At 36.6% G+C, this 72,089-nt stretch overlaps 2 long non-coding RNA genes across 2 annotated transcripts; one reads left to right on the forward strand and one right to left on the reverse strand.

The window, feature by feature from the left end:
• Positions 1-20,011: 20,011 nt before the first annotated feature.
• Positions 20,012-57,660, reverse strand: LOC141374650 (uncharacterized). The gene is made up of 3 exons (XR_012381699.1): positions 57,591-57,660; positions 35,640-35,751; positions 20,012-20,061 (listed from the first exon to the last, which is right to left on the reverse strand). It is a non-coding gene; the product is annotated as an uncharacterized lncRNA (long non-coding RNA).
• Positions 23,695-35,777, forward strand: LOC141374649 (uncharacterized). Its single transcript, XR_012381698.1, has 3 exons — positions 23,695-23,828; positions 34,943-35,013; positions 35,647-35,777. It is a non-coding gene; the product is annotated as an uncharacterized lncRNA (long non-coding RNA).
• Positions 57,661-72,089: the final 14,429 nt, after the last annotated feature.

A 72,089-nucleotide genomic window follows, 5' to 3' on the forward strand; every position in this document is an offset into this window, starting at 1 on the left:
AATTAAGGAAAAAAAGATTATTTTTCTCTATGCTGGATCTGGCTCAGAATCTCTAATTTCATTGCGTTTATCTAAAATATAAATCTGTGAGTGAGAGCAAATATGTAATTTCAACCATAATTCTTGTGTCATAGCTTTAACAATAGTCACAGAGTCTAAAAAATGTCCTACCCTTTATTTTAAGAACCTTAGGCAAAGAACTCATAAGATACATCCTGACTCACTTTGGTTTTGGCATTACTCTTCGGGTCCCAATCAGCAGTAGATACAAAAGTTTCCAATTCATAACTATCTTCTCCCCAACAAACTGATTTTTCTCTCTAATAGTTGACATTTGTATTTGTAATGGCAAATTTAATTATAGTGGCTGCATTAATGGAAACCACTCTCTGCTTACCAAATCTCTCTTACACACTCATATCCAACCAACTTGTCTTTTCTGTGGCATCACTATGTGCTGACTTAACGGGTAATACAACTTTAAAGTTAAAATGAAAATGTTGCTTTTAGTCAAAAAATATAGGTTCTGAGCCTCAAATGAAAAAAGACAATGTCATTTTCTTGATAACTCAAGAGCTGTTTATGTTGGGAAAATATAAACAGTGAGATGCTAAAACCAGGTGCATTGTCAAACCCTCACATCTGACAGTGGAAAGCCCCATGTGGCGTTAAGCCATGCATTGCCCTCTATGTGGGTCTTTGGTTAATTCTTCTAGAATCACTCCTGCTGCCTTGGTGTGCTGTGCCCATCACCATATCCATCTTATAGTTTGCAAGGTCTATGCCTTCTCCTTTCCAATGGGAGGTACTTGCAAGCAGTGGATACAACTTTTAATTCCATTCAGATTTCTTTTCTAATGCTCTAGGGTCTACTGGTCTACAACTGGTCATTCAATATGCATCACAAGTATACATTTAAAAAACTACATCAAACCTTCCTTAGATTTGTCTAGTGTCCTTCACAATTTATATTTAAAAATAAAGAGTTTTAAAAATAAATTTTGCACGACAAATAGAGAATGGGATTTCACTTAATTTCTAGTTGAGGGGTTGAGTCCCCATGTCTTTGGAGATTATCGCTAAGAAATGGTACACCCATACCATTGACTCTTAAATGTAATTTAAAGGAAGTTAACTTTTTACATTTCATTAGAGCAGATCTCTACATAAGTTGTAGGAGGGATCTAATAATAAGTGTCTGTGTTGGCCAGCTTAAGAGAGATGCTTAGGATAAAGAAGTATTCTCCATGGATTAATTGAAATTCTGTCACTTGGAATTTTTCTGAAAATAGGGCTTTCAACTTTTTCTTAAAAAAATGACTTATTCACTGTAAGTGTGTGAGACTGAATTTATTATTTTTGTACTTGAGAGAATTCAAATCAAGTGTCTCCAAGATTTTCCTATGATTAGGGGAGCTTCATGACAAATTTTAGAGATGGTTTGTTTACTGTTGGCATTCATTTAATTAAATCCTAACAGTAGCTAGCAGAATAAAGAAAAATAATACTTTAGGTTTAAATATCTGTGAAAAGTAATACAGACATATGAATGCTTATTAATAAAAATTAATTCTTTTAAATTATAAATATATATTTTCCAATTTGCCTTTATTTTATGTGAGAAAAGAGTAATGACAGGCTAAAGCAAAATAATAATTAGCATTTTGCATAACCTCATCTTTGAAGGTTTTTTCAAATACTATATTACATCTCTTTAAAGAAACCTTTTCTTTAGAATGATTTAGTCATCCAGGGAGTGTATTAATACAGAATACCTCAGGAAAAGCTGGCACATAAGCTGACATTCTAAAGGAGTTTTCCTAATTAGCACATAGTTTTCCTAATCAACACATAGACATTTTAGTTATCAGAAATTTTTTAAAACCTTCTTCAATTGTGAAATATATCCAGAAGGAGATAGACAGATAGATAGATAGATGATCGTTAGATTAGATAGATAGATAGATAGCTAGATAGATAGATAGATGATAGATAGATAGATAGATAGATAGATAGATAGATAGATAGATGATAGATAGATAGATGATAGATAGATAGATGATAGATAGATAGATAGATGATAGATAGATAGATAGATAGATAGATAGATAGATAGATAGATGATAGATAGATAGATGATAGATAGATAGATAGATGATAGGAAGATAAAAGATGGACGAATAGATGGGTGGATGGATGGATGAATAGATTATAGATAGCTAGCTACCCAGCCTGCTAGGTAGATAGATGAAATAATCATTGATGGAATCCCCTGTTATCATTACCTATGTTAAGAAACACATCACTAATCACCCCCACTTCCCACCTTTCCTAGATCACATTCCATTTTCCATCCTATAGAGGTAACCACTATTCTGACTTTTAGTATAATAAAGCCCTTGCTTTTCTTGATAGTTTACCACCACTGTGTGCATTACTAAGCAATACAATTTAATTTTGTCTGATTTTGAAATTTGTTAATGAATGAATCTTGATTACGTTTCCCTTTGTAACTTGCTACTTTTAGCCTCCATTTTGTTTGTGAGATTAATCTAAGTTAGTGAGCAGCTATAGTTTTATTTCCAGTGCTATATGGTGTTCTGCTGTACAAATGTAGCATAAACGATTTATCTAGTTACCATCGATAGATAAATGGGTTGTTTTCAGCTTGGGACTATTATAAACATTTTTATGTTTTATCTTGGTGCACATGTACAAAATCTTCTCTAGGATTGGAATTACTGAGCCATAGATTATGCATATTTTCAACTTTTCTAGAGAAAGTAAACTCTTCTACAATGTGGTTGTCCCACGTACTTGAGTACCAGCACTGTGTGAGAGGTCTCTTTGCTGCATATCTTCTTCAACACATGGTGGTGTCAGAATTTTAAATTTTTGTGTAACTGTTGGGTGTTTTTTTTTCTTTGCATTTCTCTAATCACTACTAAAGTTGTGCCATTTTTCCATGTTTATTAGTGATTTGGATTTCTTCTTTTATGAAGGATTTGCTCAAGACTTTGACTATTTTTCTGATAGTTTGTCTTTTTATTATCACTTTGTATTGATTTCATCCTGTATATTATTGACCTTGAACGTCCGTCCTTATATTTATTCTTGGTACCATTTTAAATGTTACCTTTTTGAAAAACTGTATTTTCTAAAACTTCATAGCTGCTTTGTAGAAATATATCACATGCAGCAAATTTGCTGTGAAAGAGAGGAGAAGGCAAGGGGGTCAACACTCAGAGACGAAGACCCTTTGCTCTTCTTTGCTTCCACCTTTATTGGTCCTTCAGGATAATCATGAATCTTTATCACTGTATCTCAAGCACATGATGTGTGACAGGGGGTCTTACTGGAACTAGGAGGATCTGTTTACGGGAAAGATAGGCTATGCTAATCTGTGAGTTCTGAGTTCTGCTAAACATAGCCTAGGGGACAATGCATACATCTCTGAGATCACAGGGTGGTTGTTTGGGCTAAGAAAGCTTGGGAAGGCAACTCCCCGCAGCATTCCTACAGCAGAGTGGTCACACTTGCCTCAGCATTCCAAAGGCCTACACCCTTCTCCGAAACCTTCCATCCCCCCCCCCCAGCGGCCTCCATGTTACATTTTAGCAAGCCAGGTATTATGGATGATTTCATGCTCTACATTAACCCCAACACATCAGGGATGGGGTGAAATTATTCCAAGTATGTGGTCTCTATCTAGCACTCAGCAGATTTCTTACAAGCTCATCAATTCATTTAAAATGGCAATTTAAAAATATTTTTATTGGGCATTTCTTGAGATTATGTAGCAGGAACTCTTCGTAAGACTTAGTGTGCCATATTGCTGACAACAAAAATCTTCTAAATTTATTTTCAAATATGTTTTGGATAATGGTAGGACCTCTAACTTGAACACCAATAGGTAGTTGGAAGCCATTAGATAACATAGAATAGGCTCTCATCGATTTATAAGTCATTCTTGTGGAGGAAGCAGTTGAAGTCATAGAGTAATCAGGTTTTTTTTAGTGTACACACATGCAAAGAAGAGCAAAAGTTGGCATTAACTGTCTTCATAGGTGAGGTATTAGCTGAGGATCTAATGAAGGGCTTGGAAAAGCCTTGCTGAGAAGTGTTCAATGACAGTGATAGCACTATAATATTACATATACCCTGCATCAAAAGGAAACAATAATATTCGCATATACTTTGCAGTACTTGTTATTATATAGAAAATGTTTTAAGTTATTCACATATGTAGATTCATTTACTGCTCACAACTATGTAGGATAGGGTTAGTAAGGTAAGTAAGACAGGTCAGTAAAATATCAGCACTGGGATTTGCAACTGGCAAGTCTGGTGGTAGAAGTTATGCCATTAACCTCTGCTCTCTACTGCCTCTAAGTGCTTTAGTGAAAAAACTTTTGTAATAATTATGTTTAGAGGACTGTAACTGACTCCCTTCACTAAAGTTTTTTATTTGACATTAACATGAAGCACACATTTCTTGTTTCGGTAAAAGAACATCTATCAGTAGGGTACACGATAAAGCCCACATATGGAGTAAATTCATCCCAGCCCTATTGGGGTCCAAAATGATCCTCCACTGGACTAAGACCATGGCTCCCCTAGACTTTCTACTCTCGTTAGAAAAGGAGAAGAGGCCCAAGCACTTGGAATTTCAACTCTATCTTCAGAACTCAGTTCGGTACCAGAACACTTGGTATAAGCTCAGACTTCCCCAGAAGTAAATACAACCATCCTTTGGTTCTACTTTCACAACATGTTCAAAATCTATCTCCCACAATTTCTATGCTACCATGTTGGTCTGAGCCACCATCGTTTTGTCTTTGGATTACTGCAATTGTTTCTTAACTGGGCTCCTTAATTCTGCCCTTACCTCTTCATTCAGTCTATTATTAATACAACCAACCAAGATATGATCCTTTTAAAATGTAAGTCAGATCTTACCTCTTTTCTGTTTGTATTTTCTAGAGGTTCCACATTTCAGTCAGAACAAAAGCCAAGGTCTTTACAATGACTTTCAAAGCCTCTTGTTCCCGTATTGTCTATGTGATCCTTTCTCTTACCATTTTTTGCCTTGCTTGCCAGCCCCAATGTTCTTTTTTGCTATTCCTCTCACAAACCAGGCTCATTCATTTAGGGCCTTTGCAGGGACTGTTCACTCCGTCAGGAATGCTCCTCCTCCTATATGCCCTTGTAACTAATCCTTTGATCTCTGAAGTGTTTGCTCAGATGTCTCCTCAAAGTGGGCTTCCCTGAGCATCCCACTGAAATCTGAAATAGACTCTCTCCTCTCTGCCACACCCCCCCCGCACTACTGATCACCGTCTCTTGCTTTGTACTTTCTTTTTTCTATAGTACTAATCACCTTTAACATACTATATAGTGTACACATTTATTCTGTTGTTTATTGCCCATCTCTTTCAACAAGAAAGTAATCTTCTCAAGCACAGGAAGAATATTTGTCTCAGGTACATAGGTCAGGGCCCTGTCCATGGTAAACACATCATAGATTTGTTGACTAAATTACTAAGTAGCTATTACAGAATTTTGTTTTTTATCATTTCAGATTCCTTATGGAGATGACCCTTGTTACTGAATTTTAATAATCAAGGATAATATTTGACTCGTCTTTTGATGTTCACTATTAAAGAACTTGTAATCATGGTGATTTAACTCTAATACAGATAAATGAATCACATGTTTTTAGGTAGAAATTACTTAAGGAATAGATTGAGGCAATATTTGAGAAGAATTTTGGACATTAGAGATTAATTATGGTGGACGTGGGGAAGGAGATATTCACAAAGAGTAAAATATTAATCATGAAGTTACTTCATTTCCTTGATGGAGTGGGTAGATTAGTTATTTCGAGATCCATTAAAACGATACAAGGCTTTTGAAACATTTTTCTAAGGAACAGTACTTTTCTGCTATTGGGATCTTCATCAGAGTGATGAGTCAATTCTTCTGTTAAAATGAGAGGTAATCTGGGAAACATTCCGTGTAAAAAGGCAGCCCAAGACAACCACTCCAACTGCATTGCATCCATTCATATCAATGCTAGATTTTTTGGATACTATATGCCTTATGATATAGATTATAAATAAACTCAAGGATCAGTTTGCTGACTAACCCATAAACAGGTCAGAGATGCTCAAGGGGAGAGTGGGACAAACAATGCAGGTGGGAGGCTCCTGGTGAGCTAATGAAAATAAATTGATGAAAAGAAATTAAATAGTGATCGGTAGAAAATAAGCATGGAGGAGAAGCCATACAATCTGGTAATCATTAAGTTTCAATAGCATAGTGAGTGAAGAAATAGATTGCAAATGATTAAGAAAATTCAGTCACTTTAAAATGCAGCCTCCTACTATCTGCTCACTGCTCTCATTCACCTACCAAAACAAGTCAGATAATGTAAAGCCCAATTAATGACTCTTTGGAATTGTTGTAGTATTCAGTGTTGTGAGTCTAGAAGGATAAACTGACAAACTGGGACACAAAATGCTTTCTGTTTTATTGATTGGTCAACACATCTATAGGCCTTTGCTCAGTCTGTCTTCAGAATAAATGCCCATTCCAAAGAAGTGATGACAACAGAATCCTGCTCCTCAACCCCAAGAGGAATTTGAAGGGAGAGATTTTTTTTCCCCTTAATGATATGACACTTCTGATATTTTCCGGCCACTTGTGTGGTTGGAAATATTTGTCAAATAGTTGGATGAGAGCAGCTCTTTTTGAAACTTGAGATATGAGAATAGGGTTATTTTGGGAAATCTATGGGAAATTTATTAACATGTCCAGGATAAGAACTAAACTTTTGGATGTGTGGTGTCTTGATAAACAGCAGCAGTTTATGTTTTAAACAAACTGCTGATATAGCAAAGGCAAAGGAAAAAGGCATGTCAAAAAGGAAAAGACTGTTGTTGTTGTTTTTTTTACATCAGCTGCTGGTTTCTAAAACTCACTTCAAGTAGTTTATTTAACAAGATGCAGTCTGTAGAAGAGTTGAGAATGTTTATTCTGAACACACAATTATTTTCTCCCTGTAACATTTGTACCCCTAGGGAGATACTGTCAGGCTTTCTGATTGAGGAAACTTTCCCTTAGCCAAGAAAACTTGAATTTTGATGAATATTTTTTGAATGCTGCTAAATTTTTACAGCACCTGAAATGTAAATACCTTACCTCTTGGAGACAGGGCATTATCCTCTGACAAAAACTAGGTAATAGGGTTAATTTTCTATTTCTTTTATTTTTTTAATTTTGTGTATAGTTGTTCTTGAAAAAAGGAATCTGGTCTGTTTTTTTCTTCATATTATGAAAAAACTGATACACATATGAAAGTAGAGAGAAAAACTAATGAACTAAGACCCAGCTCAACAATGTTCAACTCCCAGCGCTTGTTTCACCTGTCCCCCTGCTCAATATGCCATTGTATAGATGTACCATATTTTATCGAACCATTTGACTGTTGATGGACTGCTGGGTTGTTTTCTGTCTTTTGCTAGAAGACAATAAACAGTGCTCCAGTGAATAGCTTTATGCATGTGACTTTTTCATGTTTTCTGTGAAGTAAATGCCTAGACTTGGTATTTCTTTGTCAAAGGGTAAAGGCAATTGTCATTTTACTAGATGGGGTACATTATTTGCAAATATGACTTCAACTATTCTCCTATGTATCGTATTTACACGCCCTTGCCTTAAGATTTTTCAACGCCTCCCATCAACAAATAGAGTCTATCTCCCTAGTGATTGAATCAGAGCTGGTCTTGTGCCTTGTTTTGGCCAATATAATGTGGTGACAGTGATTATGTGCAATTTTGATTCCAGTCCTCAAAAGGCTTTGCAACACTTCTGCTCACTTTCTTGGGATCATTGAGTCCACTAGGTGAAAAAACTCATTCAATCTTATTGAAGGATTAAAGACCACCTAGGTCAGAGCCATGTCAACTTGCTTTTCTCAGCCAGTGCCTCAGATACAGTAGATAGCTCAGTCATGATGACAGATGTATGAGAGCAAAGCCATGATTAGAGGAACTACCCAGCTGAGGGCAGCCTAAATTTCCAGCCCACGGAACTGGAAACAATAAATGCCTGTTGTTTGAAGCTAAGTTTCAGTATAGTTTCTTACCCAGAAATAATCAACTTATACACAACATAACTGCCAGATTCTCCTCCACTGGTATTTTACCATTTTGTAATCCCAACACCAACATCTATTTCTTCACTGCCATAGAATGTGTTGTTGCAATTCTCAATTTTTCCTATCTAAAAGGCAAAAAACAATGTATCAGTGTTGTTTTATTTGGCATCTCTCTTATTGTGAATGAGGTTGAGTACCTTTTCTGATGGTTAGGTATCCCCCTGTTTGTGACTTTATCAAAAACTTTGCTTTCCTGTCCACCATTACCATGTTTATTATACACACCCAACAAAGAAATTGAGATACCTTAAATCCTCACTTAAGGTAAGCTTCCCTAAATTTTGACCTATTAATTAAATACTTTATATCCTCACTCTCCTAATGAATTGCTTTTGTAACAGCTAATGGACACTATTGGTTTTGTGAAAACACTTTGCCCTAATTTAAGACCTGAATAGCCTATATATTGACAATAGGAATGAGATAAATTGTAATGGTTGATTCTCCACAACTAGTACCCTGAAATACAGCTTCATAGGACCAAATTACAAACCTTCAGCTCAAATGTAATATAGAAATCATATCACACATATGGTGTGCACTTAACAGTTATGTTCACCCCAAGGTAAAGTTAGAAATACATCTTACTCTAATGGTCAGAGTAACCCACATTAAAAACCATATTCTTCACTATGTTGTACACTTGAAACTAATGTAACATTGTGTGTCAATTATACTTCAATTTAAAAAAAAGGAAAAAAAAATACAAACACTTTATAGAATATCAAAAAAGAGTTCAAAATTCAGGTCACTTTCTGATTGTATTAAATATTTTCCTGATATAACTAATCATTTATAAATTCTAAAAATAATTTTTTTAAAAGCCACATTCTCCCCTCTTCTAAGTTAACTTACCAAGTTATCTAAGACACAAGCATGACAGTATGTATGCAAGGTAACAGAACTTACCATGCTCATGTCCTCTTACTAAAAGCTAATAGCTTCAGGATGATTAGACAATGAATAAACCAATGAATTCTCAATGAACTGAGAATCTGGGTCATCTGCTCCAGGGAAGTCTATCACCTGTACATTACCACCTTTCTGTATCCGCTTACATCTTCATCTTATCTTTTATCATAGCATGTGGAAACCATCTGTTTATCTATCTGTCGCCTTAAGGGCAGCTGGACAGGTGCTGCTTTGCTCATCTAAACATGTTTAGCCATTAGTCCAGTACCTGAAACATGACAGATATCCAAAAATATTTGTTAAGGTGGAAGAAACTAAAAGGTAATTGTTAGCATAATTAAAATTATCCACTTTAATAGGACATATTTAGATCTTGCTATAAATCAACTCTCCCAACTCAAACATACTTATGGGTTTTAAAGACTTTCTTTTTTTTTATTTCTTTTTTTATTTTATTTATTTATTTAGAGAGAGAGAGAGAGAGAGAGCACAAGCAGGGGGAGCAGCGGGAAGAGGGAGAAGCAGGCTCCCCACTGAGCAAGGAGCCGGGTCCAGGACTCAATCCCAGGACCCTGGGATCATGACCTGAGTCAAAGGCAGATGCTTAACCAACTGAGCCACCCAGGTGCCCCTTAAAGACTTTCTTATATACATGTCATATCCATAGTAATGCTAAGGAAGACAGGATGGCCTAGTACATTGTAAGGAAGACTATGATTAATTCTTTTATAACTGCTATTTCACAATGAAAATCCCTGATATTGACATCACATAAGAGAAGGAGAAAGAGCATGCAAGGAGGAAAATGGATTCTTCCAACAAGATTAATATTTTACTTATCTATGTTGGATTTATGAACACAAGGGTGTGGAGCATTTTCCAAACTGCTTTCTCAGGACCCACTTTTCTCAGCCCATTCCTATATGGGGAGAGGACATGGTGTGTTTCTCGGTCTCTGACTTTATATATGTCTGTTCTTTGTCCTTGTCATCAGTTGCTCTTACATACCTTACAAAATGATATTCAAGGTTACTAATAACTTAGTCTCAATAGCAATGCTACATTGAAATCTCATATACTTTAACACAAGTGATGCCGCTTTTGCCCACTTGAAGGAAGTAAGGTCAAAAGTACTTGGTTCTAATTCCTTGCTCCTGTACTGACACCAGCATGATCTTGGGCTTACTACCTACCTTCTCAAACTATTAGTTTCCTCATCTAGAAAAGTGGGAAATGTAAGATGCCATATATGAAGCTGCCCAGCATGCACCTGGTGAAAACTGGGTGTTCAGTATCTGTGGGTGACTTTCCCATCTCCCCAAAAATGATTGCTCCGTCTAATTCATGATGAAATACATTTAAAAGCATTGGAAAATTCTGCTCAGCAGGCTGTAGAAGACCGACTGACACAGGTTTGAATATGGGTAGGTTGCTTATCTCTGTTAGGGCTCTGTTACCTCATTAGTAAAATGGGGATATTGAGAGACATAAAGGCACCTGGCATAGTGCCTGGCACAGAGTAAGTGCCCAATAAATGTTGGGTTCATTTGTTTTCTTTAGAGTTAGTGTACTTGAAATTTATAAATGACTATATTAGTTTGATAGGATACTTGAAAACTAAAAATTAACCTACTCTAGTTGGTTTTCCCTGAACTGGCATCACTGACATAAAGTAAGATAAAAATAGCTTAGAGCAGAAATTCTTGGTTCTCTGAATTCTGGTAATGCTTCATGACATATTGATAGGATTTCACCCAGTGCATTTCTGCCTTAAATTCACAGGTAAATTATTTCACAGTCAAGGAAATGCTCTTATAGTACAATAACTTTAAGGTTTAGCATCCACTTTTAAAATTTCAATTATGGTAGCTCTGTGCTTTTTCTTTTCTTTTTTTTTAAACCAGAAACATGATGAGCTAATCAGGGGAAGAAAGGAAAGGAAATAAACCCAAAGGATTCTGCAGGGAAAGGGCCAGTGAGCATTTGAACTGAAAGCTGGTCTGATCTGAGAAACAGAATTCTGGCTTATTTTGTCTTGTAGCCACAGCCACTATTGCCAGTCAGTATGATGCAACACAGAACATGTACTGGAGCAAAATGGAAATCTTCCTTTCAGGAATCAAGGAATCAACACTGAGGAAATGACTGCGCATTCAGCAAAAAGTGGCCTCTTGCAGGACGAAAGGTATGACTGAACCCAGAGGAGTTGGTTTATTCTAAAAAAAAAAAAAAATTTCATTTCATCAGGGACTGTCAAATTCTGTTCCAATGACCCCACTTAGGAATTTCCAAGGTCAAGAGGAACACCTGGCAAGTTGGAGAACAGTGGAGAAATGCTCCTTCCATGCAAGAAGCATGCTTTTGATCTGATGTGTTTGTGCTCCCTCCATCAAAGGAGCCAAGATTAAAAAGAATATCAATTGTGAGAAAATGGTTTAGCCATCATAAAATCAGATAATAATGACAATAAGTACAATTATTTTAGAGCTATAACCTACACAGTTTATTATGAGTCATTTATTTATTTGTTCAAGTCCTACTTACATTTTCCTGCTTCTTTCCCTCACTAATGGTAGGTCAGATTGTCTTTGCATGTCCCAAGACTCGAATCAAAACTGGGTGAGCTGGTGGTTTCCTTTATAACCTATCTGAAATTGAAATCTATAGGTTTTTTTTTTCAGGCATGATTAGTCCTAAGTTATCAAAATTTACTAAATTGTTAAATATGAAACTGTTAAATACTAAATCATTAAATACTAAAGTAAAAATGTTATTGATATTATCAACCGAATTTGATATGAAAAACCTATTTTGTTGTAGGACCATTTGTTGTCAGTGTTCCCATTAGCCATTCTACTTTCCTTTCTAAAGGTACTAACTGACCGGAGTTAGTAGCAGTGTAATAAATGTTGTTGTTGATAACCTTACAGCCATTTGCTCCATTTTGCTTCTCATAGAACTAAAAATTCTGTTCTAGTATTCAATCATCCCCTATGTGGCCTTTGTTAGTCAGGGTTCTCCAGAGACACAGAACCAATAAGATATAGAGAGAGAAAGAGAAAATGAGATTTATTTTAAGGAATTGACTTGTGCCATTATGAGGGTTGGGAAGTCAAAACCATAGAGCAGGCAGGCAGGCTAGAAATTCAGATTAGAGCTGATGTAGTCTTGAGTATGAAATCTGAAAGAGCAGCAGGCTGGAAACTCAGGCAGGATTTCTATGCTGCAATCTTGAGGCAGAATTCTTTCTTTGAGAAACCTGTCTTTGCTCTTAAAGCCTTTAACTGATTGAATGAGTCCCATTCATATTACAGAGGGTAATTTGCTTTACTCAAAGTCAACTGATTAAATGTTTAATCACACATAAAAGCTATCTTCACAAGACTGAGGTGAAGACCCATTGTTTAACGGGGCACCACAGCCTAGCCAAGTCCACACATAAAATCAACCATCACACTGTCCATATAGCTCAAGGAAACTGATCTCATCACCAGCTCCAGGTTAGATTCTGATTATTGTAACTCTTTCATTGTTATCCCATCCTCTTTTCCGATGGTTGCCTTCGAAGCCAGGTGTAAGCCAAACATGATATGGAATTCCCCTGTCACCCCCTATTTTTCAAGAATAGTTATATAATGAGCATGTGGCCCAACTAGGCTGAGGTGATTGTCTTTCATCCCATGGCTGGTTTTTAAGCTTGATATGAACAAAGAGGGCATTTTACCTCAGTTGCTGCAGATGGACATCTTGAAACCTCATGAGAAATCAGCCTGATCACAAAGTTAACCCCTTAGAGAATTGTAGAGATGGAGCCGATATTTTATTTGAACCATTCCTGGAGCCCACATTCTCTCTCTTTCTCTTACATGAGATCATAACTGTCTTCATTTTTAAGCTAATTTGAGTTGCAGTTCCTCTCACTTGTGCTCAAAAACAACCTATATAGGGTTGCTAAGTAACAGATATAGGGAAAGACTAATAACTCTTTTAGTCCCATGGAGGCCCTCTAGAGCTTAAGTCAATAATTGTATCCACACCCCAGCCACAGTGAGTAGGTCAGGATTGAGCACATCACCAGGTCTGGCCAATCATGATTGGCCATGATTAAAGAGGTTTGAATCTGAACCTTGAACTTTTGGGGACATTGACTTTCTTTTATTTCCCCAGTGGATATAAATAAGAATAATTATTGCCCTAGATTCTACTAGCAGCTATATTGGGATTGTGATGAGACAATTTGCCCATGGCAGCCAACAGAATACGTCTACAGATCTCCTACTATAGGAACATGAGTGACAGGGAGCCTCAGGCGCTGCACTTTGAAGTTCTTTACTGGACTTGTAACAAGGTCTTGCCTACCAAGGCCTGCTCCCTACTGGAAATGAGCTCCTAGAAACACAGAATATTTGTGTTCATTTCCTTTAGCTCAGGGACTCCCAGAAAATTTTACTGAGACTTCCTACACTGCACAGATGTCTAGGACAATTCTACCCATTTTCTCTCTGTGTCTCTATCTCTGTCTCTCTCTTTGTTGTTTGCTGCTTTGAGGTCTGATGGCTCTCTAGACACTCCCAGCTTCCATTTCCATTTCCCCATTTCCATTCACATAGTAACTTCCCCTAATAATATCCTTGCACATTTAATAATATCTCAGAATTAGTTTCTAAGAAAATCTAGGAAAATCAAAGACATTAAAATAAAGAAAGAAACTGGATGGGACACCTGGGTGGCTCAGTTGGTTAAGCATCTGATTCTTGATTTCAGCTCAGGCATGATCTCAGGGTTGTGAGATCGAGACCCATGTTGGGCTCCACGCTGGGCGTGGAACCTCCTTAAGAGTCTCTCTCTCCATCTCCTTCTGCCCCGCCTCTCTCTTTCACTCTCTCCCTCTCCCTCTCTAAAAAAATTAAAATGAAAAAAGAAAGAAATTGGAACTAGTTTTATTGATTAAATCCTTGATAAAGACTTGACTAAAGACATACCTAGTCTTGGACTGTTGAGTTACATAAGCCAGTAAAATCCACTTTTGTTTTTTCCCTTAAACTAATTTAGATTGAGTTTTCTGTAACTTGCAAATGACAACCTCCTAAATGATACAATTAGTCTCAAAACACACTAACTCTAGTATATTTCCATGTGAGTTTTCATTGTGGGTATGATTAACATGATCCCAACTAGGTCTTGAATTAAGTGTTTATAAGTCTTGAAAGATCAGAAACAATCACAGTTTTAAGAGAAAAATTTACACAGAAAAACACAAGTGGCTTTACTTTAAATAATGCAAGAAAATGGAAAACATTCCGTCTTCCTTTTAAAAATTTAAGTCAGAGGGGCACCTGGTTGGCTCGGTCAGTTAAGCATCTGATTCTTGGTTTCAGTTCAGGTCATGATCTTGGGGTCATGAGACTGGTCTCTGCATCCAGCTCGGTGCTCAGCAGGGAGTCTGCTTGGGATTCTCTCTTTCCCTCTTCCTCTGCCCCCCTCCTCGCTCTTGCTCTAAATAAATAAATAATCTTTTTAAAAAATAAAATAAATAACAATTTGAGTCACTGTTAAGAACAGCCTGGAGTACTTTTCTTATACAACTTGTAGTTATAGAGGAGGGGGCTGGTTAGAGACAGGTATGGAACTCCCCCACTGAATTTTCCAAAGGCCATGAGTCAAACTTTAGAACCTAAGAAATTCATGGTGTGTTTTTCATGTATTATGGGGACAGGCACCAAGAGTTCATACTCTACATTAGAAAAATGACAGAAGTTCATTCACATCACTGAATATTTAATATATATAGTATATGTCTCAATATTTAAATAAGTTAATTAAAAACATGTGTACTGGTTTTTCAAAGTAGCTCTGCTGGGTAGTTAAATAATGTTTCCAATAAGGCTACCATTTTTCAGAAGGACTTTTGGGATTACTTTCTTTTGGAAATGTGATTATAGTCTTTGACACATTCTTTTGACTACTGTCCATAAAAACAAATTTCCTATTTGATTTGGAATCAGTGTATAGAAATAACCTAAATTTATTCAGCACCAACCAAGACTTTTGAATACGATGTTATGTTGAAAACACCATTTTTAGTTAAAAAGTAAAATGAGATTATGAAGATTTGCCTCTCATTCTTGAGAAAGTTTTTTTAAGACTGAAACAAATCGGTAATTAAATTTTCCCCACTTCCTATCAGAATGACAGCCTGACATGGGAGATGATTTCTTTGGATTTTGAAAGCTTTTTGGTCTTTAATAATTTCCTATGAAGATGCATCTGCATACAAGTGGGTTATGAAGAGGATAAATCTACTGAATTTTAACACTTTATTTAAAATACCATGATGAAGTAGGTGGTGGGAGGGATAGTATGAAAGAAGAAGTTGTTGAAAGGGGAGGGGAGAGGACGCCTGGGTGGCTCAGATGGTTAAGCGTCTGCCTTCGGCTCAGGTCATGATCCCAGGGTCCTGGGATCGAGTCCTGCATCAGGCTCCCTGCTCCTTGGGAGCCTGCTTCTCCCTCTGCTTCTCTCTCTCTCTCTCTCTCTCCCTCTGTCTCTCATGAATAAATAAATAAAAATCTTAAAAAAAAGGGGGGGGAGGGATAATCTCCCTGGGAAAAAAAATACACTAAATTTGAAGTTTCACATAAGCCACTTCTATGGTATAGGAAAAGAATAGATTTTTAGTGCTCTGGCTGGGCAATGGGAAATGATTTCTTTCAAGTAATTGTAAATATAGAATTGATTGAAATTCATTTTCATTAACTCAGAAGTTCTCTCTACTTTTTGCCTTTTGCATTCAGAAACATGAAGCTTCCCATTACAAGCCTTCTTTATATTGGTGATGATAAGTGTATCTTTTAAGTATTATATAACATATGTAGTTTAGACTTCATTCTCAGAGAACACTGCACATTTTCTAGGGCCTCGGGGAGACAAAGAATGATTTTTCCTTATAACTGATAGGAAGCTATAAGCATTTTTCTCAGGTTTTACAATATATTTTTCCAAAAATTTATGTCAAGCTTCTTTTTGAAAGTAAGAGATTCCCTAAAGATTGGAATATTGTAAGATTTTCAAAAAAACAAGTATTTCTGAGTAAAATGGACTTGAATCCATTTGACATAAAGCAAATATAGTTGAGTAGATTTAAAGCATTTGAGCAAGGAGTTTGATTTCATTGTATAACTTTCACTTCCTAACAAGTAAAAGCAGATTTGGTCATTTCTGGAGACAGACTTTTTTTTTTAAGGTGAAACTCCAGCAGGAATTCAGCATGGGGCCTGTGTTTACAAACTGAAGGATAGGGAGTTTCTATGACTAGCAAGGAGTATGCCGACTAGAATCTGAAAACTAGTTGGATGCTTACTTAGTCAAATAAAATTCTGTGCAGTGACTCAAAGTTCCAAAACAGTACCTTGATTAAAGTCAAAGAACACTTCTGAGCATTTTTATTACATTTCTAAGGTAAAAGAGTTTGAAGTTTTCACACTTTGTAATTCAACACAAACTTATTCTTCATAATCTCTTTCATTTCCTACTCTTTAAATTGATTCTTAAATTTGATCCTTTAGCTCCTTGATAATGCCAAGAAAATCTACTTCCTGAATAAATAGAGAGCTGAATATATATGTGGCTTACCCAAGATCTTACTCAATTTGTAACAGATGTGACAACAGAGTACAGATTTTCTGATTTCTATCTTAAGACTTGGTAACTAGCAACATTCTTCTTTGGGAGAATCAAGCCCTGTATCAGAATCGGAATTACCTCCTCAGAAACATTCCTTTTAGTGAAATTAGCATCTCTCAGTTGGCAAATTCACTAGATGGCCCTTTCAGATGTGTGAGATAATAGAAAATACATATTGGTCTCTGCCAACCAGTTCCTGGCACAGACCTCCTAAGAACCTTGGAATTTTCTAAGCAACGAGAGCAATAAAAAGTGTCTTTTGTTATGTGAATTAGGTGGCTTTTGGACCTGACCTAAGAATGGGGGCTGTTTGCCAGGGAACCAATCCTATGATTAAAGAGTTGGAAATTTCAGTCCCATTACCGCCCCCCCCCCCCGCCACCAACTTCCAGGGAGAGAAGAGAGGCTAGAGGTTGCATCAATTGCCAATGGCCAATGATTTAATCAATCGTGACTATGTAAAAAAGCTACTATTAAAAAAAAGAAGAAGAAAGATAAAAGAAGGACAAGGTTTGGAAAATTTCCATGTTGGTGAATACATGGTCCTGGGAGAGTGACACACCCAAGGAGGCCATGGAATTTCCGTATCCTTTCCCACATTCCTTGCCCTACCGATCTCTTCCATCTGGATGTTCAACTGTATCCTTTATCATATCCTCTTGTTAAAAAACTGGTAAAAGTAAATTAATTTTCTCTGAGTTCTGTGAGCCTCTCTAGTAAATTAATTATACCTAAAGAGGAGTCTTTGGAACCTCCAATCTATAGCTGGTTGATCAGAAGCCAGGGTGACTACCTGGGCTTGCTACTGACATCTGAAGTTGGGGAACAGAGGGGAATCATGTGGGATTGAGCCCTTGATCTGTGAAATCTGATGCTATCACCAGGTAGATAGTGTCAGAATTGAGTTGATATCTGCTGGTGTCCAAGAACTGCTTGTTGGTGGGAAAAAACCTCCACATATTTGGTGATCAGAAGTGTCAGAAGTGAAGTATTTATGTAAAAGTAAAGGAAACTCACAGGGAAGAAACACACAAAAGATAGGCTGAACTGAGGTTTTCTCCTATAACAGGAGGAAAAGACTAGGGTTTTCCCTTTTTAAGATGAGAAATTCAGAGAACACAGATTGGGTGCAACATTCCTCTAGGTGGAAGCAAGATTTACCTGACGACTTTTCTTCACCCTACTGTGGTAGGCAGAATTCTAAAATGACCCCCAAATGACCGTTGCCTTTGAATTACTTCCTCTCCTTGAGTGTAGGTGGAACATGTGGTTATGACATATGGCACAGTTGACCTTAAGGTGGAAGAGATTATCAAAGGAAGCCTAACATAATCATGTGAGCCCCTTAAAAGCAGAGAATTTTCTCTATCTGGTTGCAGAAGACAAAGATTTGAAGCACAAGAATAATGTGGCACCTCTTTTCTGGCTTTACAGATGGAAGGTGCTACATTAAAAGGACCTAAGATTGGTCTCTAGATGCTGAGAGCAAACTTCTGGGCCAACAGTCCACAAACAAACAAACAAACAAACAGAAACAAAAACAAAGAAAAAAAACCCAGGAACCTCAGTTCTAAAGCCACAAGACACTAAATTCTGTCAACAACCTGAGTGAGCTCAGAAGTTAATTCTTCCTCGGATCCTCTAAATGAGAATGCATCTAAATTTCAGCCTTATAAAACCCTAGGCAGAGAACCCAGCGAAGCCCACATGCATGCTGTCCTATAGAACTTGAGATATTTTGTGCAATGTTAACAAAACTGCATTGCTTTAAACTACTTGTTTGCAGTAATCTATCATGTAACAATAGAAAATTAATACACCCACTCTATCAGAAACATTAAATTTTAGAACAACGGCAACAAAAATATTCCATGTTGGAACACAAATAATTAATAGAGAATTTGAAATTCAGAGAGGAAAACTAGCTAATTAGATGAGAGTTCTCACCCTACAGATCTAAAGGATTTTCACTTTACCAAGTATTATATTTTAATATTTGGCAAAAATGTTAATATGTATATGGAATGCCTATCTAATGAAATGCCTGAAGCACATTTCTAGCATTCTCTAATATCCTCCATACAAGTATTCAATAAGGTATTTTGTAGCCTTTGAGTCCTTTCCTTTGGTCCTGATACCTACCTATCTACAGGAACCTTCATTAATATAAAGAAATAACCAGATACCCTTATTAAATCATAGTAATTCAGATTAACCTATAAGAGGCAAGCTCTCAAATCTTTTCATTATGAGCCAACATTATCTCTGTTGGAAAGCCACTAAAAAAAAAAATGGCTTTCAGAGTCCTATGAATAGAACTTCTAATTTTTGAAGCCTATCATCTTCACTGGTTCATGGGGGCAAAAAATCATTCAAAAAGATAAAGCTGCATTTTCATCCATTTATTCATCCAGGTAATTCATTCAGTTGTTCACTCAACCCACAAATACAGTATTAACTTAAGCCCTCCCTTCATATGCCTGCCAGATTCCTTCTGATTATCCTTAGAGCTACAGGGGGCAACCTACATCTTTGCTTCTATAATCCTATAGCAGGTCTCATTGAATTTTTAACTGGCATCCTAAATATCTATTTATGGCCTCTCTCACCTGTTGGGAGTTCATTGAGTATCTTGTTTACTGTGCATTTTATGGACCTTGCCCAGCAGCAGGTACATAGTATTTGCTCAATAAATTCTTTGCTGAAAAAATAAATATCAATTGCTGTGCTAGGCACTGGGAATTAGGACATAAAAGAGCATATCATTGCCTTTAGATAGTTCAGTCTCCAAGCACACATACTGACAAGAACATTGTTATGAGGTATAATAGTTCCTATGCAAGAACTATAAACAAGGTGCTTTGGAGGCATCTAAACTGTATGGGAAATGACCGTAAATAGTGAGCAGAGGCTGGGCAGTTGAAGGAAATAAGCATTTCAGGTGGAGGAGATAATGTGAACAAATTATCTCCTGTGACAAGCAAGTCACAACTGAGGCAATCCTAGAAATTCACATAGGTGGTTTATCATGTCAAGATGGTAGAATAAAGGGGTTGCCATGAGGGATAGAGCTAGAGAGATATGTAGAGGGTAGGTCATAAAGGTTTTAGTAGGAGGTGAGGAGCTTGGATTTTGTTCTTAGAACAACAGAGAACCGATGAGGAATTCTGAAGTGGGTACTCACATGAGAATATAATCTGATGCCCATAGAGAGAGACTAGTCAAGCAACTGAAGTTTGTGAATTCTGGAAAAAAAGAAGAGAGGTTACCCCGGCAGAAAGACAATGATTACCAGGAGTGAAGACTCAGGAAACATACAGAGACCAGGCTACCTAGCAGGTGAGGCCCAGGGTCTGATAGTTTGGCACTACCCAGCCCTCGGACCAAGCTTTGAAGTCAAGACTCCTGCTTAGAAACATGCAGAGAACAAAAGAAGATCCCAGTCTGTCAGAATGGGGCAAGAACTCAGGCTCAAAGGAAGAAAAAATTTGAAATTAGTTCTGTTACTAACCCTGAGTGAAGTACAAGACAGGTGAAGGTGATTGGTCACAGAAAAAAAATAGCACTTATTCACCAGAGCTAAGGCACATGGTCAGGACAGTATTCCTAGCAAAGCTGACTTTACAAATCAGGATTTTGTAAATTCTTCCTAAATGTATCAAGGAGTCTCTGTTGAGTAACAAACCATCCCAAACAACCACCATTTATTTAATTCAACTCTGTGTGGGTCAGTAGAGTATGTTCTACTGATCTCACTGGGCTCACTCTTGTGTGTGTGTCAGTTGCCAGTCAGCTCGATGGCTTTGCTTCTGGGGCTTGGCTGGTTTTTGGTTGAACCAGAAGCCTCTCACCATCCAGAAAGCTAGCCTAGACTTGTTCAGGGTCCCAAGAGAGCAAGAAAAAGCATAAAGAGTCTCTTGGACAACCAGGCTCAGAAATCATACAAATTGTGTTTCTACCTGTTAGTGTTTAAAGCAAGTCAGAAGACTAATTCAAATTCATGGGGTTAAGAAATAGACAAAACTCACTTGATGGAAGGAGATGCAAAGTTGCATTGCGAAGTCATGCAAGCAGGAGAGAAGAACCTGTGGCCTTTTTTTTTTTTTTATCTTCCATATTAAGTAAAAGAAAAACTAGTCCAAAATGTTAGAGGAGAAAGTTGTTTAGTGGCTATAGATGAAGAGCAGAGAGTGAGGCGGAAGTGTCCAGTCTAGTCTTGTCTGCATTTTGGCCTAACCTAATTCAGAGATGCAACAACAAGGGATATTTAGAGTCTATCAAGTCTTAAATATAGTCTTCCTTAGAATGTTTGAAGAAAATTTAAGGGTTATAAATAAAGCTTTATCTAAGAAAAACATTTTTTCATTTATCATAAGAGAAACACTTGTGGTATTTTTTTTATTGTTACTTCTAAAAGAACCTGGAGGAATGTAATACAGAAAAAGAAAGTTTTGAAGTAGAGGAAAGAGATTAGGGATGTAGAGAAATGTTATTCTAGTGCATTGATCCTCAAAGAGTAGTCCATCAGAGTAGAAGCATCACAATACCTGGGAATATATTTGAAATGCAGAAGCTCAGACCCACCTTTGACCTCCTAAATCAAAATCCAAAATCTGCATTTTAACCTGATACCCAGGTAATTCATATGTATATTAAGTTTAAAAAACACAGATCTTATGGGATAGCTGACTAGGTATTTTAGTATCCACAATATACCAAAAGGGCTCCAAGACTCACGTGCGCGCATGCGTGCATGTGTGTGTGTGTGTGTGTGTGTGTGTGTGTGTGTAAAAGAGACAGAGAGAGACAGATGGAAATGTGGCTACAAAGCTACCAGAAGGAAAGTCAGCTGACTGCCAATGCCAAAGTACCCATTTCAGAGTTTTACTTAGCAATTTGCTCTGATTCTTGATCATACCGCATTGTAGTCGCATATTGGTTCAAAAACTGGGTAAAGTGAAAAGAACGCTGTTTTTGCAATCAGAAGACCTTGTTCCAAATTTTGATTGCATAGTTTACTGACTGGGTTAATTTAATCTTCAAGGTCTATATTTAAACATTGGCTTGTGTCCATCGGGTTTCATTGCAAAAAATAGAAAACCTTCTATGTTTCCAAGTATAACCAGTCTTATAAGAGACAGAATGACTGGCTTCAATTCTCTACTTCTTTGCCATGACCTCATCATTAGCAGAGTGTGTGAACTGCAACCTTGTGCTTTTCTCCAGAAACTCCTGGAATCATGGTATTGACCCTTAAACAGACCTGAATAGAATATACAAACAAATGATTAGTGTCGTCCTGTGTTCGAGTTCAGAACATACCAAAGGAAAGCCTGTAATGAACTTGTCAGCATTTTTCATAGGAAATGCATGTATTAGTGGTTTACACCCGGTTTTGGTTATGTTATCTGAATTTCTGTCATTGAGCTTGATCACACAGCTTGGTTTTAGCTATATGACCAAGGAGGTATAAAAGACCTTTCTTCCTCAGATAAGACTGTGGCTTCTTTGAAATCAAGGTACTTCATGCATATGACATAATTTCTGCACAAAGTATGCTCCACCAGCTCTTGGCTTTGAGCTTGGCCATGTAAGTTGCATTGGCCAGTGGTATGTAGACGAAAGTAACAAGGTACCAGTTTTGAAACAGGATTTGAGAGCCCTTGCAGGTTTCTGTTTGTTCCCTTGTACTTCTGCCACTGCCATTAGAAGACTTCCCATTCCAGCTAGTTAGCTGCTGCCTCTTCCACAGAGACCCAGGACTGAGCATATATGGAATAGAGTTGGCCAAGCCAAGACCAGCTGGATAGATAGCTTAAAGCAGAACCACACTGCTTAGTCACACACGGCTTAGGTCAGCCAATCCCAGACAAACTGCAGATACATGAGAATAGGTTGTAGTTTTAAACCACTGAATTTTTGGAGTGGATTAGTAAGCAATATTTGTAAAGAAATAGCTAACTGGTACTGATCTAAATGTGGAAATTAAATACTTACAAACTTGTTGGAAGAGCTAGAAAATCACTAAATCCAGATTCAGAAAACTTCAAGAAACCACTTCTTTATAATCCCTCAAAATAGTAATAGTAGGGAAATGAGGAGGAGTTTTTTTTAAGATTTTTATTTATTTATTTGAGAGAGAGAGAGAGAGAGCACAAGCAGGGGAGAGGGATAGAGGGAGAAGCAGACTCCCCAACGAGCAGGGAACCAGATGCAGGACTTGATCCCAGGACCCTGAGCCAAAGGCAGATGCTTAACTGACTGAGCCACCCAGGCATCTGGGAAATGAGTTTTGTTGCTACATAAAATCTGTCTGCTAAAGCCCACTGTGGTTGGATGAAAATGACTGCTACCTCCCTTCCATCTTCCAAATCTTGTGTAATGCATCCAATTGACACAACCCTTCTGACAAAGGAGTTGGGAAAATGTTGTTTTGGGACTTTTAGCCCCTACACAACAGGCACTAAAAGGGGTTGGGAATAAATATAGAATGCCTATGTACATTTTCCAGCAGAAGTATTATAATTATCGCATATTTGGATAAAACAGACTTGTTATATGATTTATGGGGTACTCAAGACAGAAGTCTTAGTTGCTTTGGGATTGAAGAGGGAAATGTGTAAGAAAAATTGACAGTAAGAAAAGAGAGAGAAAGAGAGAGAGATTCAGTAAAGGAGTCTAGTAATGGCATAGCAGCCGGGGGGCGGTGGGGGGGGGGACAAAAAACAATTTTCTGGAAAGCAACTGAATGGTAAAATTCAAAATATTTGATATTGTTTTCATTTGTTTCTTTTCTTTGCTTCAGTCTTTCCATTATCTATAAACCTTCAGCTAAAGATTGTTACACCAGAGCCTTGTGTTAGTGGTACTATAAGTAATGAAGGTGAAGAGGCCACTTGAAGAACAAAATAAAGTGTGACAGCAGCCTAGGAAGTTATCTTGACAGATAGGAATCAATAACTGAGTTAGGAAGAGAAATTCAAAGCAAGTGATGGAAAACCATCAAGAAAAGGTAAGTACTCTCTTCAGAATCTTGAAAAATAAAACAAAGGGTTATGCTTTCCATTTTTACATGACCCAAAGTGTGAGCTTTTTCATTTGGACATTAAAGCAAAGAGAGACCCCAGAATACTAGAAGACTCAGGGACTATTGGACTATGTATACAAGGTCTCTATATATGAGCAATGCAAGAGAATACACTCAGAAGTGGCTGAGGATGCACAGACTATTTCTTATCACTGGATTTCCTATTATTAAATTATATAGAAAAGAAAGGGGCACATAATTAATATTCAGGTAATAATTATCCTATTGTTGATTTAGGCATGAGAAGTACCAGCGATATCAGAAGCTACTTTAAATTTGTCCCATAAGGTATCCTGAACTAATCTAGGATTCACATTACAGATCCCCTCTCTTTTAGATTCTTGCCTTAATTTCATCTCATTTGATATATATTTTTTAAGTCCTAATTGCCTTAGACAAAGTTTAAATTGGGAAATGTCTGTCTCATACAATTTCAGGTCTTCAGCAACTAAAAAACATGTCTTTGCATATGGAACAAGGGGAAGAAAGAAGGGCACTGTTAGCCTTCATTAAAAAGCTAAGAAATATAACCAGAGGGATGTGCTATTAAGAATAACAATATGTGAATTAAAATCCCAGATCTTAGGATAATACACTATAAAGTTCAGAGCCCATTCAACCAAAAGTGAAAAGAATAATTCTCCACCCCAGTTTTTAATTTAAAACTGTCTTGCTTGCTCTTTCCTGAAAGAATGATTTCTTGGAAGTAGATAAAGCAGTTGGGTGCCAGCCAGTTTTTCTCTGGCTTCCACTCATTTATATTAAAATTATATTTGGTTGTTGAGTACACTTTGGATCCAAGAAGTAGTGGTCAGAAATAAAAGGACCAAAAGCTAGAGTGCCCTCAAAACAGATAATAGGAACTCAAGGTAGAAGGGATCTTTCTGGAGAGATCCTTGTGCCATTTACAGTCATTTCAATCAGTCCTTGTATTTCTTAATACCTCAATTCCAAATAAGTTTCTTAATGCCATCTCTTTTCTGAAGAGGAGATGAAACTCTCCTTGATTAAACAAAGAAAAGGAAAGAAAAATGCTCTGTTTAGTCTTCATGTAAGATTTAACACACAGTGATTTCTCATCTGAGACTTCCTCATTGTCTTCTACTTACATTTCTGTTGTTATCACCCCTTAAAGGCATGGAGTTCTATTTTAGATCTTCTACCTCTCTGCCAGTGTTCTCTATACAGCAGGGACTCAAAAACACTCAGTTGTTCAAGACAATGATCTTTGTTCTTTTGTATCATGACTTCTTTCTGTCTTTTCCTACTCTCATCCTGCTGGCCAATAAAATCTCAAAAATTTCCAAGTCCAACAGCTTGATGTCTTTCATTTCTCTTAACAGATCTTACTACATCTGTACTAAAAAAACTGTACAACTCTATTTCAGGTCCATAGCTCATTTTCTATTAAAATATGCTTAAAAAGAAGTATATGATACAGTTTTTTTATAGTTGACCTCACATGTTATGAGTGATCCTGGGAGAAGGCAGAAAAACTCAGGTCATCAATAGGGCAGCTAGACACTCAGGTTTTAGGGGAAAATGTGGAACGTATTCTTATATTTTTTTCAAAGACTTTTTTGACATGTTGCTGTGCACTTATCTCAGCCCATTTGGCAGTTAGTAATATCAAGTTCTTCAGGGTAAATATCTGTGACCTCTGGTGATTAGAAGAAAGAGAAATCTATGCATCTTCTTGCCTAATAATCTGTCTGTTGCATTATAGTAAAAGCAAATGACAAACTTATGAACATTTATTAGCAAGAAGATACACACAATCTTATTTTATGCTCAACCACTAAGAAATCTCCATCCAAATGCACTCCAACAAGGCCACCATAAGAGATCCTCATTCTAAGACATATACAAAAATATCCCAACAGGTCATCCAATGTTTTTTGGGACAAGCAATAGGCAAAATGCTGGATACATGCTACCAAATGAATCTCTAAGGTCTGCAACACTACACCACATTAGTGCTAGGCAGCAAGGCTTAATAGTCTCTTGTATTTGGATCATGGAAAGTGATGGTGCCTATACCACTGTTTTAACTAATCATGTATCTTCAACTTCATTCATTTCACCAATGAAAAATTATTTTTAACATTTTTTATACTAATTAGTGAATCCTTTGGAGTAGTTTGCTGTAATATTTAAAGAATATATGAAAACAAAATTGGAGTAAGATATTCTAGCTAAGGTCTTCCAAATGCTACTATCCTACTATAGTGTATATACTACAATGTATACAAGGTTATATAGTAAAGGTAAAATACTCAACCACTTGCATCACACAATTCAAATGGAGTATTTTAAAATAAATTATCAAATAAGCAATATAATAATCTTAAACCCCAATCTGATTTTGATTACCTTAGTTTAGTATTTTTCCTGTGTTCAAGCACCATGTTGATATGGATGACAAACTATTTCTCAATCAACATTTATGTGGCAGTGGAATAACAATGGAGGAGAAGGAAGTTAAGAACAAGTATATAATAATTGGTCTGGAGAAAGATCCAGACCCTCTCAAGAGGAAACAACAAAGCTTCTCATCACAGCAATATTTGTTTAAAAAAAGCTTCTCTTGGCAGTAAATATGGTCAAGTGCCTCTCCCTACAACTCTTATATCACTTTATTCTGTTTTTATGTTGCTTTATAATATCTATGTTCTATGGCATTACTATCTTAAAACAGTGGAATAAGAAATAAATGAATTTAAAAACTTATTTTGAGTAAAGTATCCTATAGTCAGAAACTATACATCTGGTTTCCCTACTCAAAGCTTTGGGCTAGTTCACCTGCTGTTATTACTACTTGGAATGTCCTTTTCCCTTTATGTTGGCAAACTGTGTACTCTTCTTCTTTCAGCTTACATCCTCCATGAACCTTATCCAAATTAATACTTCTTAAATGTCTTGTTTTCCTACTCTTAAATCCCAACTCCGTGCCCCTATCTTCTATCTTCATTAGATGTTTTCAGTAAGTAATACACACCTCAAAGAAGGTGTAAATGTTACTTTGGTTTTTAATTTTATTAAAGCAACCATTCATATTTGCAAAAAAAATGGTACTGAACAGCATTATCTAAAAGTAAGTTATTTGATTTTCTGGTCTTTTCACCAAAATATCTGAAAATCATCTTCATATTTATCAAAGGTTTATAATACACAGACTGAGTGATATAATAATAGCTCACATGATTTTATTTTACTCTAAAAAGAAAAACAATAGTTTGGCCTTATCATCTTTGGGTAAACTAAGTTTATAAAGGTTAAATAACTTCCCTAAATCACAAAAATAGTATAGTGATGGGGCCTTGATTCTAACTCAGGTTTGTTTCACTGCAAAGTCCATACTCTGAAGTATCGGTGGACACTAAGGAAACAGAGGGTTTGATCCTTGGAAAATTATAATATGATTCTTAAATGAGAGAAATCCAAAAGCACCAAATATAGTTAACAGAGTACTTACTTAGGAAGAACAAGATTAAATATACTGGAATCAAAGAGTTAAGACACGATCAGCTTAATGAAATTGGAGGTCAAAAGCCCATGACCAGCTATTTCTAAACAATTATGTAATCATGGGTAAGTTGCTTAATCTTTGTGTTTCAATAATTTTATCTGTTAAATGAGGTAGCTGACCTAGATGAATTCAAAGCTAAAACTCTACAGCTCATATAGAAGAAGTGAAAACTTTTCCTCAATGATTATTGTCAATAACCATTTAGACTCAGCAAAACTGTAAGTCAGGCTGTCTTGGTATTTCTGTATATATTTGTGTGATGCCAAGACTTGATGTTACATTCCAATTTATATTTATTATTTTTATAGATGCTCTCCTGCATGACTGAAATAATCATTTCTTTCTTCTTGCTTGCACTTTTAGAGACAAACAAAATAAAGCTGAAGTTTAAAATACATAAATATTTGTCTTTTGCTAACATTGACTTTTGGGAAAATAAGATAATGCTCCTTGGAATACCTATGACCCGATAAGTTATCAAAAATATGATTTCCCCTCAGAATGCTTTATCATACTGATTTAGAGGTTGACAGCTGAAGAAAATTTAAATACACACACACACACACACACACACACACACTATACTAGAAAAGACAAAAACAACAACATATCTTTTTCTATGGAATAAAGGATTAACATTCTGAAAAGAGGCACTTTATTCAGATTTAGTTAAGGACTTATATGTTATTTTAAAGTTTTAAACTACAACAACAAATAAAATGATAAACCTATTCTTTCTATCTGAAATGATTATAACTGTAATGACACTAAGTCATTACAGTCATACACTAAGTTAGTTTCATTAAAAAAATAAACTAAATTTCAATCCATAACATCCAAAAATGCTATCCTTTAAATGGATTCTTACTTAAACCTTTAATTCTGTATAACATTCCTGGTTAAAAAAAAAAAATGTTTTCTCAATGAACAAAGATGTGTCAGTAATATTTTGTAAATAATGGTGATTTTCTTCTTGAATTTAATCTAGATTTATGTAAGGTTTTTAGTTTATTTTAGAAATCATATATTCCATGACTTGATATATATTGTTTAAATGATAATACCATTATCTATGATGATTATGATATAGGTTCATCAATTGCAACAAATATACCACTGTGTGGGGGGATGTTGATAATAGGGAATGCTATACATGTGGAGCAGGGTGGGTAGAGAGTATTTGGGAAATCTCTATACCTTCCTCTCAATTTTAAAATGCTCTAAAAAAAGTAGTCTTTTTAAAACAGAAGAAAAACCATATAATCCATCTAATAGATGTCATAAAAGCATTTCATAAATTCTGTTCATTCATGGTAAAAGTTGTCAGCAAATTAGGAATAGCATGGGATTTCCTCAATTGGTTAAGAATATCTACAGAATAAAACCTACAGGTAACATGATACTCAATATTGAAATATTCCAGCTTTTTACCTAAGATTAGGAACAAGACAAGGCTATTCATCTCATTATTTTAATTTATTATGGCACAGGAGGTCCTTGCTAGTGTAATAACATAAGAAAAAGAAAAAAGTCACAAAGATTGGAAAGGAAAATAAAACTGTCAGATTTCATGATTATTTATATAGAAAATCTTAACAAGTCTATAAGTAAATTGCAATAATAAGTTTATCAGGGACACAAGATGCAGGTAAATATTTTTTAAAATTAATTGTAATTTATATACTTGCAATGAAAAATAAGAAAATGAAATTTTTAAATAGTCTTATTGAAGTATTATTGATATACAAAAATTATACATCTTTGATGAGATTAGACATATGTATACAATCTTGAAAACCATCACCACAATCAAGATAATAGATATATCCATCACTTCCAAAGGTTTCCTTGTGTCCCCTTTTTTATTTGCTTGCTTATTTCCTTTCTTTTGTGGCAAGAACACTTAACATGAGACCTACCCTCATCAAATTTTTAAGTGAACAATACAAAATCGCTGACTATAGTCACAATGCTATTCAGCAGATCTCTAAAACTAACTCAGTTTTCATAACTGAAACTTTATACCTGTTGAAAAATTCCCCAATTCTCAGTCCCTCCAATCCCTGGCAACCACCATTCTATTCTGTTTAATGAGTTTAACTGTTTTAGTGCCTCAAATAAGAAAAATCATGCAATATTTTTTTATTTTTCTGTGACTACCTTATTTTACTTAGCATAATGTTCTCCAGGTTCATTTATGTCGTCCCAAATTGCAAGATTTCCTTCTTTTTGAAAGCTGGATAATATTCTATTGCATGTTCTTTATTCATTCATCTGTAGATGGACATTTGGGTTATTTTGTAACTTGGTCATTGTTGCAATGAACATAGAAATGCAGATATCTCTTCAAGATTCTGATGTCAATTCTTTTGAGTATATACTCAGAAGTGAAAGTGCTGGATCATATGGTGGTTCTATTTTTAATTTTTTGAGGAAACTCAATATTGTTTTCCATAGCTACTGTACCACTTTACACCTCCATCAGCAGTGTACAAGGTTTCCAGTGTCTCTGCATCCCACCAATACTTCTTCTTATCTTCTATTTTTTTTTTTTTTGAGAATAGTCATCCTAACAAGTGAGGTAATATCTTATTCTGGTTTTGATTTTCATTTCTCTGACCATTAGTCAGTGATGTTGAGTACCTTTTTGCCTGTTGGTACAATAGCATCAAAACTTTTTAGGAATATATTTTTTAAAAGATATGAAGATGAGTACCTTAAAAACTACAAAGTATTTTAAAAAGTAATTGACTTAAATAAGTGGAAAGATAAATAGAAGAGACAAGCTATGTGAAAGAAAGCAAATCAACAGATGCCTGAGGTCCAATGCTAATGTACAAACAGGATCACCGACAATAGGACACAGTGATGTTTTTAGGGAGATAAAAATGTTCTCTATACTGCATGTTATATTATAGAATAGACCAAGAATGTCAGCAGAGAAATCTATGAAAAACAAACAAATGCAAATGCTAGATAAGAAGTTACAATTTTCACCCTGAAAAGTTAACTCATTTGAAGAAACATCAGAAGATTGGATATGGCAGGTAAAAAAAAACCTCAGTGACCTTGGAAAGAGGTCAACAGAAATTACAGAAACTAATTACCCCTCCCCCTAAAAAAAGGGTTAGAAAATGGAAGTATCAAGATCTTTGGGACAGTATCAAAAGAGAGAATAGCCAAGAATTTTCCAAGATTTATGAAAGATATCAATCAACAAATCCTAGAAAATCAACAAAACCAAAGCAAAATATGTCTATATCTAGATCTATAATTTTAATACATATTCAATATATATTCTCAGAATACATATACATCTATTTTAATATGTATTTGCTCTATATATTCAGAATTTACATTCATATTTTTTAAAAGACTATATTCTGATTTAAAACATACATAATAATAGTGTGTTGTGACATTTATTACATTTGAAAGTAAAATACATGACAGCAAGAACACAAAGGGCGGGAAGAGGAGGAAATGAAATCATTCTGGTATAAAGTTCTGACATTATTTGTAAAGACTGATATTGTTAAAAATACATCATGATAAGTTAAAGATGCACATTTTATGATCATAACTATGAAAAAAATCGCTCAAAATTTATCATCTATATTTCATAATGCATGTTTGGGAAATAGGATGAAACCCAAGCAGAACAAGCCAAATCCAAATATTAATCAAGATTCTAAATCAGTCTTGTTCACTGAATCGTATTAAAGCATGGGAAAAAATCTAATCATTTATTGAAAATTTACTATGTACCAGGTACTAACTGAATACCAAAATGTATCATCTCATTTAATTTCCACAATCCAATGAAGAAAAAGCTAAAACCCTGAGGTTACATAGCTAATTTACCTGAAGAGCCAGAACTCAGAATAATTTCAGTCCACACACTTTTAACCACTACAGTATGTAGCTTCTTAAGCCTCCATAACACATTTTTTTTTTCAAGAGAGCAAACAAGATTAGCACAAGTGTATTGCCCATGCCAAACCATGTTGTACAGGAGAACTTTCATTATCTGCCTAATCAGTCACTGATCGAAGTTTGTTTACTACTTTAAAACTTGTAATGAGTTTATTACCCTTATATCAATAAGCCTCTTCAGCCCCCGGGAAAATATGATCATATCAGCCATAATAAACAACATTTATATTTCTTGTTTCCATTCATTATTTCAAGCCCTGTAGCTCTTCCTGAAGTCATTGTTTGGTACCTCCAGGGCATGTCTTGCATGTGTTCACAGATGTGACATTTTCCCTTTCGTTCCTCCCCTGATGGGATCTCCCCAGCCATGTCTGTAACAGAGAATTCTGTGTCTGGGATACTATGTGAGCCATCTATCTCACTGTGGCCACTGCTCCTGGTACTTGTGAAGTCCAGAACCCAGGTGGTCATATAAGGGCACTGTTCTCCAACATCGCTGAAGTCATGCTGGTGCCTATTCTTCCCAGTACTGCCTCTCTGCTGTGGAACCTGGAAAGCTGTGTGCCTCTATTGCCTCCAATGTCTACAGAACTCCTCTGCCCAGGCACAGCTGAGCACTGGAGTCAGGCCATGTTACCCCAAGTTCCTTGGGTTCTCTGCCTAGTTGTTCTCCTTTCATGACCATTTTTCAGTGCAAAGGTTCTCAATCCTTCCTGACGTTAGAAATACTTGAATAAGTCAATCAGAGAAAGACATGTATCATATGACCTCACTGATATGAGGAATTCTTAATCTCAGGAACAAACTGAGGGTTGCTGGAGTGGTTGGGGGTGGGAGGGATGGGGTGGCTGGGTGATGGACATTGGGGAAGATATGGGCTACAGTGAGCGCTGTGAATTGTGTAAGACTGTTGAATCACAGATCTGTACTTCTGAAACAAATAACGCAACATATTTTAAGAAAAAAGAAAAAGAAGAAGATAGCAGGAGAGGAAGAATGAAGGGGAGTAAGTCAGAGGGGGAGACGAACCAGGAGAGATGATGGACTCTGAAAAACAAACTGAGGTTTCTGGAGGGGAGGAGGGTGGGGGGATGGGTTAGCCTGGTGATGGGTATTGAGGAGAGCACATTCTGCATGGAGCACTGGATGTTATGAACAAACAATGAATCATGGAACACTACACCAAAACAAATTATGTAATATACGGTGATTAACATAACAATAAAAAAATTTAAAAAAAAAAGAAATACTTGAAACACATGGGAAAAATGTCAACGTTTGGCATGTGCCCTGAGGTTCTGGGTTAATATGCACAGGTCCCAGGTGGGTCTAAGGTGCAAGTGAAGGTGAAGAATCTCTGACTTAGGTAGCTACCAAAACAATCCTGCCGTCTTTCACCATGTGCAACAGAGATTTCAGTGAAAGGGATGTGTAAACCTCAGAGCTCATAAACCCCGAAGAGAGGGCAGCCACTGAAAGAAGTATCTCATTTATAAGGCACTATTTTGCTGCTTACTTGTTAGGCAGGCTATGCCAATCAGAGAATAAATCTGTGTTCTACACACTATGGTATTAGTATATCATGAACACAGTAAACCCAACTTCCCACAGAACCCTCATAGCGTTAGAGTAATTCATTGCGCTCACCCTCTCCAACCCCCTCCTGTTCTCTCCCCCCACTCTCTTCCTCTCACTCTCCAGGTTATGGAACATTGATATTGACAGAATCTCCTGAGCCCACAAATCTATTTGTAGGTTAACAAGGTATGTAATCAATGCAGATAAAAAAGAGAGGAATGGGGTCTTTGGGGGAAAACACAGAAATTCATTTTCTCACAGAAGAACCAAAACCACTTAAAATATTTTTCTGGCTCTGTAGGTAAGAATATTTATCTAACTCTTTAAATGCCTTGTTTGTCCACCTCTGCTGGAATCAAGCTTTAAGAATTTATTTTAACTAAAATGTAATGGAATGATGTCTCTATATTGTTTCTATTTGAAACACAATATAAAATCAGTAGCCAATTAGTGAAAAAAATTGCCTGTACCACATTGTCCATTCCACATCAACTATTGAATATTGAATGGAGGAGAGTGATCTATTGTGCCCGCATTCCTATCAATTGTCTTCCCAGCTGCCAGTAGGTCTTGTTAACCAAAAAGCTTATATAGGATATAAGTGAGCAATTCACTTGAGTTCTGATGAACACCTATTTTCATTCATTTTTGCAACATAGACATTCTGTTCAAGACTGGATATTTGCTAGTAAAAACTGAACAATTAGGAAAATGACTTGGTTCTTTCATCAGTCATACAAAAAGCATAGATTATAAAGTCAGAGTTCTAGGTTGGAGAAAAAAGGAGGCCGGGTAAACTGTGTCTTTTATACAGGTGAGTTTATATTAGACCTAGCCCTCAACCAGATAGTGATGAAATTACACATCACATCACTCCCAGGAAAAACCCCAGGTGCTGTGGTAGTCATCAATTAATTTAGAGAGCCAGAATTTTTCCTTTGCATTAGTGTTGTTTGAAGGGCCTTAGCAATGGAAGAATACAAGAGTGCTTGATTCCTTCACTCCATGAAAAATGGTATGGAAATATTTTTTCCTTATGAGGTAATGCCAGGTTGGCATTTGATCCCTTGCTATTTATGCCAGTGGAAGCAAAGAATATACTGTGATATGTGACACTTTATGGATTGTTTCATAAATCAGAATTTAGTTGAGGCAAAAGTAGAAGTCATCTTTCTAAAACTGGAATGTTAACTAGGTTTGAAGCAGAGAATGAAAACACTAGCAAGAACTTCCAAATAATCTGAATCATTCATTATATGATTCAATCAAGCTCAATTGGCTATAAATCCAGTTTCCGGTTAACTTCTTACAGAGTAATGAAGGTCAAGAACACATTTCTGCTTCTCTCAAATTCTGGGTATTCTTATCCATAAAATGTATGAGTGAGTGAATGAGTGACTGAGTGACTAAGTGTGTGTGAGTGTGTGTGTGTGTGTGTGTGTGTGTGTGTGTGTGTGTGTGTGGTTGCATTCAGAAAGGAAGACAGGCCCCAAAGCACAGTTTCAAGATAAAACTCATTTGATTTATTCAGTTGAGAAGTCCTCAGAAAAGACCCAGACTCATCTGCTGCCTTGTCTGGGGTTGAGAAATAGTTTGGCCAGGTACAGTGTTCTATTAAATAATCTATTTTTTATAAAAGTTTTATATGTATTGCCTAGGATTTATCCAATTTTAAGCTAAGAATAGGGATTACTTTCATGAAATGGCAAAAAAAATCTACTAGTTAGAAGTGACTGCTTGATAGATGAGATGGTGCTCAAGGTCAGAATCTATTGCTCTCTGTCTTTTGTTCCCTCTGTCTGTGATCAAGTTCTTTTAATTGCAGAGAATGTAGATGGGAAATATTAACTCTATCTAGAATGAACCAAATTTAGCTGTTTCCGATACTTTAAAAGGTGCCTTTTAGACATTATCAATTTGTGGCGAAATTGAAGACCAGAATTTTGAAAATTGTCAGAAATTATACTTCTAAGTAGTTGCTACATTATTTTTTTAGATTTCATTAGCCTTTGGTGTTTTGGAGTCCTGCACAAGAAAAAGAAAGTAATGGCTTACAGTTTTGCTCTGGTAAGTAAGACAATTTTATCATATCCCACTTTTCCCTTTTTACTTCTTTCCAGTGAAACCTAGGTCTTTTATTTCTGAAAGCCTTGAAAATATACAGTTTCATATTAATAGTAATATCAAACTGTTTCTTTTTATCTTGGTTGTGGGATAACCTGTTATCTTGGTGGTTGGTAGAATTTAGCACTTCGGGAGACTTAGATATAAGAAAACTGTAAGTAAACAAATATTATGGTATCTCATTGGTAATTCCAGTTAAAAGGGGCCTTTATTTCTTAGATATTACGTGTGTGTGTGTGCTTGTACATGAACACATGCATGTATATGTGTGTTTGCTACAAATATTTTGGAAAACTTGTCATATGACAAAGAAATTCACAATTGCTTGTAATCTCACCATTCAGCTTACCAACTAGAAATAGCCACTATTGACCTTTTAGTAAACATCCCATTCTATCTCTTTTTCTTTGTTATTTTTTCTATAAAAAACAATGTTTTATCATGTATGTTAAACTTACTATAATAGCATTTAATAAATAAGGATAAGCTAGATTATGCTGTGGAAGCAACCCCCAAATCCCAGTGATTTATGACAACAAATCTGTATTTCTCCATCATGTAACACTCACCATATAGGACAGCAGACTCCTCTCCAAAAGAGTCTCCAGGACACAGGCTGAAGGAAGCTTCGTCATCTTTAGCTGAGCCATCTGGAACATGTGGCCACAGCAGTTGTCATCACTGGGGAAGAATTAACATCATACAAAGGTTTTTCACTACCTCAATCTGGAAGCAAACTTAGTTCTGCTGATTATAAATGGCGTAGAATAGCCATAGGGCCCCTGAGAGGGGATTGAGAAATGTGGAAAACATATGGGGTATTTGGAAAGCAGCATAATTTTTTGCCACAGACATTTTCTCATGTCAGTGAATACTCCTTAAATATATGATTTTTAGTGCTGGAGAATGTGCCATTGTTTGTGTATAATTGATTATGTTTAAATTTACAATAACATCTACCATTCCTATCTGTTAGCAAAAATAAGACAAAACAAAAAAACAACTGGGAACCACTCTGTGCCACTTATGAATGACAAATAAGTGGTCATCTATGAAGTAAGGTCAAGTATTACAAGGATTTGGGCAAAAAGAGAATGTGTTTGTCATTGGTGTGCAATAAATTACCACAAATTTAATGGCTTGCAACACTCATTTAGTATCTCTTGGGTTTCCTTGGGTCAGGAATCTGGGTGTGCTTAGCTGGGTCCTCCATTTCAGGATCTCACTACTTGAAATCAAGGTGTTAGCTGGGGCTGTATTCTCATCTGGGGCTCTACTGGAAAAGAACCACTTCCAGCCCTCCTCAAGTGGTTGGAAGAATTCATTTCTTTGTATCTATAGGACTGAGGTTCCTATCCCACTGCTGGCTATTCACCAAAGCCACTCTCAATCCTTTCCACAGGCCCTCAGCATATGGCAACTTACTTATTCAAAGCCAGCAACAGTAGTCTGTTCAATCTGCTAAGAGGAGGTCTCATATAAGGTAACCTAACCTAGGGAGTGACACCCTTTGTCATATTCTGTTGGTTAGAAGCAAGTCACAGGACCCACCCCCACTCAAGTGGAGGATATTATACAAAGGTGTGACTCACTGGGGGTCACGTTGGGATGTGGCTGTCCCACGAAGCAATAGATACACTCATCTATAACCTATAGATGTGTATCATAGTCCTATGGAAAATTAATGACATCCCAACCTGAATGGTCATTGGACCACAGATATGGTCATTATTTTCCCTTTTAGAGACTACAACCCAAGTCATATTTCCTCTAATATTTTATCTACCTGAATGTCTCAGTGTGTACGACCTCTCTCTTGCTCTAAATTGCAGACATCAACTCAGAAGCTCAACTGTAAGTTAATTGTGCCAAATGGTAGGGACTACCATTGCTACCATTGTAACAACACCAAATAACCAACCACACTGTGAGATATTTTCTCTGTATTAGATATGCTTCATTTATGGTTTGAGACATTTCCCAAACTACTACACATCCCTTGGGCCCCACAAAAAAAAAGCAAACAAAACCAAAGCTAAGGCTTGAGAAATCCAGCATATATAGAAGACTGAAACTTGTCATTTTTAAAAGGATGAATATTCTGATTTTATCTCATACGCACATTATATATACCATCAACCTTTCTATCCAAAGGTGTTACTAATCTCTGAAAAGAGATTTAAGCTCTCTTCATCAGGAATGCTGAAGAGACCATCTGTGTTAAGAAATCATGTGGTTTCATCAAAAGACTATTCTATCAGCAGTGTTTCTGAATTATCTGAAAGGCCAATAAACATTTCTGTGACTATCAAGGCGGTGTAGTGAAGTCCTTCCCAAGATAATGAGATGTGCCTTCAATTTTGCCATGTTTAAATGCAATCAGAGAGTTGATTTTTATCTTTGAAGTAGTTTAAAATAATTTAAAAATCAGAGAAGAAGTCTTGGAGGAAGACTTTTGAAATGACATAAAAGAAGGAATATTTGAATCTTATTGCCAAATTACTGGGCTATGATGGCTTGGATATAATACTGCTTAAGAAAATTACAATATAATATATACAATATAATCCAATTTATGTTTTTTAAAAGGGAAGCTATACACTTACACACATATACAAAGATGGATGTATATGTGTGTGCACATGTACATATATGCATATGCACATAAATATGCACATGTGTATGCACAGATATATGTATAAATGTATATATGTGTGCACATTAGAAATGTGTGGACATAGGCTTGAAAAAAACAAACACTAACTTTTACAGTGTTGACCCCTTTAGAGAAAGTGGGGTTAGAGGGAGGGACATCTATAGATAGTACCTGATTAGTAATCATTTCCTCCACTTTCCTTTAGGGAAATATTCTTCCCCTCTTCTTTAAGGTTCTTATGTGGATGCCAAACACAATACACATTCTCTTCCACAGGAATTGATAAGGATGTTCATATGACTTAAAAAGGTCCAATCAGGGTCCTTCCCTGAGATTTTATGTATGGATGCTGGGAAAAGAAAGCACTCTCTTTTTTCTAGGGCCACTACCAATACGAGTATGACTAATCTCCAGCTGTCTGAAGGCATGCTACCAATCCCTGCCTACTTGGACTAGGAGGAACTGAAAGAAGAGAGGAGAGGAGAGGGGAGGAGGGAGAGAGGCCAATCATTTTGGTCTTTGCATCTAGTTGTCTATTGACTGGTCATGCATTAAAGTCAGCCCATCTCTGTATCCCCCAGTTAAATGAACCATAAATTTACTTTTCTTAATTTGATTTGACATATTTCACTTGGAACTGAAAATCTTGACTAATCTAGGCATTTTCATTTTGACTGTATGTATTTATATAGTTTGTCTCTACAAAGAGAATGAATTAATGTGCTACTTGTATAAAAATGTCACATAAAAAAATACTGCTTAAGGCCTTGGGGGTAACACACAATTTTCCAGAATTGCTTCTAATCCACTCCAGGACTGTAAGGCTTTCATTTGCAGATTGATAAGGAAAAAAAACCTTTCTCTGCTGGTTTGCATCTAAAGCATGATTTTTTGTTTTTGTTTTAATGTTCTTAACTTTCACTTTGAAAAAGAATTAGAGTCAAAAAAGTTGTGAAATAGCACAAGAATTTCTATATACCCTCCTTCAAGATTCTCTAAATATTAATATCTTATATAACTATAGTACAATTATCAAAATGAGGAAATTAATATTGATATAATAATATCAGCTGATCTAGAGACTTCATTCAAAGTTTTCCAATAGCTCCACTAAATGACTTATTTCTGGTCTAGTATCCAATCTAGAACCAGCATTGCATTTATGTGTCACCTTTCTGTCTTCTTTAATCTGGAGTAATTCCTTAGTCTTTGTCATTCGTGACCAGTACGCTTATGAAGGATACTGGCCAGTTATTTTATAGAATGTCCCTCAATGTGGATTTATCTGCCATGTCATTGTCATGACATTCAGGTTATGCATTTTTGGCAAAATCCAACAGAAATAAAGTGTGTCTTTTTGGCACATTCTATCAGGAAAACATAATGTCTATTTATTCCCTTACTGGTGATGTTAAATATGATCACCCAGTTAAGGTTGTGTACTAGCGTGCTGCAGCTGCTATGACAAAGTACAGCAAATTGAGTGTTTTTGACAACAGAAATTGATTATCTCAGAGTTCTGAAAGCTAACAGTCAAAGAGATGTGTCAACCAGGTTGGTTCCTTCTGGAGACCATAAAGAAGAAACTGTCCCATGCCTCTCCCTAGTTTATGATGATTTGCTGGCAATTTTTGCCATTCTTTGGCATTTAGAAGCATCACCCTGATCCCTGCCTTCATCTTCACATGTTATCTCTGTATATCTGCATCCAACTTTCTCTGTTTTATAGATGCCAGTAGGGGTGCCTGGGTGGCTCAGCCAGTTAAGCACCCGACTCTTGATTTCAGCTCAAGTTGTGATCTCAGGGTCATGATACTGAGCCCAGTGTCAGGCTCCATGCTGGGCATGGAGCTTGCTTAAGATTCTCTCTCTCCCGCTCCCCCTGCCCCTCCCTCCCACATTCTCTCTCAAAAAAAAATTAAAATTAAAAAAGTATAGGTCAACTAATCTTCAACAAAGCAAGAAAGAATATCCAACGGGAAAAAAATAATCTCTTCAACAAATTGTGTTGGGAAAACTGGACAGCAACATGCAGAAGAATAAAACTGGACCACTTTCTTACACCACCCACAAAAATAAATTCAAAATGGATGAAAGACCTTAATGTGAGACAGGAAACCATCAAAATCCTAGAGGAAAACACAGCCAGAAACCTCTTTGACCTCAGCCATAGCAACTTCTTACTAGACACATAATCACAGGCAGGGGAAACAAAAGCAAAAATGAACTATTGGGATTTCATTAAGATAAAAAGCTTCTGCATGGCAAAGGAAACAACCAACAAAACTAAAAGGCAGCCTATGGAATGGGAGAAGATATTTACAAACAACATATCTGATATAGGGTTAGTATCCAAAATCTACAAAGAACATATCAAATTCAACACCCAAGAAACAAATAACCCAGTTAAGAAATAGGCAGAAGACATGAATAGACACTTTCCAAAAAAGACATCCAAATGGCTAAAAGACACATGAAAAGATGTTTAACATTATTAATCATCAGGAAAATATAAATCAAAACCATGATGAGATACCACCTCACACATGTCAGGATGGCTAAAATTAACAACACCAGCAGGAGTTGGTGAGGATTCAGAGAAAGGGGAACCCTCTTACACTGTTGGTGGGAATCAAAACTGGTGCAGCCATTCTGGAGAATAGTATGGAGATTCTTCAAAATGTTAAAAATAGAACTGCCCTACAACCCAATAGTTACACTACTAGGTATTTACCCAAAGGATACAAAAATATTGATTAAAGGGATACATGCACCCCAATGTTTATAGTAGTATTATTAATAATAGCAAAATTATGGAAAGAGCCCAAGTGTCCATTGACTGATGAATGGATAGAGAAGATGTGGTATATATATAGAGAGAGAGAGATACACAATGGACTATTACTCAGCCATCAAAAAGAATGAAATCTTGCCATTCGCAACAACATAGATCGAGCTAGAGTGTATTATGCTAAGTGAAATAAGTCAATCAGAGAAAGACAAATACCATATGATCTCACTCAGATGTAGAATTTAAAAAAGAAAACAGATGTACATACGGGAAGGGGGAAAGAAAAAGGACAAGCCATATGAGACTCTTAACAGTAGAGAACAAACTGAGGGTAGATAGAGGGATGGGGGTGGTAGATGGGCTAGATGGGTGATGAGTATTAAAGAGGCACTTGTGATGAGCACTGGGTGTTGTATGTAAGTGATGAATCACTGAATTCTACTCTAGAAACCAATATTGCACTGTACATTAACTACCTAAAATTTAAATTAAATAAATAAATAATTTTTTAAAAAAGACATCAGTCATGTTGGATTAAGTCAGTCGGTTAAGCGTCTGACTCTTGGTTTCAGCTCAGGTCATGATCTCAGGGTCATGAGATCAAGCCCCACATCAGGCTCCATGCTGGGTGTGGAGCCTGCTTAAGATTCTCTCTCTCTTTCTCCCTCCACCCCTCTGCCCCCAAAAACCAGGGGTTTTTTTTGGCCTTATTGAGGTATAATTGACAAAAATTATATATACTTAGGTCATACAATGTGATGTTTTAAGGTGTATAACATGATGATTTGATATACATACACATTGTGAAATGATTATCTCAAGTTAATTAACATATTCATCACCTCACATAGTTACCAAAGAATAGAATGGTGGTTGCCAGGAGCTGGGGGTGGGGGAAATGAGAAGATGTTGGTTAGACAGTAGACATTTTCTGTTATAAGAAGAATAAGTTCTGGGGATCTCATGTGCAGCATGTTGATTATAGTTAATAATACTGAGTACTTGAAATTTGCAGGGAGTAAATCTTAAGTGTTCACTTTCTATTTCTTTATATTATACAATTATAAGAAGAAAGACTATTAGGGAAGATGCTTGATATTAAATGTGTATAAAACTTCCAAATAAATATTTTAAAAACTTTAAAAGCTTTGAGTTTGATTCTGCAAATACATGTTTGAGGTTTGAAGTGGCTTTTCACAGTCTTTGTTCATTATATTCTCTTCATCTTCTGGATACCCTCTATAAATAAAAAATGTTGTTTTCTAAGACAGTGACCAAAAAATAACACCATTTTAAACTGCAATTCAATATTAACAGTTACAATTGGACTTAAATGCAATTGTTCTTTTCATCCATTGACAACTGTAATTATTGAGAATTATTGTGATCACGAAAATGGACTTAAAATCCAGAGTTTTTCAAATCAAATATTTCAAAATCATGCTCTAATTTGCAAAATGTGCAATAATTGTCAGAGTAGCCACTTTACATCTTGGTTGGACATCTCTGGAATGAGACAAAAGAAAGCCAGAGAGTCAACTCGGAGGGTACAGGAAAAGTATCTCATACAACATTCTTAATGACTGAGAAGTAATTTTCCTTCCCAGGAACTCTTTCTGAGTGGTTCTACTTCTCCACATTGAAAGAAATCATCTTATAGTGATTACTGATGGATTTATCCTTTGCCTTCTACTGGAGGCCGTCAGTAAGGCCAGAGTGAATTATGGCAACTTCCTCACTATTCCTTGCTTCCACATCCAACACTATCCCTTGTTGGTTTTTCTAAACCCTGACCATAACTTTTTTCACAGTCTATAAAACCTCCTCAATTACTGCATTTCAGTGTGTTATCTGTCTTAACATACTGAGGGATCCAGACGAAAACTGGCCTGGCCCCTAATCATGAACCTGTAGGAGGGTTTCTATATCTGTGATGTCACAGACAGTGAATTTGATCACTAAAAGCTTCAGCCTGACACCAGTAGCTGGCACCAGACTGTGATTATATTCCCCTGGAGAACCTTGAGTCATGTGCAGGAATCTGGACCCAAAAAAGTTCACCTTCATGGTGAAAATGACCATCTATCAGATGATATAGAATGAGTCATTTATAACAACAAATGACATAAATAATACTCCCCTCTTATACAAATGTGAGTTAGGAAGGACTATCTGCTAAGGTTTCCCAGTAAAACAACACACAGGCAAATAGGTTACAGTTTGTTTGTAAATCAGGATCCAGAGAAGATACACATTTCAAATCCAGCTGACTTTTTTCATAAATCTCTTTTAATCCATAATTTACCTTTCCTTTTTTTTCACTTACAATTAATTTGTTTAAAAAAAACAAAACTGAGTTGTTTTTCCTACAATTTCCCAGAGTGTGGATTTTAGTGATTTCACCCACATTGTTTAATGTTTATCTCCTGTGCTTCCCATAAATTAGTAGTTAGATCTGGATGAATGATCAGATTCAGAGTTGAATTTTGGCAAGAATACTTCCTAAGTTGTGTTGGGTACATCCATCAGAAGGCAGAAAATACCTAGTCATCTCTTGTTTTGTATATTAGCAGCTATTGAAAATTCTTGATAGCAGTCATTATTTCATTAAGTTTTCCAAAATGCTAATTCTCTGAATTTATTGTTCCTTTTTCACTTGTTAACTGGAAACCTCTATACAGAGAAACTTTCTCCCTGGTGTATCAATCCATAAAGAAAAAGCAAGATAAATATTCAATTCTTTCTCTTTAATTATTATTTTTCAGAATAATGATTTACTCCCTAAATCCTCCAAATGTAACCAGTGATTTTTACTATAATAATGAATTCATGGTATTTGTCTCAGTGGTGTTCAAAGTGTTCCAGATTTTGCCAATGGAAGTCTCTTAATGATGGCTTCTGGGTCCTTTGATGGATTTCTCACTTTCTGGTTTGACAGGACGTTCAAAGCTCATCTTTTATATTTTTTCTCCAAACTTGGGTCCAGTCCTTTCTCCAAAGGACTCCTAATTTCTTTAATGAGTGATGGTATTTAGATACCACAACTCATGCAGTGGGGATGATCATTGCTACTGTGTTGGCCATTGTTTTCAAAGCTTTTCATTGGATAGAAATAAAAAGGGTTTGGGTTTTTTTTTTTTTTAAGTTTTTGTTTGGTTTCATTTTTTTTTAAGATTTATTTATTTATTTTAGAGAGAGTGCACACAGTGGGAAGGGGCAGAGGGCAAGAACAAATCTCAAGCAGACTGCCTGCTGAGTGCAGAGCCTGATGTGGGGCTTGATGACAGGACCCTGAGATCATGACCTGAGCTGTAATCAAGAATCAGAAGCTCAACCAACTGAGCCATCCACTGTGCAGCCTTTCACTCACACTGAAAATTCTGGTTCTCATAATTATTCATTTGGTTTATCCTGTAATCTACATGCAATAGACTCAAAATAACAAAACTAAAACTATCCTAAACATTATAATTATAGAAAACAGTTTATGGTATCTTTATAGGATTTTTTGTCCCTGGGATATACATTACTGAGATGAACAATTAAATTGCATGCTTGAAGTGACTTGAAATAATTACTCTGTATGGTTTTGCCACTAACTAAACATTTAAATTATAATTTTAAGAGTAATAATTATAAAAGTAAAGGTATAATTTTATCATTTAAAACTTACAATGATACAATTTAAAAAATTTAAATACAATTTTATAATTACAAAATAAGTATAAAAATAAAATTACACTCTTGTAAAATCTTAAAAGATAAAAGTATAATTTTATTTTATAAATATTTTCTTTTATTCTGTCTTGTGTAAAACTGACACTCTTCTTTCCAAACTCCCAGGTATTTTTTTTTTTTAAAGATTTTATTTATTTATTTGAGAGAGAGAGAGAATGAGAGATAGAGAGCACGAGAGGGAAGAGGGTCAGAGGGAGAAGCAGACTCCCCGCCGAGCAGGGAGCCCGACGCGGGACTCGATCCCGGGACTCGATCCTGGGACTCCAGGATCGTGACCCGAGCCGAAGGCAGCCGCTTAACCAACTGAGCCACCCAGACGCCCCAAACTCCCAAGTATTTTGAGAAACACTGTTCATGAGTTCAGTCAGTTTCACTACCACAATGAACCAAAAATATTCAGTTAAGAAACAAGAAAAAACAATTGTAACAAACCGGAGTCAGTTGTTCATGTTGACATTCTTGTAAGATTGTCTTTCTTCAATTTCAGATATTTAAATGGTATCTAATTTATAAGCTGAAGTAAAGTATAAGAACATAAGCTAATAATGAAGGTAACATAGTGTCTCACATTCAAATAAGGAATGGACTCTGAATGATAGGAAACATCTACATATATTCCCCAGAGAACAGGAATTGTTCAACAAAGTCTACATTGGAAAGCTAGAGTTCTGCTCAGCAATTTAAATTTTCTGCTTCACAAGAAGAAAAGAGTCAAATAACTGACAGTTATAGCTATGTTAGTGATAAAGTATTTTTAAGCCTTCCATGGAAACTGGTAGAAATTCATCATTATACAGAGAGAACCAAGCATTTTTGTCTGTTTATTTGGTTGGTTGCTTTTTTTGTTGGTGAAACACAACACTGAATAATTTAGCTTGATCACCTTTAGAGCAGTCAAAGCAGTTATTGGGAGTAATTGTGCTTTAAAAACGAGTTGGGAATGAGGCAATTTATCTCTGAAGAAAATAGGCTCAAGAGGAATTTTGCCAAAACAGGATTACACATCTCCTACACAGTCAATATCCAAAACTCTAGGCAAATTATTTTACTCTTTTCCACATCTGTAAAATAGGGAGAAGCATTTTATTGGCAACCTTAACACAATTTCCTTGAGATGCAAAGTTGAGATTAAGATTCTGAGTTTACACTGGTCAGAATGGCTAAAATTAACAAGTCAGGAAATGACAAATGTTGACTAGGATGTGGAGAAAAGGGAACCCTCTTATGCTGTTGGTGGGAATGCAAGCTGGTGCAACCACTCTGGAAAACAGCATGCAGTTTCCTCAAAAAGTTGAATAGAGCTACCCTACAATCCAGCAATTGCACTACTAGCTATTTACCCCAAAGATACAAATGTAGTGATCCAAAGGGACACCTGCACCCCAATGTTTATAGCAGCAATGTCCACAAAAGTCAAACTATGGAAGAGCCCAGATGTTCATTGACAGATGAATGGATAAAGAAGATGTGGTATATATGTATACATACACACACACACACACACACACACACACAAAACGGAATACTACTCGGCCATCAAAAAAATGAAATCTTGTTATTTGCAACAATATGAATGGAACTAGAGAGTATTATGCTAAGTGAAATAAGTCAATCAGAGAAAGACAATTGTCACATGATCTCACTCATATGTAGAATTTAAGAAACAAAACAGAGGATCATAGGGGAAGGGAGGGAAAAATAAAAGAAGATGAACTCAGGGAGACAAACCATAAGAGACTCTTAATTATAGGAAACAAACTAAGGGATGCTGGAGGGGAGGGGGCAGGGGGATGGAGTAGCTGGGTAATTGACATTAAGGGGGGCACGTGATGTAATGAGCACTGGGTGTTATATAAGACTGATGAATCACTGAACTCTACCTCTGAAACTATATGTTAATTAATTGAATTTAAATAAAATTAATAAATAAAAGATTCTAAGTGAGTTTAATGATGCATATCTGTGTCTCAGGATTATAGACAATTAGTCTTTTAATTCCATCACATGGTAGGTGAAGGCAGGCTACATTTATTCTCTATGATTATGTCTATCTCACTAGTGGATGGCACTGCACAGAAAAGAGTTTAAAGGAATAACTCAACAAACAGCACATGCATAAAGCCATAAAACTTCCATTTCATTCAGAATTTTAGTACACAAAATTTAATCACATTTATAACATAATTTATTTGTGTCTAACCTCCATGAGACAAGCAAACCTTTTCTACAGGTGCAGAAACAGAGGATTAATGGGATGAATTGACTTTCCACAAATCTAGAACTCAGGTCTTTTGAGCCCTAGCGCATTGGATGAAGAGCGGTGACACACTTAGCCCTGGTCCTGACTTCCAGTTCAACATGTTCGCCCTCATATTCTGCTGAGGTGTCACTGATCTGTGAACTTTCTTTGAAACAAATTCACACAGTTGGGAAACACTGATCTCCCAGTCACAAGAAGGGGATTTTGAGAAGGGAAAACATGCCTCCTATGAAAATAACATCATGAAAATCAACTCTTGTTAGAAGAGAGAGCCCTCTTCTAAGTGTTCCAATAGGTGGAAAAAAAGATGGAACCCATTAGTGGGTAAAGACTAGAAAACCAAAAGAAACATTGGTATCCAGAACCTCACCACTGGTCTGAAGATGAGAGGTTAGAAGGAAAAAAATTACAGAAATCTGGGATTTTAAAGATGATCTTGCCAACTGGCTTAGGGAGACTGCTCTCCCTAAAAAATGAAGCTATGTCCTATGGACCATCCATATGACTGAAATTGTCATTATTAGACAGTACTCTTTATAAAGTTTGTATTGATCTTAAGGCTTGCCATCTTACTATATGCATATTCTTGGTATATTCTTTTATAATATACTCTCTTATTTCCAACAATGTCTTAGATTATTTGGGGATTTCTTTAGTAGATAATCTTCTCTTTAAAATACATTTTCTTTCTTTTCAATCCTTATATTTTAAGTTCCTTTTTATGTTATATGACACTGTCTAAAACATCCAGTTTAATGATAACAGAAGCAGTAAGTAGAGGCATCCTTGTATTTTTCATTCTATAGTAAAGCTTTCAGTGTTTTCCCTTTAAGAATGATGCTCTTTCATTCATTGGTGGTAAATATCATTTATCAGTTTGAGGATATTTTTTACTATTCCTAGTTTGTTATTATTATCATTTTATTATAATTGTGTTTGATTTTTATCATATACCTTTATGCTCTAAAGTGATGATTGTATTTTTCTCCTTTAACTAGTTTATGTGTTGAATAATATTTATAGATTTTGTTAACATTAAAGTACCCTTGCGTTTCTAGAATAAATACAAATTGACTGTGAAATATTATCTTCCTCATACCTCACTGGATTAAGATTGGCTTGCTTTCTTTTTAAATTTCTTTTGTTCTGTGATTTTCTACTTTGGAACCAATGTGATACAAATAACAGAATGAACTAGTGAATTCTTTGTCAATTCTCTGAAAGGATTTGTTTAAGATTACAGATCTATTTCTTAAAAGTGTGTTAGAATAGGCCTCTAAAAACCAGGTAGGGCTGGAAACTCATTTTAGGAAAATTTTTCACTCTTGGAGTTTTGAAAATGTTCTAAGATACTGTCTCACTCTTTACTTTTGAGTCAGTTGAGTTAGCTAACTGCAAATATTTGTGTAGTTGTTTATCTGTTTTGTCTAAGTTTAAATTTATTAGCACAAAACTATTCACAATGTGCTTTTATTATCTATTAGTTTATTATAAATAAATAACATAATAAATAGGTAGATAAATAGGTCTTGTAGTCTGTTGTTTCTACTGACACCCACACTTGATGGGTTACCTTCTTCCTTGCTTAATGATCATTTATTTTTGTTTAATTACTTCACATGGGTTACAAAAACTTTCCTCCAAGAAGGTTTGATTCTGCTGGTAGACATCGGGACCACTTTTATACACACCTTACCCCCTACATTCCAAGCTTACTATCTCTACTTTTAATACCAGCTCAGTTTCACTAATACTTGGCATAAGATTCATAATCTAAACAGTGATTTTACGGTACATGTTCATCCCCAGGGCAAGCCCACGCCACCCAGAAAAATACTGCCTTGTCCCCCCAATCCCAGCTCTATTTTTTGTTTCCATAATGCAGAAGTTTTTCCTGGGCACAATTCATTTAGTCTATAGCAGAAGTCATCCGTGATACTTTAAAATAAGGTCAATATTTACTCATCTGTCCAGCAAATATATGTATTGTAATCATAAGTTAAGTATGAAACAGTAAAAAGGAAATTAATTGATATTTATTCTATTTGTGTAACTCTACAATCATCTGATTTGCATCATAAATGAAGTCTTAGGTAAAATCAGAAGGAGAAAAATTTGTCACAGCCGCTAAAAGGCAATTGGATACTATCCCATCAGCATGCAAGAACAGTGTTAACCACTCAGTTTTTAGAAGTCCTTCATCTATATCATGACACTACGTGCACCTTCAGCTTCATCACTAACTCTCAGTAGCTAGTAAGCATCAGCATTAGATCTTAATTGGCAATCAGGACCTCTGGTAGGGCAGGGCTTGTTGAATTAAATTGAAAGTACTGACCTAATTTCCCAAACATTTAGAAAGTATCATGGTCTTGATGCTTTCCAGTACACACGGGCTGCAATGACCTTTTCATTACTGTCCCACTGCTCTGAAGAGAAGACTGCTTCTGCAAGAGTTCTACAGGATAAAAGTTGTCTTTAGAACTTAAGCTTTCATAATTTATGGGTGAAGCTTAATTATTCCACCACTAATCATGAGTGATTTCTGATTTTGAATCTAAAACAGTCCTGACGTGTCCATTTATTTTTTAGTTGCCATGCAAAATTGGTACAAATTAGCCTGCACATCCCATAATACTCACTATAAATTTCTTTTGCCGGAGAAACTGATGAACAGAAATAATAGGTTCTTGGTAGTTGTAAGAACTAATGAGATTGACACTCTATTTTTTCTACTGGGTAAAGAACGTGGTGTAGTTCTCATTCTTCATATCTTTGTTACAATGTGATCCAGGGACTCAACATTATTGGCACCAATTTGGGTCACAATCCAGATGTACTAAATTAGAATCTGCACTGTAACTAGATCCAGGTAACTTTTGTGAGCATTAATGACTGAGAAGCAGTGCTCAATAGATCTCAGGAGGCTATCAGCCACCCCTGATTATAGTAATGATGATTATGAAAATTGTAATTATTACTATTATATTTGTTAATAATATGGCACTCTTATTATGAGATAGATATATACCTTATAAGAAGGGCACACTCTACCACCCAAGGCAGAAAAAGGAGTGGGTTTTCTATAAATCTTACTACAGTGATCTCTGTTCACATAATATTTTGCATTGATGTAGGCCCTACAGCATTGAGGAATGGGTTCCTGCACTCTCAAGACCGCATGGCATTTCAGAAACAGCTTGGGGAGGAAAAGCAGCTTTGAGACAACTTGGCTGGGCTGGGTCTGGAGAGCCTGGAAAGGATGGGGTGACACACAAACCTCCCTCCCTTGGAAGGATGGACGTCACAGTGCTGGATGCTAGATGGATACACACGTGTCAATTAACATCTTCCCTTCTGGGACCTATTGACCCTCCCTATCTCATTTTTCATTTCTTGCCAAGAAAAGGACAATTTTAAATTCACTATAAAAGTCAAGCACTTCTCTTTCGGCTGCTTTCTCTGTGAAGTAAATAAAATAAACTGAGGCATTTGCTTCCTTGAAAGCCTACTCTTCACCACTTCATTAGGCCTCTTCCCACTTCAAGACTAGATCCTTCCTCTGACTTCCTTCCCTCTCCTATCAAACTGACTCTGAACTTCCACATTCCATGAAAAAGAAGGAAGATCTCTCCCCAGCAACAGCATACTAAGTACCACTTGCAACCAATGAGAAACCACCACAACCCTGAACTCTTTTTCTCCTCTAATGAATTTCTGTTCAAAACAACCCTTCCCACTTTCCTCCTAAAACCTAATAAAAGCTCACCTTCCCTTTGTCTCTTCATACTTGCCTAGGGTTTCGCCATTGCTTGCGTGTCCTGAATTGCAATCCTCTACTATTCCTAAATAAACTCATTTTTTTTGCTATTAAAATAACTGGCTATTTTGTTTTTTATTTGATACTAGCAATGTGGCTTCCTGCATTGGCTATTTAATGGGGAAGGCTGGCATATCGATTTTGGAAAATAGAATTGAAATGGCATGATTTGTATATGAACCATTCGGTCTCTGAATTAATCAACTATCAAAGAAAATTGGAAGTTTCTTTCCCTCAAGAGTGATAAGACAAGCGTTTATCCCTTTGGCAAAAGAATGTAGAGGGCTGATCTATTGTGCCATCTGAATATGTATATTGAACTGTTATATTTCTATTAAATATTTATCAAATTTTCTTTAATAACAAGATATTATTGTGCTCTAATGCCAAATGAAAAAATACAAATGCAATATGAACATGACAATGTAAAACTATATGCAAACATTAATTTACTTAACATTTACTCAATGACTGGTACCTACCAGGAAATGTGCAAAGTTCAGAAACAACAAAGATAGGAAGTCAAGGGTGATGTTTGGTCAGTACTAGGATGTGACTTTGGCCAGGGACCCAGGAATGCCAGAATCCAGCCCTGCCAATCAACCCTCTTTTCCTGGGAAATCGAAGTATCAATTACTAACATAAGTACAAGTGCTACGGAGATGAACTCTCAGTTAAAATTACATTGGAATACCTGAGCTTATACTCAAAGTAATAAAATCAACTTATGCATTATCAGCCATGGTTCTGGCAGGAAACCAGTATACACGCAAAGGGTTGAACAAAAGAGAATCTAATGAAGAGACTATTTAAAGAAGGATGGACAGGATTAAGGAAACAAGGGAAGATGAGGTATCCAGGGACTAGCAACAGCAGGAATCTTTTACCATTCCAGGCCTGATAGGTCAAGGGGAAAAACTAGAACCCAGTGAGAATTAGAACCTTAGAAACAAGGCTAACAGGAGCTACCATCGGCAGAAATGTACCAATGCACCAACTTTCTCCAAGGTGGGGGAAGAGGGAAAGTTACCTCAAACTCTCTTGGCTCCCACCCTCCCAATCTCCTATCAGTGCCTCCCATTGGCTGAATCCGACCAGAAGCCCGAGTGACATCATTTGTAGAAGTCAATCTCCTGAAGCAGGGCCAAATAGGTTATAATTTACACTTTTAAATCCCCCTGTTTGTCTCAAACTATAAATTATGGGAGTGGAAAATTCTGAAGTGCACATGGTATTCCCATGGAAGAGTTCTCATGCAGACAGAGAAAGATATCCCAGCCTCCAAGATATTTGGGGCTGATTTGTGTTGACGATTCTGCTGTAATAAGTGGAAGACATAGCACAACAAAATGGGCATGCTTCCCTGAGGAATCAGTACTGCCTAGGAACGTGATAAGCAGGAAGGTCCAGAGAATCACAGTGACCCAGCTTGCTGTAAACCAAGACTAAGGAGCAGCCTGACTCAGATGAGAAGTTCCTGCTCCTTCAGGGAGCTGCAGCTGGGCAGTGGGAGGTCACACAGTTTCTGGCATGTTGAAGGTGGAGGTGCTCCTCTTCCTCAAGAGGAATATAATTAATGACTAGAGTTTATGTATGTAAAACATATCAGTCTTCTAAAATTCAGAAAGAGGTTGTATTTATATTTCCTAATAAAGATAATGTATCCAACAACAAAAGCTGCTTTTACTTATGACTGTTGAGAATACAAGTCTAGAAAAAAAGTGTTAAAAATTAAAAGTTTTTATGGCTAGACTGCATATATTTACATCTTGCAATGCAATATTTACACAGACAATATAAATAGTTCACTTATAAGATTCATAAATAATATTTACAAAATATTATCTGGAGAAATGTAGTTTCATGAAGATTCAATGTGAGTAAAAAACTAGTCTCAATCACTGCTAATGAGACAATAAAGAAATTGATAAATAAGTTTCAGAAAAAGAAAAGGATTTTTTTTTAAGATGCATAGTTCAAAAGGTAAAATTTTTGAATTTTTTCTCTAGATGTTGCTGTCCTAATTTTCACTTTGGAAATAAAACAAGAATCTGTGTTCTGAATAGTTTTTAATTTTTTTTTTTGCAAATTACATAAAAGTCTGCAGTAATGATTAAGTAGACTGAATTTTAAAAATAAAAAATTTCAAAAATAGCAGAACTAAGCTTGTCTACATCCAGAATAACTAGAGAAAAGGTTATTTTTCATAATGGGTCATTGGCCCACTGAAAACTATAGTGACGTATCTCAACTGGTAAAAAGCAGCAGTCAAGGATGAGGCACAAGGTTAGAAAATTAGCTGAGTTTTACTATGCCAACTCAAGCATTATGCTACAATTCAGTCTCCAAACAACACATTATCATAAGCAAAAATGATGTGGAGTGAGTACATTAAGATTCTATCCAAAAGGAGGAGTATCTGCTTTTACCCTATGTTCACAGGCTTGGAAGCATTTGTCATAAGCAGAATAGCCCAGCAATGACTCACAGCTGCCTCTCAGAGAGGCAATGCCCATGACGTAAAAGAAAACGTGTATAATAGGATGATGGGTCTCTGATACTTAGGACAGAAATGGAAATCTATTTCCTTTCACTGTTGTGATGGAAATGTGGAAAGAGCGAGAAGATAAGGAACAGCAGATAAACTGACCAAACAGTGATGAGCTTCCTTTAAACATGTGCCCTGTGTATCATTTGCAGTTAAAGCTTTAATTATTTAAAATAGAGTATTTCTGGGTGCCTGGGTATCTCAGTCAGTCTAAGTCAGTTGGTAAGCAACCAACTCTTGATTTGAGCTCAGGTCTTGATCTCAGGGTTGTGAGTTTAAGCCCCATGTCAAGCTCCACACCCAGTGTGGTGTGGAGCCTACTTAAAAAAAAACAAAACAGCGTGGAGCCTACTTAAAAAAAAAAATAGAATAGAATATTTCTAACTGGAGGTGAGGCAGTGAGGAGGCAATGTAAAGGAAAACATGTATACAAGGATGATGTGTCTCCGATAGGATGGAAATGGAAATCTATTTCCTTTCACTGTGGTGATAGAAATGTGGAAAGAGCAAGAAGATAAGGAATAGCAGGTAAATTGACCAAAACAGTGAGGAGCTTCCCATGAATCCTGTTAGATTCCTGGGATCCTCCCAATCTCTAGCTCTAATTAATTAAGTTCTGAGTAATGTGTGGTCAGCACAATCCAATTGGCTTCTATTTGTTTCAGTGATGTTTGTGTGGTTTCTTTAAACTCTCGAAGTCAAAGGTTAAATTTATAACAACTCATTCCCCCACCAGAAAACTTAATGGTTTCAGAGAGAATATTCAATGACCAGGTCTGGATTGAGAGGGATTGATTTGTGCTGTGATGTATATAAGCATATCAAGTTCTTATCAAGGAGCATTTTCTAGAAATGCTTTCATATTATTTTAAAACAGTTCATTCTATAAACAAGAAAGTCACAAAAGCATTGTAACTGAAGAATTACTGGTATTAACCAATACACACACATATTATTACACATATGCAACACAGAATAGTAGTGTTTTTTATTTTCAATCTCACTTTTCTTTGAAGTTTAAAGTTTTCCTTGACAGCAGCCCCTGTTACACATAACTCATCTTAAATTCACATGCTAATTGGAGTGGTCACTAATTTCCTTTATCCAAAAGAGTAATAAAAGTTCTCATATCTCTATGATAGGCAGTTAGAATTTAGAGCCAGCCTTCTATGTTAAATACACATAAAGATGGGAAATTGAGGTTTTCTCTTCCTTGAGATTTACATTCAAAGAGATGGTGCCCAGGTTCTTGAAAAAGACATTCTTGGATGGAAAAACTGGCAAAAGGCTTTTTAGCTTTTAGAAAGATTTACATGCATATCAAAAGAACAAAGAAGGAATGCAAAAATAAAAGTTTTCTAAGGCAAATAAGCTCTAAGAAAAAGTAAGGGGGGAGGCCTCTTTAAAAACTCCATTTTTTTCCTTTTTAGATTTGTATTCACTTGACAACAGTACATATGACTTTGAAGAACTTTATTTCTATTCTATGATGAGGGAGTGGTTCGGGGAAAGAAAGAGGAACTGCTGCCTAAAAATAAGAAAGATGATGGGACGTCTGAGTGACCCGGTTAAGAATCTGACTCTTGATTTTGGCTCAGGTCATGATCTCAGGGTGGTGAGATGAAGCCCTTCATTGGCCCATGTCAGGCTCCGAATGGGCATGGAGCCTGCTTAAGATTCTCTCTGTCTCTCTCTGCCCCTCCCCCCTCTCACTCTCTCCCCCTCTAAAAAAAAGAAGAAGAAGAAGAAGAAGAAAGATGAGAGGCGACAATCCCACTGCATATTTTTTTTCAAACAGTGTAACTTAGTTCTCTTTTAATCATCATTTACTATCTTTCTTACTTCTTTTATCTCTTCTCTTTTCTCTCCATGAGAAAAAAAAATCAAGAAGTGGGGCAAGAGCAAAAGTCATCACCTTCTAGGGTGGTGGTTAAAGAGAGCCTGGTCTCGAGTCATCAGGTGAATCACCAAAGTCACAAAACCCATAAGTGGCAGACCTGGGACTTTGACCCCAGGTCTTTTGACTACATATCTACTATGACTCAAAATGAAAATCCTTGTGTGTCTTTCTTATTTGTTGCACAAATGTAAGAACTGTGCAAAAATATGTAGAAAAGAGAATTCAAATCATAAAAATATTATAGACATGCATACATATATGAAGAACAGAGGTTTCAGGATATGCTTCTTCTCTCCTAAAGTTCTTTAAACAGTGATACGTTTCCATCCAAATTAGGATTAATTAAACTGTGAAGTCGTGTTCATTTGCTCTTACCTGTTTTATATTAGTTTTATATTAGTAATCTTTCTTTTGAAAAGAGTTGCATTGCTAAAAGGAAAAGAATTTGAGGAACAAGGGAGAAATAATGCCACAATCAAGTCTGATCTTTACAACCTGAAATCATGGGTGTGGAAAATTAGTACTTTGGGATAAATACAAAACTCCCTGTGATCATAAAACTACAGGGGGTAGCCCAGAAATCAGAAGGCACCAAGAGTTTATAGCTAATTTATTCCATTTAGCTTTTGATTATAGCATTTATCTAGCAAGTAGGATCCAATTAAGGTGTGAATCATAATGCACCTGGGGACAGTTGTCTGCATGCCTGGAGCTCTCTGCCGCCACATGGGATTTTACAAGGCACTCCAGGGCACTGCCAAGAGAGGAGCCAACAAAAGACTCAGAACCTAGTAAACAAGACTTGAAAGCACTTCAGTGTTCTTTTCTTGAAGAGCAAAGGCCTCTTTGGGCAGTGCTGCTTACTCATTCATATTATTAGGAGCTGCCAAGTGCTCTTCCTACCAGACTAATAATAGCCTGAGGTCTAAAATCTCTGTGAGATGCTCGGGGGAAAAAGACTCCTCAAACTTCCCTTTCACCAGAGCCACACTGTGGAGTTACTATTTCATTCTTGACACTGATGTATAATGCTTATTCTAAGGTAAGGTTCTACATTACGCTTGACAGAGACAAGGGCAATTATCTGTGCGAAGCAGTGACAACTGTGAGAATTTTGCCTTTGTTCCATTTCTTACAATGCCTCATCCTATAAGGACAATCCTATGTTCTCCTCTGGCTTCAGCTTTTATGATGCAGAATATGGAAAAGATAGAGAATAAGGCTTGACTGTGAGTGCTGTGGGTCAGTTGTAGGCCAGCTGGCAGGGTGCCAGACCTCTCTGAAGCACCAGGGAGGGAAGGAGGCTCCTTTTCCACTCTCCAGAAAAGGAAGGTTTCACCCATCAGTTCTGCTCACTTCTGTGGGTACTGTAGAGAACAGGCACATTCATGGAGAATCAAGCCAACCTCCCCCCCACTTAGGTTCATGCAGCGCACCAGTGCAAGCTCTTCTGAGCATTGTCTGCCCTTCTCTTTGGCTCTTCCATTATTTTTTTCCTTCTACTGGATTATTCCTTTCAGTACACAATATGCTGTAACATCTCTCGTCTCAAAAGAAAACTCTCTTTTGTCCACCCCCTCCTGCCAAACACTGCCTTATTTCTCCACTCTTTTTGAAGCAAAAATCCTTAAGCAAATTTTCTCTACTTGCCATCCCTATTTCCTCTCCCTCTGTTCTGTCTTGAACTCACCCCAATCAGGACTGTATCCACACAATTCCAATGCAAGTGTTCTCGTCAATGTCACCAATGACTAGGACCTCTACTTAACAAATACAACGATCGGTTCTTCGGTTCTTAGTTCTCAACTTGTTCAACAATTGATCACTTCCTCCAAATGTTAAATTGTCATAGGCCCTCAATCCTAGGACTCTTCCTTCTCATTATTCATACCACTTAATCATTTGGTCCCATACCTTAAGTAGAATGCGCATATTGATGATTCCCAAATTTATATCTCTTACTTTGATCTCTCTCCCAACCTTCAAACTTGGATAGTCATATATCTCCTTTGTATGTCCACTCACATGTCTAATCAGCATTTCATACTTATCATCCCAAACCAAAATCCCTCCTGGATGCTTCCCTTTCTCTAGTACTCCACAATTGCCACTAATTGCCTCTCTTTTCAAAGTATATTCAGAATCCAACCACTCTTCTCAACCTTTACTGCTACGACCTCCTTAATCTACACCACCATCCCTTCTGGTCAGAATTATCTTGATAAAACCTAATTGATCTCCCTGCTTCCATGCATTTTCTACAGTCTAATCTTAACACCGTAGCCAAGGTAATCCTTTTATTTTCTTTTGTACTTTTTAAATTTTATTCAATTAGCCAACTTATAGTACATCATTAGTTTCAGACATAGTGTTCAATTTATCAGTTTTGTATAACACCCAGGGCTCATCACATCACATGCCCTCCTTAATGCCCATCGTCCAATTACCCAATCTCCCCACCTACCTCCCCTCCAGCAACCCTCAATTTGTTTCCTATAATTAAGAGTCTCTCATGGTTTTTCTTCCTATCCGATGACTTCCCATTCTGTTTTCCCTCCCTTCCCCAATGGTCCTCTGCCTTTTGTTATATTCCACATATGAGTGAAACCATATGGTAATTGTCTTTCTCTGATTAACTTATTTCACTCAGCATAATACCCTCCAGTTCCATAAAGAAGATGTGGTATATATTATACAATGGAATATTACTCAGCCATCAGAAAGGATGAATACTTACCATTTACATTGATGTGGATGGAAAAAGGTAATCCTTTTAAAACGTAAGTTAAATAATGTCATTTACTTACCTAAACCTTCCAAATGGCTTTCCATCTCACTAAGAATAAAATCTTTCACTCTCCTTCCTTCCAACTGCACTGGACTTTTTGCTATTCATAGAACCCATCAAGCATGCTCCCACCTCATGGCCTTTGTATTTGCTTCCCCTTTGGCCTGGAAAGCATTTGTCCAAATAACCACATGGCTCAATCCCTCATGTTTTCAACTATGGCTTCAAAACCTGTTGCATCATCACAGAAGTCTTCACTGACCACTAATTTCCCATCCACCCATTCTCTCCTCTCCCATGTATCTGCCTTCATTTTTTTCTTCATAGCACTTCTCACCATAAGATATATATGCCTTAAAAAACTTATTTATCATCTTTTGCCTTGCAAGAGAATGTGAATATGAACTTCATGAGAGCAGGAATTTCCTGCTTTTGTTCTCTGTCATAACCCCAACATCTAAAAACAGTGCATGACAGATAGTTGTCACTTAAAAACATTTTTGAAATGAATGAATGGATGAATCATACTGTGGCTCTCTATAAGGATCTAGAGGGTGAAGATTTTCTCTGTGTTCATGTTAATATAGGGAAGCTGAAGGGACTCCATTTTGGAAAGATTCCATCTTTGCAGTTTTTCTGCTAGATCTCATTTCTGAATAAGCCAAAGAAGCTATGTTCTTACTTCAAGGGGAAAGCAAAAATGTTACTCATTCTCTGAGTTTTGTCCTAGGCCCCAAACACCCGATAACATCTAAGAAGAGCCTGATTCCAAACATGTTCCAGGATGTTAACTTCAAACAAACCTCAGCTGATGCTGGTATCTATAACCCCTACCTTTGCAGATTTATGAAATAACACCAATGGTTCACCTGACACTCACCTTTGATTGGACCCCTACCTTGGATTAGGAACATGTACTCTAGATCCCCTTCCAATATAAACCCCTAACTCCAAGCAACAACGAGACTTATTCTCTTTTCCTTTCCAAGTCTCACAGACACTCCATCTGTTATTCTCTGTCACTCACCCCATTCAATAAACTCTGCTTTCACCTCCTCTGGTTCCTGTTCGATTTCTATCCTGCACGAAGCCAAGGACTCTCTTGGCTGGTCCTATGGGACCCCTGTGTCTGGGTCCTTGGGACCCAGCCTGCTCACATCAATATTAGAATTCAATTTCTCCATTTCACTGGCTTCTAGAAGGCTTACCACCAAATTGGAGACTTAACTTCTAATCTCAACCCCAGCTTCCTTCCTCCTTCTTAATTATGTTCTGTCATGACTTTCCAATTAACCTCTTCTTATTTTGTAATTTTATTATATTAATTTTTGTTACCTCCCTTAATTCCATTAATTAAATTTGTAGAACATCAGCAAGGCTGTAACTTATATTTCATGGTTAACAAATAAGAAAACTATTAAAATGGGGCACCTGGGTGGTTCAGTTGTTAAGTGTCTGCCTTCGGCTCGGGTCATGATCCCAGGGTCCTGGGATTGAGCCCCACATCAGGCTCTCTGCTCAGGGGGAAGCCTGCTTCTCCCTCTCCCACTCCCCCTGCTTGTGTTCCCTCTCTCGCTGTGTCTCTCTCTGTCAAATAAATAAATAAAATCTTTAAAAAAAAAAACTTAAAATATCAATTTTTATTTTGTGATACAAAGAATTTTAAGAGAACTCTTCAGATCACTCATAAAGATTGCCTTCAAGAGTCTTCCTAAAATAGTTTCGTACTAGTCAAATAAATAAATTAAAATTAACTTATTATTTGGGGTTTATTTCTGCAAAGAGCATGGGAAGATCAGTTTTAGGAAAATAGTTAGACCCTATAGGAATATGAAATTCCAATATGATCTTTTTTCATGAGCTGGAATAACTTTCAGTGGTTTTCAAACAGTATTTTCTTATTAGTAATATATTTTAATAATGATGTCAGAAAAATAGGCAAGTCTTCCCTCCCTTCCCCAGAAAGGATGTATACATGCTTACACATTAGGAAATAATTCCTAATCAGACTCTATTGATTTCCTCTTGGGTCTTGTGTTCATTTCTTGAAGAGATTTTTTTTTCACAAAGTAAACATATTTGCAAAAGAAAATGACTCAGATTTAGCCACATATTACTTTTGAATGAAAAGAACATTTCACCCATCAAACAACTGGTTATTGACTTGATTTAGCATTCCCTCCACCCTTGAACAAGCTAAGGAACAACTAAATTTCTTCTTTATAAACCCTTGAAATTGGTCTTTGATTTGAAGTACATTGAAAATGTGGGCTGAAGGACCGTCCAAAGAAAAATTATTCTCCAAATATTCTCTTCTGAATGATCACTGACTGCACAATAGTATACAAGTACACTCCTGATGAGTGTGTGTGTGTGCATTGCAAAGTAAAACATAATAAATACATAAGGTACATGTTGTATGTGAATTTTTTAATAAAATTTTTAAATAAAACTCCAAATTAATTTTTTTTCTTTCAAAGATATTTTATAACTATGTTGGATCTTAGTTTCACTCTGTGGTAGGTAGAATTTTAAGATGACCCCTGTCTTAGTCCATTCAGGCTGCTGTAACTAAATACCATAGACTGGGCAGCTTATAAACAGAAGTGTATTGCTCATTGTTTTGGAAGCTGGAAGGCCGAGATTAGGATGCCAGCATGGTTGAGTGAGGGCCCTCTTCTGGGTCGAAAGTACTTCTCTCCAATTCTCACTTGATGGAAGGAGCAAGGTATCTCCCTGGAGCCTCGTTTATAAAGGCACTAATCCCATTTATGTGAGCTTTGCCCTCATGACCTAAGCACATCCCAAAGTCCCCACCTCCTAATACCATCATCTTTGTGGGTTAGAATTTCAACATATGAATTTGGGGGACTCATCTAGATCCTAGAAGCCCCCAAGATTCCCACCCACCATTGCACTCACCCTAATCCTCTCCCTTCAAATGTGGGTGGAACCTGTGAACATAATGGCATTTCACTCCTGTGATCAGGTTACTAATCCATTAATCAGTTGGGACACCATCCTGAGTCAGTCTGATCTAAATCAGAGACTTTCAAAGCTGAAGCCTCAGACAGATGTGCCCCTGCTGGCCTTGAAGGAGTAAACTTCCCTGAGTCTACAGCTGCAAGAAATACATTTTGCCACCTGAGCATGGAAGAGCACATGGCCCCCAGATAAGAACCCAAACCCCAGGCAACACTTTGATTACAGCCTTCTGAGAAGCCCGGGCACAGAGGGCCCAGCTAAACCTTAACTGGATCCCTGATCCACTGAAACTATGATATAATTAATGTGTGTTGTGTTAAGTCTCTAAGTTTGTGGTACTTTATTACACAGCAATAGGAATCTAATATACATGTCAAATTTAAATGTTAAATTTGATAAGTGCAGCAGCCTAAAAATAGAGTTAAAATTTCTTAAAGGTTATATTCCATGAGGGAAAAACAATTATTATTGTGACAATACTAACTTAAAGTTTACTTCAACTATTGACTGACACTGTATATATATTTTCTGACCATTGGTTAGGCAAAATTGAAACCCATTGCCATCTTTTGATTTTAAATGTTTAAATAATTTTTTAAATGCTCACAGCAGGTAACAGAGCCAAAAAATCTTTTAGAGTATCACACTTAATGCCTCTAATAATCAGCATGGCAATGAACTCATTTCTAATGAAATAAAAAACATTATAGGTTTGATTAAATATTGAGTAAATAAGTCATAATAACTTTGTGAAATAGGGTGGCAGGGAAGATGTGTTACTCTAGGACTAAAAATAACATCTATTTTTGCTGGCAATAATTCTCTTTCGGTTGAATTTAAGTTAGGATTCTCATGTGGTAGGATATCATTCAAAATGTCAAGCTTGCCCAACGAATGAATTATAATCCTACCCCTGATTTAAAGATGATAACTTTTAGCAAGTCTCACTTGTTAAACAAAGTCAGCTTTAGAATCACATAATTAAGCACAATGCAATTCAAGTGACAGACATTACATCATATAAAAACTTCTTTTTAAAGATTTTATTTATTTATTTGACAGAGAGAGACACAGTGAGAGAGGGAACACAAGCAGGGGGAGATGGAGAGGGAGAAGCAGGCTCTCCACCGAGCGGGGAGCCCAACGCGAGGCTCGATCCCAGAACCCTGGGATCATGACCTGAGCCGAAGGCAGACGCCTTAATGACTGAGCTACCCAGGTGCCCCTCATATAAAAACTCTTTAGAGGGCTATAGTCAATCAGGATCAACAGATGAATGGATAAAGAAGATGTTATATATATATATATATATATATATATATATATATATATATATACAATGAAATATTACAAAGCCATCGAAAAGAATGAAATCTTGCCATTTACAACGATGTGGAGGGAACTAGAGGGTATTATGCTAAGCAAAATAAGTCAGAGAAAGATAAATACCATATGATTTCACTCATATGTGGAATTTAAGAAACAAAGCAGATGAACATAGAGGAAGGGACGGAAAAATAAAATAAGATGAAAACAGAGAGGGAGGCAAACCATAAGAGATGCTGAACTATAAGAAACAAACAGGGTTGCTGAAGGGGAGGTGGAGTGGATGAGGTAACTGGGTGATGGACATTAAGGAGGGCATGTGATGAAATGAGCACTGGGCATTGTATGCAACTGATGAATCACTAAATTCTACCCCTGAAACTAATAATACAGTATATGTTAGAAGTCCAATGCGCTATCCATTGCGCCACAGAGCCGGCTAAGTATATGTTAACTAAAATGAATTTAAATAAAAAAAATTTTTTTAAAGATGATAACTTTTAGCAAGTCTCACTTAAAGTCAGCTTTAGAATCACATAATTAGGCACAATGCAGTTCATGTAACAGACATTACATCATATAAAACCTTTTACTCTTTAGAGAGCTGGAGTCAATCAAGATCAACAAGGAAGTTAAATTTGACAGACTGCCCAGATTCCAGTTCATCACCTAATCAAAGGTGTTATCATGGTCCAGCTCCCACACTTCTTAGAGATTCTAAGTGACTCTTGCTGAATCCATGCAACTTAAGACAGGCTGTCTAAGTAGTAATGGCACAAAAACAGTTTGAGAGGAAAGACTAGTTATAAAATAAAGCTGCAACTGACTTTTTAAGATATTTTCCTTCTTACCTCTATAGTTTTTCTGTCTTCCTTCTGGTGACTGATTCATTTGCATAAATGACTGTTACTTGTTCTCATAGCAGCTTATTCTTGTGTTTTGCAGTACTTTGCATACTTGTTACTATTCAATAATTTGTAAATATTTACTTATCATACATCTTCTTGAGGATTCTCTGAGCTTCATGTAGACAAGTCTGCACATCTAGTATCTGCCACAATTTCCCTGGTGGCCAACAAACAACCAGCATAGAGGAGATATTCGGTAGAGACACTTATGACTAGTTTTTAAAACTGCTTTTCTGAGATTTGGTTCTCCATTCATACTTACCCCTGATTTCATCTCTATTAAAAATTCCAGCAGAGGGGAAAAACATAACAGTGATTTCCTCTGAAACTCAAATTCTTCTAGGACAGTAGTTCTTAACCAGGAATCATTTTTTTCCCCTAAAATTCCAATGCCTACATCCCATTAAATTAAAATCTCTGGGGGTTGGGGTTTAAGCATCAGAAATTTTTAAACCCCCAGATGACTCAGTTAGCACTGAGAATCACAGCACTAAGCCTGAAGTTCCCAAATTTTAGGGCATGTAGAATCAGCTGGAGTGGCTGTAAAGAAGTTGCATATCTGTCTAGACAATTGTTTCAAATCATCTCCCTCCATGCTTTGCCACTTAAGTATGCAATGCCTTCCCACTATGGATGGGCCATGCTTTCCCACCCCTTGGTTTCTGCTGAGCCATGTATCTCGCTTTGGCAATGTTACCAGATACAATACAGACAGAGCCTTGAAAAGCACGTGTGTGATCCAGCCTGCACATGGCACTTCTTCCACTGCCACAGGGAAAATATGCTCTGCCCAGCTGGGCAGTCTCAGGAGGAGGATGAGAGACAAGTGGAACAGAGCCAAGTTAATCCAGTTGACTCCCAGATGAATGTGAAAGCCCAGACAAGATTAGCAGAGCTGCCAGCCAATCTTACCCTAGATCAGCAGACTCCCTTCAACCTACAGATATGGGAGCAAAAATACTTATTGAGTTTTTGTGTTTGTTCGTAATGTAGCAATAGATAACTGATATAATTGACACAAAAAATTCTGATTTGGTGTCTACTTTGGTCATAATCACTATGTTTACAAATGATCAAAAGCTAACACAAACTTATTTAAAAATAAAATAATTTTCTGGCTTAAAAGGGAACAGTGTAGGAATCAACACAGCTTCAGCAATGACAGAATCCAAGTATTTAAGCGGTATTGTCAGAAATTTGTCTCTCTGTGTTAGCTTCATTCCCCGAGAGGGTCTCTGCAAGTGACAGAAGAGATAGTCACCAGAAGTTCCAGGTTTGCATTCTATGAGCTGCTCTCTGCTAGGGGAAAGAAACACGTCCTTCAAAAGGGTGATGGACATTGGGGAAGGTATGTGCTATGGTGAGCGCTGTGAATTGTGTAAGAGTGATGAATCACAGACCTGTATCCCTGAAACAAATAATACATTATATGTCAATAAAAAAAATAGTGTCAAGAGAAGTCCAAATGTTATCATTTTCTTTGTCCTAATTGAATCTCCTGCCAATTCTGAACCGATTACAGTAATTCTGATTGGCCAGGCTAGGGTCTCATGATTATTTCTTAAACTGCAGTGGCATTATTCAAAACAGTCACAGGACTGAAAGTGGTGGAGAGCTTGTTCTGAAAAAAAAAAAAATCTGGGTGCTGTTAAGTAGGAGAAAATCTTGCTTAAAAAGCCAAATTTTAGAGTTTCACAGTAATATGCACTAGGAGTTAGCACACTAGGTGATTCTATTTTGTGGAACTCCAGGATAACATTTTAAAATAATTATGGATAAGATTCTCCTACCTATAGGAATATTCAGAAGAAAGATGCATAATTTAGCCAGCTTTTTAAAATATTGCAAACAACATTTTAGATATAGGATTTGTGAAGGACTCTTGGTTAATAATGATTAATGATTTCAACCCAATCCCTGGGACTTTACTACATGGTGGAGGTACTGGGCTGCTCTAAATTTTATTTTCTTTGTCACTTTTTAAGCTTTAGAGAGTTTATGGTATTTTATTGTTGTTTTGTTGTTGTTTTGACTAGTTTTCTTGGGAGGATGGGGATGGAGATACTTTTATTATCTTGACAACTAACATGTAGTTTTGCTGCATTTGGCAAGATGCTTATTTCTCTCTACTTGACACAGAAGAACCACAAATGAGACTCAAACAATGATGCCATTCATAATGGAATTTCTACTGTAGGACCCTCAAGATGAAATCCTAGGGTCACAAACCTAACATTCTAGAAAGTTATATCCTCATTCACTAGAGAATCTAGTTCTTCTGTTTTAATAAAAGGGTAAAACAAACAAAAAGCAAAAAGTAAATACAACCCTTAGATTAAATTCAAGGAATGTATGACTTCTCTGAGACAAAATCATGTTGCCTGGCAATACCTCACTTCCCTCAAGTTCTTTTTTCTTCAATTCAAACCCAGAGTCCAGGGGCGCCTGGGTGGCTCAGTTGGTTAAGCGACTGCCTTCGGCTCAGGTCATGATCTTGGAGTCCTGGGATCGAGTCCCGCATCGGGCTCCCTGCTCAGCAGGGAGTCCGCTTCTCCCTCTGACCCTCCCCCCTCTCATATGCTCTCTCTTTCTCTCTCTCTCTCTCCCATTCTCTCTCTTTCAAATAAATAAATAAATCTTTAAAAAAAAAACAAACAAACCCAGAGTCCAACAATTTTTGAAGGTCATTTTCTTCTTACCAAATGTCACTCAATGACATCTTATTGTGAATTGTACTTTTATATTGACAATATCTCATTTAAGACTCAGAAAAATAAAAAAACTTAAAATAATTTTTATGATGCTTTTAAAAACAAAAAATAAATGGAACTGTTAAAAAAAAAAAAATGGGCCCAAAATGGTGTCACTTGGGTTAAGCCCACCATATTAAATGAAGATTTAATACCTGACCCAATTGCAGTTTCAACCTTTCCCAGAAATGTATCCTAACTAACCAGTTAGAAATTTTCTGGTCAGCATCAATGAGATAATCCTCCTTATAGACCTTATCATTCCCTCAAAGAAAAGTGACCTTGCCTGAAATAATCCTTTTTTTAAGTTTATGACTTCCTTGTCCCACCCCTTTTCTGCCTTTAAAAACTTTTCTCTTTTTATAGCCCTCAGGAACTCCTTTCTATTATTAGATAGGCTATGGGCCGATTCATGAATCATTCAATAAAGCCAATTAGATCCTTAAAATTTACTCAGTCGAATTATTGTTTTTTACAGAACAATTTAAATATCAGTGAGTCACCTATAAGTTACTATTCTCTAAAGCAGTGGTACATAGTCTTTCATCAAAAGTCCTTACAGCAATTGAATGGAGATAATCAAAGCTCTGTTCACTGTCAATTGATGGGCAGCTGGTGCTATGGGACAGGTAGAAACTGTAAAACATTACTTGCCACTGCTGCTGCATTCTATTGGTCAAAAGCAGAGCACAGAGCCAACTCAGATTTGAGGGGAGTGGGTTACAAAAGGGCCCAATTAACAGGAGTAGATAGTCATTTTCCCAAAAAATGGAGAAGGAGGCATATAACAATCACCATTCCATAGCAATTTTGAAATTCAGATGGTCATGTGACCAATTCCTCTAATGCAACCCAGTTCTGCTTCCTAAGAGTACTTTTCCATGGCTTTTGGTTGGCCTACTAGGCTCCTGGATCTGAACTCTGAGTTAGGCTTCCTTTTCCATGAGAAATGATCCATATTTTCAGCTCTGTAGGTTTCTGATTCTGCTTCTTGTCATTTGAGGGCCCATAGGCCTCTTTTAATTTGTATGCATTAAGGTCATTCTTTGTGTTGTTAAAATTCTATAGATTCTGACAAATGCAAAATGTCATACATCTACCATTAGAATACAATACAAAATAATTTCACCATCCTAACAAATTCTATGTGCTTTACCTATCCAACCCTCCTCACTCCCCACATCCCTGGCAATCACTGACCCCACTATTATCTTTATAGTTTTGCCTTTTCCAGAATGTCATAAGTGGAATCCTTGTCAAACTGACTTTTTTCACTTAGAAATATGCATTAATAAAAAATGCATATTAATAAATTAATATTTATCCATATTCTTATATGGCTCGATAGCTCAGCCCTTTTTGGAATAGTATTCCATTGTACAGATATACCACAGTGTGTTTATCCAACTCACCTATTGAATAACATCTTAATTGCTTCCAATTTGGGGGAACTATGATAAAGATGTTATAAACGTTCACATGCAGGTTTTTGTGTGGAGGTAAGTTCTCAGATCAGTTGGGTAAATACCTAAGATCCTTTGGTAAGACAAACTTTAGCTTTTCGAGAAACTGCCAAACTCTTGCAAAGTGATTGTGACATTTTGGATTCCCACCAGCAATGAATGAGGGTTCCTTTTGTCCTTCATCCTCACATGAAATTGGTATTGTCAGGTGTTTTAGATTTTGGCCATTCTAATGGGGGTGTGATGATATCTTGTTGTATGAATTTGCATTTCCCTAGTAACAAAGGCTGTTGAACATCTTTTCATATGCTTATTTGCCATCTGTGTATCTTTTGTGGTAAAGTGCCTGTTCAGATCTCTTGCCCATTTTAAAAATTGGGTTCTTTATTTTCTTATGGTCAAGTTTAAGAGTTTTTGTATATTTTGAATGTAAGTCCTTTGTCAGATAGGAGGTTTGAAACTATTTTCTTCTATCGGATTTGAAAGACAACTGCATAAAGCAATTATAAACAACAATTTTTCAAAATAAGGTCACATTCTGAGGTACTAGGAGTTAGGACTTCTATAGATGAAATTTGTAGGGGGGGAGCACAATTCAACCCACAACAACCAGCCTAGATCAGTCAATAGCCAGCCTTCCCCTAGACATGTGAGCCAGCCCAGCTAAAATCAGCAGAACCACTTGTCTGTCTACCCTAAATAAATGTACTTATTGTTGTAGACCACTGACATTTTGTAGTTATTTGTTATGTAGCATCATTATGATAATAAATGACTGGTACATGTACTGGGGACAGAATCTCAGAACTTAAGTTTTTTAAAGTTTTACAATGGGATCAAAATGCCCCCCTAAAGAGAGTCACTCTGAAAAGCAGAAACCCCACTCAACTTTTCTTCATAGGCACCAAGTAAGTAGAGAGAATAAGCAGCAGGTGAATAAAGGCCTCCTTTATTCCTCCTGAGAATCACTAAGGAAACCAGTATAGATTTCTACATACTGTGATACAGGGAATGGCTAAAGCCAATATCAAAGTTTTTCATGAAGATCAGCCAGAATGGTAAGCAGAGCAATGAGCTTGTCTAAACCACTTTAGGTAGAAAGGTAGAAGATTGTTGTTGCTTTTTTTAAAAGGTTTTATTTATTTATTCATGAGAGACAGAGAGAGAAGCAGAGGGAGAAACAGGCTCCCCGTGGAGCAGGGAGCCCGATGCGGGACTCGATCCCAGGACCCGGGGATCACGACCTGAGCCAAAGGCAGACGCTTAACGACTGAGCCACCCAGGCGCCCAGAAGATTGTTTTTGAAAGAAAGGAAGGTGAAGGCTTGGTTAAGTGGTCAATAACTACAGTGGATTGAGAAACAGTGTGTTGAAAGTATTCTGTTCTCTTTATCTTTTATATTCACTTTTCATATTAAAGAAGCAATTTAAGGCTTTTTTGTCCTTTTTTTTAATTGAAGTATAGTCGACACACAATGTTACATTAATTTCAGGCATACTACATAGTGATGCCATTAGTCTCTATGTTATGCTGTGCTTGTCACAAGTATAGCTACCATCTGCCTCTATACAACACTATTACAATACCACTGTCTCTATTCCCTGTGCTGTAATTTTTATTCCTGTGAGTGACTCATTCTTTAACTGGAAGTCTGTATCTCCCACTTCCCAAACCTCTCTCTTTTAATCAAGATATTTTTGCAGAAAAATTATGCTTTGTCTCTGTGTTATCCCTGAAGAGAAAGAACCAACCTCATAGGATAGACCATGCCGCAATAATAGAAAACATCTCTGTCCAGAGACTATACTGGAACTGCAGGCATGGGACCTAAAGGGAATTAATCTGCATCTGTGGACAGGCATTGTGTATCTACTTGCAGTAGAAACAGATTTCATAAGTGTCTGCCATTGTCATAAAACTCAAGATTAGTGTTTAGAATCTGCTGAGATAAAATTTGACATAATCATAATCCAGTCCAAAAAAAATCATAACCCAGTTCAATCTTGAAATAATGTGCTATAATTACATTTATTTGGCTGTGCTATAAGGGAAACCATGACTTCCCCGCAGAAGTAACTACATCTAATGAAAGCCTGAAACATAAGGTTAGATTCTGGCATAGCCATTTAGCCTGTATTCAGAAACCTTTTTTTTTTTTTTTTTTAATGTTCTGCTAGTTGAAATGCATTCCATTCCTTTTGTCAGGAAAGGGAGGGATGGATTTCTTTACTGAAACCAAATTTGCTGATGAGTGATTAGTCGTGTATGTCAGGATTTTGTTTTCCTCCAAAAACAGTAACAGATCTTCTCCTGGATCTAGGAGAACAGTGTAAACTTCATGGAACTGCAAAAGCTAATCATGAATAATGTGAATCATTTTGCTTGTCAAGGAGGTATATAAGACATGTCGTTAAATGCAAACATGTGACATACTCATCATAACACAAACTTGTCAATGACAAGTCACTGATTTCATTTGAAATTCTATTTCAAAAGAATTGAGTTTTTACTAAAAGTTGGAAAAAGCTAACAGGAATGTGGAAAATATTGTTAGGAAATATTTATGAGCAGTATTTATGAACAGCCCCTCTATGTAGAACATTATACCATCTGACTTCGAGAATTACAAAATGGGAGAAGACATCTGCTCTGTTAAAGGGTTTAAGAGTCTTTGAGTAATGGGCAACATCAGGGCACTGGAGATCCTAGATAATAAAGAAGGTTTTCAAGTCTATAAGGTAGAAAAGGGGTAAGGAAATATAAAATAGTGGGGAACAGAAAGCAGTCTTTGTTTTACTCTGAAAAAAATTCAGACTTGCTAAATGCATAATAACCAAGAGATTTTAGAGCTATACATCCCCAACTTCTCTCAGCAACTGGTGTCCTTCTTGGTCAGATGAATTATATCTCCTCAGCACTTCGTTTTTCTCCATGCGGCATCATTTGTCAGATTCCCCACTTCAGGTCAGTGTTCTTGCCACCTTAGAAGAGTGGACCTTCTGGGGCTGCCCCATGGTTCCCGTCTTCCTACCAAAGTGCCATCTTGCCACCCTTAGCATCCTTAGTCTCCATACTTTCTCCTTCCAGAAGAAGAAACCTAACTCATTTCTCTATTAGAACTGGGGAGGGGCGCCTGGGTGGCTCAGTCGCTAAGCATCTGCCTTCGGCTCAGGTCATGATCCCGGGGCCCTGGGATCAGGCCCCGCATCGGGCTCCCCGCTCTGCGGGAAGCCTGCTTCTCCCTCTCCCACTCCCCCTGCTTGTGTTCCCTCTCTCGCTGTGTCTCTCTCTGTCAAATAGATAAAATCTTTAAAAAAAAAAAAAAAAAAGAACTGGGGTATATTTGAATATTAGCTTATGAAAAATTAGAATCATCAGACTTTGAAAAATATTAATAATTCCAACAAACTTAATGGACACAGTGAAAACATTTATAATGAATGTATAAGTCATTAGAGCTTATCTAACCCAAGTCATATGTAACCACTGCTTCTCTTACTTTCATTAGCCAGCTCTTTTTTTGTATCTTAACTAGCACTTCCTCTAGAGGGGAAATAAAACCTTTTTCTTTTGTTTGTTTTAATACATTCTTTGGGGGAAGGAGAGAGAAAGAATGCTAGTAGTACCACTGACAAATTTTACTGATCTTCACTAGCATTTCCAAAGTTTGGCCTTCACTTTCACAAGAATCATATTTGAGCTGTTCGTTAAAAATACAATTTTATAGCCCATGTCACCCTTCCTAAATCATATTTTTTTAGGAGCTGAGCCCTAGGAACCTGCATTTTTTACACGCTCTCAGCTAATTCCAAAGGATATTAAAATCTGAGAATCAGTGACCTCTACATTCTTTATGTCCCACACTGACCGGAATAAACAGGAATGGATTATAACACAAAGATCCTAGGGCACACTGAACAGAGAACCTGCTTCATAAATTACTGAAAGACTCTAAATTGGTATTTCTCAAATGTCAGTAGATAGTCTCCCAAATTTCTTGGTTTTTTTTTTGTTGTTGTTGTTGTTAAAAATACAAGGTACGAACCACCACCCCATATCTATTAAATAGGAATTTAAAAATAGGTCTCTTAGTGGAGTCCAGTGCACACTAAAGTGCTTTAACTCCTATATTATTAGATGGTACAGTAAAAAAAAGTAAGTTTCAATTTGCTGAGTTCACAGTACTCAGGGAAATTGTCAGCTATTGCTACTCTCTTTCGTAAAGAATTACAATTTCTAAAATCAGGCCAATACAGGGCAACACCTTATCCAAAGTGACATGACAAAAACAGAAGTAAGAACAAAAGGCAGATTTATGTAAGGATGATCCAAATAGGTCAACACAAAGAATGACAGCTTGGAAAATCTATTTGCTTGAAATCTATTTGTTAACTCTATATCCAAGACCTGATAGGAAGAAAAATATCCAATTGGAAAATAAGGCAAAAAGAGAGGGTGGTATGTCCTCCCCACGTCATTATGGGACATTGTTTAATAGGTTCCCTTAAGGATTAATTACTTAGGAAATGTACCAATGTTTGACTTTCCTATTTATTTTTATTAGAGCTCAGACACTAAGGTTACATGTAAACTTGTAGACTTTTGTCCATTAGAAAAAGACAGCCACACAGGTTATGGTTTTATTGTCCTGCAAAACATTAACTAATTTTGTATTCATTTAGCAGTCTTATTCTAACATTCTTTTGCTGGAAATGTTTTTCTTAATCCACGATATAAATCCTTGTCCCTCAAATGCTCTTTGAACAAATTTATCATCATACTAGTCCCCTCATTCATTAGTTGAAAAAAGTCTTTGACACTGCCCATTCTGTATTTGTGTAAGAACCACATATTTAACTTTTGGTGAAAATCACACTTGGCAATTCTCTTAAATTTTATTGTGATCCTATGTAGATGTATTAGTTTTTCTTCCTCTCTCTTACCTGACCTTCCATAAATGCTCTCAGATTGAGGTCTTTCATATTGCTTTTTATTTCTGAGAACCTTCTCTTAAACATTCCTTCACACGTGTTCTTTACCTCTCCTCCTGGAACCCTCCTTATCTACATGCTGGCACATTATGTTT

The sequence above is a fragment of the Callorhinus ursinus genome, unplaced genomic scaffold, assembly GCF_003265705.2.
Source record: "Callorhinus ursinus isolate GAN/ISIS: 27379988/994484 unplaced genomic scaffold, GSC_fseal_2.0 scaffold2, whole genome shotgun sequence".
Classification (NCBI taxonomy): Eukaryota; Metazoa; Chordata; class Mammalia; order Carnivora; family Otariidae; genus Callorhinus; species Callorhinus ursinus.